Here is a 70,400-nt window from a genome sequence, read left to right as displayed (position 1 = left end):
TGGACAAAAACTACTACTGCCTAAAGAAAAGGGAAAAACCCCTAATCTCTTAATGGCAGAGAGACCCTTCGATAATTGGGTAATTGGTCATGGAGATTTACTCCATGCATGAATTGGTAAGTAAATATGTTTCACTTTCTATTTTTTGTAATTGTTCAATGCTTGGCCTGTTGGCCATGTTTATGGTAGCAATGAAACCTGATCCTTCATGGAATTTTCAAATTATATCATACATATTAAAAAGAAGTACCAAAAAAAAAAAAAAAAGATGCTAGTGGCTTGTAAATTGAAATTTCTTCATGGTGTTTCACCTAGAAATTAAAGGTTCAAATACGTCATGTAAAATGAGATGCATTAACATGAAATGAAGATATAGTATTTGTTAATCATCCATGCACTTATTTTTTAAGTTTGGTTTATTTACACATATGATCCTCAATCCCTGCTTCATGTTTTAAAATGTTCTCTAACCTTTGAAAATTTTCAATTAATTCCTTTTTACTTTTTTAAGTATGTCTAAAAAAGGTCTTTGCCATCGACTGGTGAATGAAAAATATAATGTGGCAAGCAAAAATAATAAATTAAGCACTTTAGCTCATCACACTTTTCTTATTATTAGTGTTTCAGTTTACTACATCACACTTTTCCATCTATTAGTGGATAATAGAGACCTTTTTGACACAAGTTTAAAGGATTAAGGACTAAACTAAAACATTTAAAAGGTTAAGAACCATTTTAAATTATGAGGAATAAGTTGAGAACCAATAAGTGTAATTAATCCTTGTGGCCAGTAGTAGGCTCCCACCGCGAGCAGGATTAGTCGAGATGCACGTAAGTTGGCCCCGACACCCCGTGAGAAACCAAAAAAGAAAAGTGTAATTACTCCTTCAACTTTTAACTCCAACTCAGGGCATCTAGTTAGCATTCTTATCTGATAATGCATATCCCCTACAAATGCAAATAGATAGTCAAGTAATGGACTCCTCACAAAGACATGACTTCCACATACTCACACTACTTTGCATATCAAAGTGATTACTGATTATATGAAGGCATGTAGTTGACAAGGGTGCCTTGCCCTTGAATCTACTACTAGTGAGCAGTGGTGACCGAGCAGGTTGCTATATCAGCCCAGGCAATGATCTTGTTTTCAGTTTTCACAAACTCATCACAATGGACATCCAACATGTTATTCAAGATATCAGCACATCCCATGGCAGCCCAATCAAAGCGTGTCTACAGAGATCTGTTCAACATGTGGTCTGAGTCTTTGTTCAGAGTTCAGACAGACTACAATTTGCAAAATAGCCATGGTTGGGAGCTGCAAAACGGAATGCCATGAGACACATGGAAAGAATTCCTAGAAAATGAAAAACAAAGGTGGTTTGTATCCTCCACCTATAGCCATCCTCAAAAAACAATAAATTCAATACGATTTATTACATGCAAGACATCAAGCATCCTCTTCAATACGATTTAATAACCCTCCCTCTTTCTATGGTTCTCTTTAAATCTCAGCATCCTTTTCATTCTCAGTTTTCTGAGCAAGTCCTTTAGGATGGTTCCCATGACTTTTGACCACTAAGGCACTAACAAAGCCTTCTTCCCCAATTTCAATGAATATTTTTCTACCATGTTCTTGTTACACATAGCTTCCAAAAGATGATCAAATATTCAATCTGAATCAGCTAAGCACCTAGCTCTCAATCATAATCCCAGACCTATACTTAATGATACAAACAAAACAGCCCCATTTCTACAAAGTAAGAGTAGTTCCAATTAAGTTCAACTGTCCAAGAGTAGTTCTCATCACCAACTACTGTACAATTTAGTTCTTGCACTTTTGCCTATTTCAGCTTTATTGATAAACCATACATAGCAACCTTCACCGCAGGCATAGACATGAAATGAAGATATAGTATTTGTTAATTATCCATGCACTTATTTTTTAAGTTTGGTATATTTACACATATGGTACTCAATCTTGGTTCTATGTTTCAAAAAGGCCTCTAACCTTATGTTTCGAATTAGTCCTTAACCTGTTAAGTGTGTAAAAAAGGTCTATGCCATCAACTGGTGAAGTAAAGTATGACTTGGCAAACAGAAACAATAAATTCAAGTACAAATGTTAACGTTAGCCAATCACACTTTTCTTATTATTAATGCTTCAGTTTGCTACATTGTACTTTTACATCTGTTAACACAATATAAAAGATTAAGGGCCAAACTAAAACTTTTAAAAGGTAAAAGACCATTTTAAAATATGAGGAATGTGTTGAGAATCAAAAGTGTAATTAACACTTCAGCTTTGAACTCTCACTCAGGGTATGTAGTGATGGCAGAAGAGGAAAAGGCAGAATGTTAAAGTACGACAGCGCAGGAAGACACGGGATTTATTTTGAGTGGTACACCCTGGTTGGATCTTATTAAGCATATTGGCTCCACAGCTAAAAAATTCATCCTACAGGAGTTGGTTTATCTGCATGGGAGTCGTCTAGTTCAGCATTGCCACAACTTCTTCCGCATATTTTATCTCTCTAAATCTAATGCATTTATGCATAATTTGTTTAGCAACCAAGGCCGGTCTTCTACAAGATGCTCAAGATTGAGTAACATAGACAAATCAAGCAATTGACACCTCACACATGCATAACGTCCACAGGCTCACAGATTTTGCATATTGAAGTTATTGCTACATAAAGAGTACTAGCTGACTGAATCAATCTTGTCTAAATACCGTTGTCCAAGTCCATCCAGCTGAAGCCTAGAACAAACTAGCCCATGGCCCTGGAAAATCCAAATTTTTCTGCAGATTTTATTCCTCTACAGCATTTATGCTAAGTTTGTTTAGCAGCACTGGCCTGTCTTCTTCAACATGCTCAAGGTTGAGCAACACAGCCAAATCAGCCAATTGGCTCCTGACATTGGCTTAACTTCATAACCTCCACAGGCTCGCACTACTTTGCATATTCCTAGACTTCTTACAGCTACAGAGGAAAGCCCCACCACCCCGAGGCAACTATTTGGTATAAGCCAATACTTATTCCCTAGATATTATCATTGCTTCTCCAAATAAGAAGTTCACGGCCCATAAGGGTTGAGAAACTCAAATTTATATTCAGCTATTCTTTTTTTTTTTACAAACGAGGGTGTCTAGACCTCTTCGATTATTTAACTATTCCCTCAGGTGTATGCAGTCCTCCTGTCCCACACGCACCAAGTTATTATAGGGAGAAATTCCATAAGGGTGGCTCCAAGATGTTGGCAAGAGGTTTTGAACTTAGGATCGCATGGATATCATGAGTCCTTAGGAACCATCAAGCTAACCCCTTGGGGCTTAGATTCTGCTATTCTTGAACAACCAGAAGTTAGGCCCTATTGCTTAGCTTATTTGGATCTTATTAAACTAAGAAATATTCCATATGGGCTCTGCAGCAGGAGAAACAAAGATATTTTGCATTTAACTAAAAATTTCATCTTGCAAGGATAAGTTTATTTTCATGGAAGTAATCAAGTTCAGCATTGCCAAACAAAGGGACTGGATGAATCAATGATGTCTAATGACAGTTTTTTTTTTTTTTTTTTTTGGGATAAGTAATAACGATATATATTCAAGAACACTACCATATGTAGAAAAACATAAGGCAAAGAGAAAAATACAGAAAGAAAAGATAAAGAAGAAAGAAAAAAAAGAAAGGAAAAGATACTAATTACAAAGGAGAGAGCTAAGGAACATAGGGAGAGAATCGCTAGAGGTGAGTCCCCACAAGCCCTAGACCAATCAAATAGAGAGCCACTAAAAGAAGCCAATAGATGGTCATCCGAGTTTTCCATGTCCTCAAACATCCTCCAATTTCACTCCCTCCAAAGACACCACATTAAGTACAATGGAGCTAAATTCCAAATGCAAGACGAATGCTTTCTAGGCCAATTCCACCAACCGAAGAGAGTATCCGCAACCGTTCTTGGTAAGACCCATGAAATCCCAAAAGATCTAAACACCAAACTCCACAACCTATATACCTTACCACAATAAAGTAGCAGATGATCCACCGTCGTCCCATTACAACGGCACATAATGCACCAGTCAACAAAATCCATCCCTCTACCCCTTAAATTATCACCTATAAGGATCTTATCCCATACAGCAGTCCACACAAAGAAGGAGACATGCTGAGGAGCGTTAACCTTCCACACACCTTTCCAAGGAAAAATAATGGGCAATGGACTTCTTAACTTATTATAAAACGATTGGATATCAAAATCTTCATTCTTTGTCAACTTCCATCGCATACGATCTCCATTTTCAGTGGGAGGTAGATTTGAACCCAAGGTACGGAGAAATTCATCCACACCACCCATTTCCCAATCACTTGGTCTTCGAATAAAATGAACATCCCAGCTTCTCCGTTCCTCTATCTCCAACTGTTCAAGAGAAGAGGCCACCAATGCCTCTTTATTGGAAGCAATCCCAAACACACTTGGAAAAGTCAATTGAAGTGGAGAGTCCCCATACCATTGATCTGTCCAAAGCTTAACTCTATCTCTCCCCCTACTTCAAACCGAATATTTTTGCTAAATTCCTCCCAACCCGTTTGGATACTTCTCCACAAGCCACACCCATGTACCCCTCTAGCTAGCTTGGATGTCCATCCCTCCCATTCTTCCCCAAACTTTAGAGCTACAACCCTTCTCCAAAGCCTTGTCTCCTAATCCCAAACCGCCATAACCACTTCCCTAGTAAGGCTTTATAAAAAGTAGTTAATTTCCTTACTCCAAACCCACCATTTTCCAAAGGTGCACACACCTTGTCCCATCCCTCCAAATGTGTCTTGGAATCCCCCCACAAGAAATCCCTTTGCAACCTCTCAATTTTATTGGCCACATGCGTAGGGATGGTAAAAAGAGATAAATAATATGTAGGGAGACTAGATAATGTGCTTTTAAGCAACGTTAGTCTTCCACCTTTTGAAAAATACATCTTCTTCCATTCGGCCAACTTTCGCTCAATTTTCTCCAAGATAGGATTCCAAATAGTAGAGGACTTGTGGAACACCCCCAATGGCATACCAAGATAGGTCATAGGCAGAGACCCAATCCGGCAGCCCAAAATCTCTGCCAAGACATGGACATTAGAAACCTCCCCAATGGGAAATATCTCACTCTTCAGCGCATTAACCTTTAAACCTGTCACTGCCTGGAAACAAAGAAGAAGCATCTGAACATATAGAATCTGCTCCTCATCTGCATCGCAAAACAGAATCGTATCATTTGCAAACAAAAGATGCGAGACACAAACCCCTCCACCCCGTCTACCATCAGCTCTAAAACCTCAAAGCAAACCAGCCCCTTCATCTCTTTTCATCATCTTACTAAAGACCTCCATCATAACCAGAAACAACATGGGAGATAACGGGTCCCCTTGTCTCAATCCCCTCGAACTCCCAAAAAAATCGGCCAAAGACCCATTAAACAAGACAAAGAATCGGACTGTAAATATGCATGTGCAAATCCACCTACACCACCTCACCCCAAATCTCATTCTCTTCAACAAATCTAGAAGAGCCTCCCAGTTCACATGATCATAGGCTTTCTCAATATCTAATTTACAAATAACCTCCGGATTCTTATTCTTCACCCTACTATCAACACACTCATTAGCAATAAGAATTGAATCAAATATCTGCCTACCACCAACAAAACTGTTCTGAGACTCGGATATCAGCTTATCCAAAACCTCTTTCAAGCGGTTTGCCAACTCCCAGTTCAAGTTGGATGGACTGGAAAACTGTCGTTAGAAAAACGGAGTTGAACTGACCTGCCCACACCCTAGAAAAACAGAGTTGTGTCTGCAGATTTTATTCCTCTACTGCATTTATGCTGAATTTGTTGAGGCAGAAGTGGCCTGTCTTCTCTTCTCCAAGACCCTCAAGATTTAGCAACATGGTCAAATCAAGCAATGGACTCCTCACAAAGGCATGACTTTTACAGCCTCACACTACTTTGCATGTTAAAGTGATTACTTGAAGGCTTGCTGTTGACAAGCGTGCCTTGCCCTTGAATCTATTACTAGCGAGCAGTGGGGACTGAGCAGGTTGCTTTATCAGCCCAGGTAATGACCTTGTTTTAAGTTTTCACCAACTAATCACAATAGACATCCAACATGTTATTCAAGACATCAGCACATCCCATGCCAACCCCATCAAAGTGTGTCTACAGCGATCTGTTCAACATGTGGTCTGAGTCTTTTTTCAGACAGACTACAATTTGCAAAATAGCATGGTTGGGAGCTGCAGAATGGAATACCACAAGACACAAGGAAGAATTTCTAGAAAATGAAAAATACAGGTGGTTTGTACCCTCAACCTGTAGCCATCCTCAATAACAATAAATTCAATACAATTTATTTCATGGAAGACATCAAGCATCCGGTAACTTAATGACTCTCTCTTTTCTATGGCTCTCATTAAATCTCAGCCTCTTTTTCATTCTCAGTTTCTGAGCAAGTCCTTTAGGATGGATCCCAAGACCCCACTAGAAGAGCCTTATTCCCCAATTTCAATAAATATTTTTCTACCATGTTCATGTTACACACAGCTTCCAACAGATGATCAAATATCCAATCTGAATCAGCTAAGCACCTATCTCTCAATCATAAATCCCAGACCTATACTTAATGACACAAACAAAACAGCCCCATTGGCCAAAGTAAGAGTAGTTCCAATTAACATTCCAAGACTTTTTCCCATCACCAACTACCATACAAGTTAGTTCTTGCACTTTTGCCTGTTTCACAAATTGATGCTTTATTGATAAACCATCCATTGCAACATTTATGGCAGGTATTTCTCAAACTGATCACCTCCCTCTCCCACCTCCATCCCCAAGAAAATGGTGGAGGAGGTCTTGACATAATAATCATTCATCAAAACTTTTCTTTGATAATTCAATAGTTGAGTAAGGGTGGGTGGATTTGAACCATATACATCTCCATTGGAAATACTGGGAGGTGCCGGTTGAGATAACGAGGCTCTTGGCCATTCTTCAAAACTTGTATATAAAAATATTGCTTTATTAATATACCACCCATACAGAAAAATGATCTAATCTTTACTTGACTTCCACAACATTTTTGTTATTGGTCTTGACTTCAGCCAAAAAAAAACCCACTCCTCTGCCCCCACTTTCTTACACCAACATGGAAATAATAGCTTCAGAGTAGCTCTACTTCTACTTACATTTATTTAATAAAAAACTCATAATCGATGCAAAGAACTGATATGACAATAAGAATGCACAATTGCAGGATAAGATCGGTAGAGATGTGTGTGCGTGTGTATCAATTGTGCTTTAACAACATATCAAATTCATCCAATTCACTTTGAAGTCATTAGATTTTAGTTTTTAGTAATCAGATGATTACAAAACTAGAAATGTAGTAAATATTTCTTCCTCCAAACAATTCATCAAACGTTACTCTTCCTCAGAGCCTCTATCTCACTCACTCTAATTTGTATCTAACCAAAATTTACAGTTAAGAGAGCACATCCAAAGGCATTAACCAAAACTAAAAGAAAAGCAAAGATTGAACTTGAAGTCCAAGAAAATAAAAACCCACTTCACCTTTGTGTTATTTACTACTCCAATGGTGTTGTTGCTCAAGCTCCTGAAAATAAATCAATGCATCAAAAACCACCCTCTTAGAATGCCTGAATTGCGCAACCATGACCTTGAAATCCTTCAAAAAATAAAACTGGAAATCCGAATTCTTCGCACACAAGTCCATTGTAGCCTCGATTTGAAGGGACAAATCCTTGAGTCTATCAGTAACTTCCAAACACTTCCTTATAAGGTCCCCACAAATACAATGAGGGTTTTGGCACAACAAGTCCTTGTCGAGTATCTGTTTGAGCCAAAACTTAGCAGAATCGAGCTCTTGGCTGTAACTACGAATCTGGGTCTTCAACAAAATCCAATCTTGTTCGTCGCGAAAGTGTTTGAGTTCAAAGAAATGGTCAAAGACGTTAAACTTGAGCTTGAGGTCCCAGTTATTGGGATGCTGTTGTTGTTGTTGTTGTTGTTGTAGTTGTTGAGTAATATGGGGTTTATTGTGTTTGGGGAAAGAGAATGAGTTGTATGTGATGGCACCGCCGAAGAGGAGGAGAACTGTGTAGGCGAGGTGTTTAATTTTGGGGAGCTCAGAGGAGGAGGAAGAGGTGGTGGTGGTGGAGAAAGGGCGTTGCATGGAGGTGGTGGTTGTGATAGTGGTGGTGGTGGTGGTGGTGGAGGTAAGGGTTTTGAGGTGGTAGAGAGATGGGTGGAAGCGTTTGAGAGTCGGGGCTCTCTGCATTTTTCGGATTTGGTGAGTTCTGCTGTCTGTGTGGGGGGGGGGGGGGGGGGGGGGGGGGGGGGGTTAGAAGTTAGAGCCCGCTGGTCGTTAATAAGTCCTTTTAGAAAAGATTTTAGGGAGAAAGAAAAAAAAAAAAAAAAAGCTTATTCAATTTTCTATAAAAGAAGTATATAGACTTTTTTTTTTTTAAATGGTCTATTAACAATATTGTTAATATGATCCTTTTTGTTTTGTTTTGTTTTGCTTTTGTTTTTAATCATTTTCTTTGTTGTGGTGGTTGGTTTTTGTCTTTCGGGGTTTGTAATTTTTTACAAAAAAAAGTTCAATGTTACAACTTTTGCTTCCACTAAGTTGTGATAAGTGAAAAACATAGTGGATTCATGTGAGTTGCAAAATTTACTAGGAAAATTATGCCTTAGAATAAAAAAATTTCATCAGATGTTTACTAGGTAAAGATTATCCTTTATTATCAAGACAAAACACAAATTGGTTTTTTCATTAAGTTGGGTTTGAATCCTAAGTTTGTAAATAAAAAAAGAAGTTTTATTACCATAATATTTTCACAATAAAATATAAGTGGTAAGTTATTATTAATTTTAATTTAAACCCACAATTAAAATTATTTTTTTATCCACTAATAATAACCAATCACTTAAAATTTGTTTTGAAAGTGTTTGCAAAAATGTTACAAAGACAGCATTTCTTAATTAAAATTGTAAGGTTGAATTTTTTTCAATCATTTTGTTGGCTTTATTCCATGCCAAATTTATATGTAATTCAGCATTTAGAAATCCTGTATTTAGGTGGGAATCATGTAAGAGTAGTGTATTAAAGAGTGTGCGGAAAAGCTCAAGAGTGTGCACTCAAGAAGAGCCTCGTGATTAGATCTCGCGACTAGCGAGTTGTCAAAGGTGGTACACGTGTGAAGCATGCAGGGGAGCTGAAGGGTCACAGACAAAACTTCTAGATTGGCCAGACAGTTAGCTCGTAACTCATTCCAGTCGCGAGCTCAAGTCGTCAGAATGTCCTATTTGATGAAAACTGACTGTTTGCATTCCTCACTCACCCTATTATAAATATCATTATACCCACGAAATGTAAAGAGTTTCCAAAGAGAATTTTGAGAGAGAAACCCTAAAGAAAAACAAGATTAACTCATCCACAATCTTCATCCTTTGATTCTCCAAATTTCTCTACTCACACCCTCTCCATTGTTACATCCTTGAAAGGTACATTAGCCAAATCTTTATCTCACTATACCCATATTTGTGAGGAAGTTATTTGGTGCTTGGAAAGCAGTTTAGAATGGACCAATTCATTTTGATTGATACAATGAGCTATTGCGGGATTCGGTAAACTAAAGAAGATAAGGTTCGGCGTAACCCTGTTGGAGCAAGAAACTTGGAGGGTGTAGGGGCCTTTTTTGCATATTGTACGTTGGGCTGGGCTGCCTCCTACGGTAATGGGCCCGAATGTTTATGAGTAAGGGAGTTGGGACCGATCCAACTGTAACTCAACTTGGGCCGGTTTGTGCACAAACTATACCTCGTTTGCCAGGAGTAAGCTTACGGCAAGCAGAACTGTTTCAGATGAGTTACGGCAAGCAGATATAATAATAACAAAATAGAGTACTCTGACTATTTTATAAAAATGGCCAAGTAATCCCTACTTATAAAACATGATTACAGTCGTGATAATGTCATTTATAGAGAAAGTAAAGGAGAAAGAAAATAATATGAACTAATCAAAAGTGGGCATAAAGTCAAGTTTTAAGTTTGGTCCGCAGAAGCAAAACCAAAGAGGGGAGAACGCCTCCTCTCAATGCAAATAATCTTCTAGGAAAAGATCCTGTTGTGGGGATTAATGGTTTTGAGGGAGTCGGACCTAAATGGTTAATGCCTAAAAGGAATCCTTGTTATGTTTTGGAAGAGAGCAGGATTTAAAGTGGGGGAGAGGGAAATCGACTTACTGGTGCATGCCCATTGTGTTATCTCTCTCTTTTTTTTCTCAATTTCCTCTCTTCTTTCCTCTGTTTTCTCTCTTATCTTTTTCTTTTCCTTCTCTTGATTTCTTTTACTCTGCTTTCTTTTTTTACTCCGTGAATATACTCTGTTTTTCGATCCCCCATTCAGGGCACGACAAGGGTCCTTTTATAGTGCCTGCCATGGCCAGTTTTTTACCACTTTACCCCTTAACCGTCTTTGTCTAGTTTGGGCGTACTTGCCGACCATCAAAGGTGTGTGACACTCACCCTTGCTAGACAAAAGCAGGTTTGTTTCATTCCTGAGTCCACCGTAGCATTCTTTCCTGCTACGACATAAATGCTTTCTCTCTCTTTTCCTCAAGACATGCACCTAACGGTTCCCCCCTCAACCTTGCCTCTTTTGGGTGGTCTGTCATCCCAACAGGATGTACCTCCCAAAAGGGCTTGGGCAGGAGCCGCAAAATAGGTTTTTTCCCCTCTCCCCACCACCAAACCATACCCCATTTACCTCTTACCTTTGGCCCATGACCCCACCACGTCCCATATTGGCTGGGTACAGGCTGGTGGTGCCTAGGCCTTGCATGTGCTTTCCTTTCAGATATGTCCAAAAATCTGCCTGCTGCTCATGCGTTTGCCGTGATCTGGAGGCTCGCCGTCCGTGTTTTTTGACCTCTTATGTGGGCTTTTCTTTGTTTTCCCGCTCCATTCAAGAGCTGAACTTTGTCTGATGATGGGCCTTTCATTTCTTTGGCCCACTCTTGGTTCTCTTTATTTCTTGCAATGTTGTACTGTTATTCCTACCGTAATAACTTAATCCTGCTGGGCCTCTTTTGGGCCAGCCGTTTATTCCTTCTTTCAGTGGCTTGTCATGGCCACTGTTTTGCTTTTACTTATGGGCTCTCATGTCCCTTTGGGCTTTCATTTGGGCATCCACGGCCCATTTGCTTTCTTTGGCCTTCCTTGGCCCATTTACTAATTCCACACTCCCATTAGCTTTTTACTAACTTCATTGGGCTTCCCTGGCCCAATAACCTTATTCTCATCTTTGGGGTTCATGGGCCTGCCATAAACCCCTTACTCTCTTAGTTTGCATTGCCTTGAGCCTGCGGCGGCCCTTTCTTGCTTTTCTACCTCATACACTGCCCATGGGATGCTATTTCTTTCTTTCCGGGCTTCTTTGAGCCCACTTGCCTCTTCAAGACCCATTTGTTTATTTCTTGGGCCTGTAATCCATTATTCCTGCCGCTTGGGCTAATGGTTTTTTGCTATCTATTTTGTCAATTCCTTGTTGCCCTTGTTATTGGGCTTTCTTTCTTTCTTTCTGCCTAGGCTCTCACAAATGGCCCTCAACAGAGGGCTTAGGTGCACTGAATAAATTAGGCTTAAAGGGTCTTCTACTATTCATGTATCCCGACTTTATTCTCTAGTGGATTATTGACCGCTTGGAGGGCAGCGGAGAGGTTTTTTGCTGAGGACTTCGGTTTCCTCTTCAATAACACATCGTTGTGTTGTCTTTGTGTTTGCATCTCTCTTACCTTAATTTTTGCCTTTTAATTACTGTTGTGGTTGTGATTAATTTCGGTTTAGATTGTTTTACCAATTCTGTTTTAGCTTATTTTCATATTCGGCACATACATTGTTTGATTATAAGCTTGTGTTGGTAATTTGTAAATTAGGGGTCTAAACGCTCATAGATATTTTACACACTATTTGAACTTTCAAAAACTGTGTACTGACCATTTAGTATAGCTTTAAATTTGTGTAGTATTTTATTTGGTAAATTTATGACACTTCACTAATAAAGAAATCCATTAACATAATCTGGTTCCTCTCAATCGATGCAGTTGAGAAAGCTAATTCGGTTTACCGAAGTCTACCCATGTGTTGTGCCTTAATGGGACATGTATTGTTTGATGACATTGATGAGGTCAAGAGGTACAACCATAAAGAACCCTTACTGGTTTAATAGTGATTCTTTTGTTCTCTCCGTTGACCACAATTGCATGCTCCAATTGTTGTAGGGATGGCCAAACCCATTGGATAATGGGTATCCAACCTGATTCGATCCAAAAATACTGGGTATTACCTGATCAATAATGGGTAAACATAATCGGTTCGAGTTCTATCCACACCTAAATTTATCAAGTTGGCTTTAGGTATTGCCCAAATCCAATCCGAATTTATTTTAAAAAAATAATAATAATAATAATATAGTCCATTATGCTAATTATTAAGTCTACTAAGAGGACTGCTGAAATGGTCTTCGCAATCAATGAAATAATAGTACTTATGCAAACGTGAGTTAAATTCTTAATTAGCACAAGAAGTAAAAATAAAAAACTACTAGATAATGTTATATTTGCATAAATAGCAGTGTTTTATTGGTTAGAATGACCACTTCAACGGTTCTCCTAGTAGGCCTAATAATTTCTACTCCTTCACCTCGCTAGCTATGATAACATCCAGTTTTGCCATCCTCATTGGACTATCTTTTACCTTTTTCTTCTCATCCGTGTCATTTTAGCACTTTGATGCATGAATTAGTTAGTAAACGGTTTTCACTTTTTGTACCGATTTTTTTTTTTTTTTTTAATGTTATGTGAGCTGAACTGAAAGCCTCAAATAGATAAATTCTTGATCGGCAGTTTCTCAAAAATAAAAATAAAAATAAAATACAAAGATAAATTCTTGACCGGCAGATTATGAATTTGTCATATGAAAAGAGTTGGCTTGTTGTTGCTAATTAAGGAAGCGAAGAAATGCTTGGCCATGCTTATTGCTTATGGTAGCAAGTAGCAACGAAATCTAATCCTTCATAGAATTTTCAAATTATTCTGTACATATTATTATTAAAAAGAAGTGGAAAACAAGATGCTAGTGGCTTGTAAATTAAAATGTCTTCTTGGTGTTTCACCTAAAATTTAAAGGTTCGAATACATAACGTAAAATGAGATGCATCAACAATGATGATATAGTATTTGTTGATCATCCATGCACATTTTAAAGTTTGATTTATTTACACGCTTGATCCTTAACCTGGATTCCATGTTTCAAAATGGTCTTCAAAATGGTCTTTAACCTTTCATATGTTTCAATTTAGTCCTTGACCTGTTAAGTATGTTATAAAAAGGTCTCTGCCATCGTCTTGTGAACGAAGCTTATGACGTGGCAAACAGAAACAATAAAATCAAACACAAATGTTGACATTACCCCATCATACTTTTCTTATTACTAGTGTTTCAGTTTTACTACATCATACTATTCCATCCATTAGTTGATGGTAGAAACCTTTTTGATATTCAAGTACCACATAGCAGGAAGAAATGGGTTCTATTTTTAGTGGTATACCTTGGTTGGATCTTACTAAACGAATTTGGCTCTGCAGCAGGAGAAACAAAGACATTTTGCTTCAACTAAAAATTTCATCCTACACGGGTTGGTTTATCTGCACAGGAGTCGTCTAGTTCAGCATTGCCACAACTTTTTCCGCATATTTTATATCTCTAAAATCTAATGCATTTATGCAAATTTTGTTTAGCAGCCAAAGCCTGTCTTCTCTGAGATGCTCAATATTGAAGTTACTGCTGCATAAGGGGTACTAACTGACTGAATCAGTGTTGTCTAACTACCGTTGTCCAAGTCCATCCAGCCAGAAGCCTAGAACCAATTCACCCATGGACCTGAAAAACCCAAAATTTTCTGCAGATTTTATTCCTCTATTATAATTATGCTATATTAGTTTAGCAGCAGTAGCCTGTTTTCTTCAACATGCTCAAGTTTGAGAAACACAGCCAAATCATGCAATTGATTCCTGACATAGGCATAACTTCAAAACTTCCACAGGCTCACACCACTTTGCATATTAAAGGGATTATGTGAAGGCATGCCGTTGACAAGTGTGCCTTCCCACCCTTGAATCAACTAGTGAGCAGTGAGGACTGAGCAGGTTGCGTTATCAGACCAGGTACTAACCAATTTCACCAACTCATCACAATAGACATCCAGCATGTTATTCAAGACATTAGCACAACCCATCAACTATTGGCAACCCCATCAAAGCGTGCCTGCTGCAGTCTGTTCAATAATTCAATATGTAGTCTGAGTATCCGTTCAGACAGACTAAAATTTGCAGAATAGACATGGTGGGGAGCTTCATAGAGCTGAACAAGGGAATGCTCCAAAGGAAACATGGAAAGAAATTCTAGAAAATGAAAAATACAAGTGCTTTGTATCCTCCACCTGTACTTATCTTCAATAACAATAAAATTCAATATGATTAATGACATGAATGTCCTCTCCTTAGTCTTTACATCTCAACCTCTTTCATTCTCAGATTTCTGAGCAAGTCCTCAAGGAAGCTTCCCATGACTCTTGACTATTAACAGAGCCTTCTTCCTATTACATATAGCTACCAACAGAATATCACATATCAAATCTGAATCAGCCAAGCAACAAGCTCTCAATCATAAATCCCGGACCTATACTAGATTATACAAACCAAAAAAACCATATTTGACCAAAGTAAGGGTAGTTCCAATTAAGAGTCTGAATAAGGGATTTATTCTCAAGGCCAACTACTGTATAAGTTAGTTCTCGCCCATTTGCCTATTTCACATATTGATGCTTTATGGATAAACTGTCCACACCAACATTTACTGCAGGCATTTCTTGGACCAACAACATAGAAAACACGGCCTTCAGATTTCTACTGCAGGCATTTTTCATACCAATCACCTCCCTCCCCAAGAAAATGGTGGGGAGGTCTTGGCATAATAATCATTCTTCAAAAAATTTTATAAACTGATGCTTTATAAATATATCATCCACACTGATCACCCAAACAAACGAACAAATCTAATCTTTACTTGACTTCCACAACTTTTTTTTTTCTTTTCTTCTTGACCCTTGGCTTCCACCGCAAAAAATAAAAATAAAAAAAATCCCCCACTCCTGTGTTCCCATTTTCTTGCATCGTCAACATGGAGAATAATAGTTTCAGAGTAGTTCTACTAGCACTTTTTGTTTTAATAACAAACTCAAAAATGATGTAAAGAATTGATATGACAACAAAAATGCACAATTGCAGTATAAGATAAACAGCTAAAGATGTATTACTTCTTTATGTATATTTAGAGAGAGAGAGAGAGAGAACCTAAGCTGGGAAGGTTTTCAACTTCCATGTGATCAAATGTGCTTTGACAACATATCAACAAATCAAACTTATTCAATTCACTTGAAGCCATTAGATTAAATGATGACAAAACTAGAAATGTAAGTATTTCTTTTCTCCCTCCAAGTAACCAGTATAAATAATTTCCCCTCCCTCAGTATCCTCTAATATAAATATTGAGAGACACATACAACCAATTCACCAAACATTATTCTTCCTCAGAGCCTCCCCCCCCACCCCCCCCCCCCCCCCCCCCTCTCTCTCTCTCTCTCTCTCTCTCTCTCTCTCTCTCTCTCTCTCTCTCTAATTTGAATAATTTAACCAAAATTTACAGTTAAGAGTTAAGACAGCACATCCAAATGCATTAACCAAACCTAAACAAAAAGAGAGAGATTGACTTAGTGTCCAAAGAAAAACCACTTCACCTTTCTGTTATTTAGTCCCTGTAGTTATGGTCTCGTTGCTCAAGCTCCTGAAAATACTTCAAAGCACCAAAAACTTTCCTCTTAGAATCCCTGACTCGCGCAACCAAATACTTGAAATCCCTCAAATGCAATTTGATATCCGAATTCCTAATACAGTTGTCCATTGCAGCCTCGATTTCTAAAGACAAGTCTTTGAGTTCATCAGCCATTTCCAAACACTCCCTTATGTCCCCACAATGAGGCTTGTGACACAACAAGTCCTTGTCGAGTATCTCTCTGAACCCAAAACTAGCAGAATCAAGCTCTAGGCTATAATTCCTAATCTGGGTCTTCAACAAACTCCAAGCTTGGTCATCTGGTTTGAGTTCAATGAGATAGTCAACGATTTTCAGCTTGACCTTGAGGTCAGAGCAGGTAATAACACCATTGGGTTGTTGTTGTGGTTGTGGTTGTGTAGTAGTGGGGACAAGGAGGGACTTGGGGTTGAACCTAATGAAGAACAATGTGGCTGTGGCTGTGGCTGTGGAGGCTATGGTGGGGAGTGTGAGTTTGAGGAGGGATTTGAGGGTTTGGGAGAGTGGGTTTTGGGGGTTTTGGGAAAGTGGGTCCGGTGAGGATGAAGCTCTTATGGGTGGTGGCGATGATGGTGGTGGCGATGGTGATGGTGGGGTTGTGAGGAAGAGAGAAGAGATGGGTTTTGGGACTGAGGGACGGTGGTGATTGAGTGAGAGGTGGTGGAGACTTTGGTGACAATTGTTGAGTCTAGAGAGAGATTCCATTGATTCAAAGAGAGAGAGGGAGAGAGAGAAAGTAAAACCCAGATGGGAGGAGTGAGAGGAAGACAAATTCTTCTTCAAAACCCTGAGAAATGGGAACCAGCGTTTTGAGTTTGACCAGGAAAAATGAACATAGGATTTGTACTTATTGCGCATAGAGAGAGGTACTTGGGCGTGGGGTTTGAGTTGAAATAGGTTTTGGTCAGATTCTTTTTTTACTAGCATTCTTCATAGCCTTATTTATTAAGGAAAATATTGCCTATCCATTTTTATTAAAAAATAAAATAATTACATTTCTAATTTCCTATTAAATTTTCACTTTCACACCAAATGAAATCAGGAGTTTTGAAATGTTTTGAGCTAAGCCACTGACACTATTGATGTGATTGAGATTATTTTCACTAATAATGTCAATTACAACATGTTTTGGAAGTGAAATAAATAACTATTAAAATGTCAATTTTTTCTTACATTGGCTTTATTATTACATCATGTTGTAATTGAGATTATTAAAAGATTGTTTTCGTGTTATTTTATAATAAAAAATAACTATTATTTCAATTTTTTTTTCTTTCTTTTTTCCGCCAAATTGCCTTTAAATTTATAATTCTTAAAATTCTTTTTTTTCCTCATTAAAAATTAGTATCCAAATTTACTAAGAGTATGTTTGGTACACTGAATGGGGATTACGATAGGAATTGTAATCTTTATTACTAGGAATAAAATGTGTTGTAATGTAATAACTAAACCTATTCATTAGTTTGGTTGCAAGTTATAACATTAGAATGAAACTTAACATTTATTTTAGGAAATTTCTTACTCATACAATTATATTTCCTTAAAAAAAATTATTTTTAAATTTAAGAGAGATATATGTTATTTTTTATGATTTTTTATTTTTATAATTATTATATGTATATGGAAAGTTTGTTTACTTAGAAATATATTAAGTTTTAAAATTATTGCACTTACTAAGGAATAGCTAATACAACCTTTTAAAGAGGAATATTTATTCCTCATTTTGAAGAATAGCTATTCATATGGAATGATTATTCCTTGTAATAAAAAGATAACCAAACTAAAGAATAACTAAACCATAGGAATAACTATTACATTACAGAGCCTATTACAGTCTACCAAACATGCCTTGGATTTTGTCAATGGAAGGACAAGTAAGCAAAATTTGTTGCGGAGCTCAAAACACCCAAGTCTTTGACAACAATCCCAAACTCCAAAAAACCCAAATTCTCTTTTGGGTCACAACTTTTAGGGTCATCAAAGTCCTGGACTTTGAAGCACAAGCATGTGTGCATGGTGGGTAGTGGTAAAGTTGGTACCTTTTGGGTTTCAGCTTCAGTTGCCACAGCTGAGAAGCTGTCAATGCCACCGAAGATTGTGTTGCAACCCATCAAAGATATCTCCGGTACTATCATGTTGTCGGGGTCTAAATCGCTGTCGAATCGAATTCTGCTTCTGGCTGCTCTCTCTGAGGTATATACAATGTTTGGTTGTTGAGAAAGTGTAGGAAAATTTAGGAGTTTTATATTCTTCATTTTAAAATTTTGTATTTTAGTTTTCAGTTAGTTAAAATTTGTATTTTATAAATTTAGTGTAGCTTAAATGAGAATGTGAAGATGGATAAGTGGAAATAGAAAGAAAGGTAGAATTTGAAATAGAGAAATTCACATAAAGATAGGATGCACTATTGATGAAAAATGACTTGTGATAGCTGATCTTGTTCATGTGCATTGTGGAGCCATTTAGAAGAAGTGAGTTGATTCAAGTCAAGTATAAAAAAATAATGAAAGACCTAAAATAACATTAGTAGAAAGTAGTAAAAAATGACATTTTTGTAGGTTTTATTACTTAGCCCTTCGAAGGTGAATGTCCCTAGATTACTCGGCAACTAGTTATGGCGAGTGGAGTCAATTGCTAGTAGGTTTTATGGGCTAAAGGCAAGTCCAAAGTACTCTTCTTGAAAAAAGTTCCTTATGTTATAAAAAAAAATGACGTGTCCAATAGGTGGTAACAAAGAGATATACCAGAATGACGGAAAATAATATATGTGGAGGACCCTTAGTAGTCTATTGAGGATCCATAGCCGACCCCAAAATTTTGGGACTAAGGCTATGTTGTTGTTGTTGTCAATTGTGTATTTCATTTTGTTAGCTTGTGGGCCTAATAAATTAAGAATTTTAGAAAATGTAATATAGACATTTTGTTTGGTTGGTTATGATGTTGGGGAGAGGGGGAATAGTACATGTTGTTTGTTTTCCTAGGGTGTGGCTTACCTCTAGTATTTTTTTAACTGGAGGTCTCATTTTATTTTAAATACACAATAGTAAGTGGTAGTTGATTTTAGTCTTCACATTTTATTTAGTTAGTGGGTGATGTGGTAGTTCCTCATTAAAAAAAAAAATGAGATTCCAGTTAAAAAGTACTAAACATAAGCCAAATCCGTTTTCCAGTGCTTGAAATAAAATAACTCTCTGTTTGGATGTGGAAAGGTACAAGGGAAAGATGAGAGAGTTGGTTTTTTCTTGGTTATTTTAATTCTTAATATTTAGATTGAGCTTAGTTCATGAGAAATATGGGAAGAGAGTATTTCATTTTTGGAATTGATTTACTTCTGGTGTCTGTTTAGGTGAAAAAGAAAAGCATTAGATTAAGTAATTGATGATAAATGACTAAATTGTTTCATTTTTACTCGTAATCAAGTCCAGTCTTTTGGCATACATTAATTGTTCTCATCTATTATTCTGGAACAACTGTTGTGGACAACTTGTTGAATAGAGATGATATTCATTACATGATTGGTGCATTGAGAACCCTAGGAATTAGTGTGTTAGAAGACAAGGCAATAAAAAGAGCAATTGTGGAAGGTTGTGGCGGTCTCCTTCCAGTGGGTAAAGAATCCAGGGATGAAGTACAACTTTTCCTTGGAAATTTTGGAACCGCAATGTGGCCATTGACAGCTGCAGGTGGAAATTCTAGGTCTGTCTGAATTTGCATTTTTAAACAGAATTGTTCCAGAATTATGAAATTTCTGCCCCATTAGAAGGAATGCTGTGATATTCATAACAGGATAGGACTGTTCCCTTTATACTACACCTTTATTTTATTTTATTTTTTTCTCTTTAGCCTTGAAATTTGGATTAAGTCCAGGTCCAAGATATTTAGATAAGAGCCAATGAGCTATAGCTCAGTTGGCACATCCTTTCCTCATAATAATGGGATGGAGGGTGTGCTCATGAGAATAAGTATAAACTACTTAGCTCATTAGGGGTGAATGCCCACGGATTGCCTAGGAACTGATTCTGGTGGGTGGGGTCATTTGCACATAGGTTTACTAGCTAGAGGTGAGTCTAAAGAACTCTTCTTTAGGTCAAATGGTATTTCTTGATGTTTCCAATGGAGACATCCAAGGTTCAAATCCTTCTTCTCCACTTAAAATATATAAATAAATAACGGGATGGTTCATGACCACCAAGTGCATGTGTAACTTGCCAATAAAAATAAAAAAAGATATTTAGACAAGAAATGGTCTTATGTGATATGTCTCATTTACAAATTTGTACACAAACTTTTTTACACCATTCAATATATTTCAGCTACATACTTGATGGAATGCCCCGAATGAGAGAGAGACCAATTGGACATTTAGTTGATGGTCTTAAGCAGCTTGGTGCTGATGTTGACTATTTTCTTGGCACAAAATGTCTCCCTGTATGTGTATTCGGGAATGGGGGTCTTCCAAGGGATAAGGTGAGGTTGTGCATTATCTTTTTGCGCAAGTCTTCCATATAATGCGGTTTCGTGAGACATTAAGTTTTCCATTCCCTTTTTTTTCCTCTCTTTCTGAGATATCTGAGAAGACAACGTCATGTCATTTTTCTGCATTGATGTCTTTCTGTCCTAGAAGCCATAACCTTGAGGAGCCAACTTTAAGTTTAATGTGATGTCATTCCAAGTTCAGAAAGATTAGGTCTGCATAACTACACTGAGATTTCAACTAGTGATTTTATCTTTTGTATGGAGGTATGGATATAACCGGGTTTGTAACTTGGCAAGTGAGGTGGAGCATATTTGTTCTTGGAGAACTTTCTGAGTGAAGTCTTTCCTCCCTTGAAGTTAATGATTTATTTTTTTGACTTTAAGCTCTTTTCAGTGTATCCTTATGTATAGAATTTTAAAAAGAGTCATTAAGTATTTTAGGAAATTTTGAGCGTATGGATATCAATTCTCAAGTGTCAAATATTGTTGTTTGCTTCAGTTACATTACATCAATGTAATAATTTACAAATCGCAATTGTAGTGGAAAACATGCCAGCAATAATGGCATCATTTGTGGTGTCCCATATCTATGGTTCAAACCCCCACCTCCCTCCTCCCCACTATCTACCTATCAAAACAAGATATTAGGCAAAAATATTCTTTTTGTCCTTGAAACATAGTACATGTTCAATTTTTGTTCCTAAAAATTGAAAATGTCAGTCATTTCGTCCTTCCATTCACTTTCGTTAAGTATTTTACCAGTGTCTAACAGAACACTTTGTGTTGGTGTTGTGTGCAAAGATTAAGCCAACATGATCCTTTATGCTTTGTGTCTTTGTTTGCAGGTAAAGCTCTCTGGATCAACTAGTAGTGTATTCTTGACTGCTTTGATCATGGCTGCTCCTTTGGCTCTTGGAGATGTTGAAATTGAAATCATCGACAGGTTGATTTCCACTCCTTATGTTGAGATGACATTGAAGCTGGTGGAACGGTTTAGGATCTCCATAGAACACAAAGATAGCTTGGATCGGTTCTTGATTCGTGGAGGTCAAAAGTACAAGTAGGTTCTATAATATATAGTTCCAGTAATTTGTGAAATCAAGTTATACTATTGAGAGTAGTAAATATTTTAGGTCTCCTAGAAATGCTTATGTTGAAGGTGATGCTTCAAGTGCTAGTTACTTCTTAGCTTGTGCAGCAGTCACTTGTGGGACAGTTACTATTGAAGGTTGTGGGACAAGCAGTTTGCAGGTAAATCACAAGTGCCAATATTTGGGTGTGTGCAAACTGTTGAACAGTTTGGGCCTATTCTGGAGAAAGCTAAGATCTGATGTTTGATGAGCATGTGTAGTATTAGGTAGTTGATCTGGTAAACCATGCTAATGATCTTTAGCTGATCTTTTCAGATGATCACCCTCTCTGCGATTGAGACATGGCCCCAGGAGTGGGGAATCCTAAACGATTGGCAAAAGCTCGATTTAGCAATATCACGTGTGAACAAGTGCAATGTTGCTCTTAAAGCTATTACTGATTCATAATATTTGCTATGTTTATTACCCCAGTCTTGATTACTTTGACCAATATATATATATATATATATATATATATATATACATGCATAGACCAAATTAACTAATGTTTTACCATATTTTTCGTTTATCAAGGGAGACGTAAAATTTGCGGAAGTTCTTGAGAAGATGGGTGCTAGGGTTACCTGGTTAGAGACTAGTGTCACAATCACTGGACCACCTCAAGATTCTTCCAAAAGAAAACACTAGTGAGCTATTGATGTCAACATGAACAAAATGCCAGATGTTGCGATGACTCTTTCTGCAGTTGCTTTTTTTGCTGATGGACCGACTGCTATATGGGACGGTATGTTGGCCTTTTCATGGTGGGGAAAAAATTAAGAGTATTTTAGCCTTTGTTAAGTGGTGGTGAAGGTAAATGCATTGAACCTTGGATTTGCCAGTCTCCCTGTACTTCATGACTTCATAGGGAACATTAACAATGAACTTGTGTTCAGCATTTGGGGTTCCATTTCTTTTCCATTTTGGAAAATTGGTGTATAATTTAGGCCCTTCTACTGTAGAAAATGGTTGTGTATAATGGGGTCTCTTCACTCGACAAAACCCACCTATAAGACTGCAGTAAGTGACAAAATAGGGAGCCTCTCCCATGTTGGACAATTCAAATTGAAGTTTATAAAACAATAGAATATATAAATGATTGGAATAGAATCAAATTAAAGTTTACTCCTTTCATGCTACAACTTTTATGGCTATTTTAGAAGGAGAAAAGCTCTGTCCACAACACTTTCACAACAAATCTTAAGTGGCAAACTATTATAAGTTGTTACTAGTGAGCAAATAAGTAATTTAAGTGGTAAATTCAAATTAAAACCAATAATAAGTTACCACTTATGATTTGTTGTGAAAATGTTGTTGACATAGCACTTCTAATTTTAGGAGAGAATGTCACATTGTTCATGTGTGATATGGTTCCCAAGACCTATTCTGTATCTATCACAACTCCATAGAGAGTAAAGTTCTCCTCCCATCCAATAACTCCTTGTGAGGGTCAACCAAATCTTCACTTCAAATAAAACCTATTTAATTACAGATTATTAAAAATAATAAATAAATAAATAATAAAAAAGACAATAAAGTTTGAAAGGGAAAAAACATCAATGATATGAAAAGAAACATCACTTCATAAAAAGTAAATTACCACTTCCAACAAATATACATATGCCTTATAGATTGACTGGCAAAGTCTTAATAAGTAATTCTTGAAGTGATTTATCTGCTGGATTTGTAGATAGCAAGTCAACCAACATGGATGCAATGGTTGCATTTGCTGAAAAACCTTTGCCAATCATTATCTTAATAAGTTCCATAGCCTTTACTGTCTCACTCTGTTGCAACAACCCTTGGATGATTGTGTTATATGTTCGATCATTAGGAGAGAAATGGTTCCCATCCATTTTCTCTAGCAACTCACTCGCTTCATCAATTAGCCCCTCTTTGCAAAACCCTTTGATCATTACATTGAAAGTTCGAATATTGGGTTGCAATCCTTTTGCAGGTAGACTATAAAAGAGTTCTCTTGCAATTGTAAGATTCCCAACATTACACAAACCGTCAATTAAAATGTTGTAAATCACAATATTGTTGCCCAATGTTTTGTCTTCCATCTCATGAAACACTTTTATTGCCTCAACAACTTGTCCATTCTTGCATAGGCTGTCCAACAAGACAGCATAGGTTTGGGGATATGGAGGTTGACCACAAGCCTGCATCTTATGAAATAGCTCTAGAGTAGCCTTATGTCTCTCCACTCGACAAAACCCACCTATAAGAGTGTTGTAAGTCACAACATCAGGAGTTACTCCCTTATTGGACATTTCATGAAAGAAATTCATTGCCCCATCAATTCTTTTCTTTTTACAAAATCCATTAATCAATGTGTTATAGCTAATAACATTAGGTGAACAACCCCTCTCAACCATCATGTTCAATGCTTCGATGGCATCCTTCAATTTATTTTGCAAACAATATCCATCAATCAAAGTATTATAAGAGACTACGTTAGGCTCAATACCTCTTTGAATCATCATATCAAAAACTTTTTTCGCCTCTATCAACATCCCCTCTTTGCAATATGTGTCCACCAATATACTGAAGGTCCTTACACATGGCACGATCTTCCTCTGTGTCATCTCATTCAACAAAGTAATAGCCTCTCTCCACAGGCTGAAATTGCATAGGCCTTGAATTAAGGAATTGTAAGTGACAAGATCCGGTTGAATGCCTTTACTCATCATTTCAGATAAAAGGTTCAAAGCCTCAGTTAATTTTTTTTGATAGGTAATAAGACTTTTATTAAAAGAATTGAACATCATGTTCACGATGGTGAACACTTTGAACAATGAAACAAATACAAGAAGATCAAGAGCTAAAAGAAATAGAAACTAAACAAAGCCTCAGTTACCAATCTATCCTTACATAAACTATCAATGATTGTGTTATACGCTGACAGATGAAGCTCAAAATTCCCTTCTTCCATCTTCCTAAGCAATCTAATAGCCATACTAGTCTGTCCAATCTTACACAGAGCATTCAGTATTGTTCCACAAGTAATTGCATTAGGCTTATACCCCTTCTTCTCCATTTCTTCTACCAATCTCACAGCTCCAGCAATGTTACCTTGAAGACAGAGCCCCTTGACAAGGGTGTTTAGAATAATAGAGTTTGGGTGATAACCAAGTTTCAAAATTGTTGCCAAGACAGAAAACCCAAAATCTACTCGGTTCAAATGGCAGAAGCAGTTAACCAAAATATTAAGAGTATAAACATCAGGAGAGATACCAAATGATTCGATTCGTTTAATTAGAGAAATGACAACTGGGTAATGCTTCAATCTTGCAATGACACCCAACACGTGATTAAAATCGTCAATGGATGGCAAAGGGCGCATGTGAAGCATTGTATCAAACAGGTGTAAGGCATGATCAACATTCCTAAAGCTTCTAGATATGCACTGATCTCTAACAGATTTCAAGAATTGATTTTGATTCTGATTGTGATTATGATTCGTGATTTTTTTAGCACTAACAATACTAGCAGTAGTAAGAGTATAATAACAATAAGAACGAAAAGAAGTGAGGGAAGTACGAAGCAGCGTACCCATTTTCCTGAAGATCCAGCAAACAATTCGGCAGCGGAAATCAGAACGAAACGATAGAGTTTGAGAATTGAGAGAGAGAGAGAGAGAGAGAATCGGTCGGTTTTGAGGGTAGTTTAGTTGAACTAAGCTACTGATCAGTTATCTGATGGGGAGAGAGCATAAAAAAATTGGGGAAGGGGGCGGCTGAAAATGTACACACTTCACCAAGTCATTCTTCTTCTATTTTCCTGTTTAGAACAACGATTTTACTATTTAGTCCTCCTCCCCATTAATTTAAAGGAAACGGTTGTCGGGAACATTGATTGGGTTTTGGTGGGGTAGTTTTGGAATTTTGTGGACCTTTTTAATAAGCCTGTACCAATTACAGAAAAAGAGTGGTTTTTGGTTGCTTGGACTATAAAAATGTAATGGTTTTTATGCATCTACGACTATCAATTAATGATCCACTAGTTTCTCAAAAAAATAATAAAAAAAAAAATTTAATGATCCACTGTTGCATAAGAGTAATTAATTATTATTTGAACCTGATGAGATTATGGGGTCATCAGTTCTAAATTCATGCAAGGATCCGTTTGGATAAAATTTATTTTATTGAAACTGAAAAATAAAAACTGAAAATACTGTAATAAAATAATTTTTAAATGTGTAAATAATCCCGTGAGACCTATTTTTAATAAAAAAAATTGTTAGTAAGTAAAGTTTGTGGGACCCGTGAAAAGTCAAATACTGTGGCTTGAAAAAAAAAAAAACAACGAAACGTGATTTTAAAACGTAGACGCGCAAAAAGCCGGATCCAAACTGCACCGTAGAATTCATGAAAATCATAGTCAGGGATTCAAGGGGCTTCCCCCGTTTGAACTGGATTTTTTTTCTTCAAAATACTCCTACAGCCTACGTTTAAGTAGGGGCAAACTTGGTAAAAATGTTTCTTTATCTCCCATTAAAACATTGCCTGTAAAATAGGACCACTTTCCTAATGGTTTTCAAATTACTTTATCCATTTATAAAGAAAATTAAAATTAAAACAAACACACATTTCTTTTAACTCCCACTAAAACATTGCCTGTAAAATAGGACCACTCTTCTAATGGTTTTCAAATTGCTTTATCTATTTATAAAAAAATATTAAAATTAAAACAAACACACATTTCTTTGTAAAAATACATATGCCATATTGATTATTATCACTAGCCTCTGATTATAATAATATGTATAAATTATAATTTAAAATTAATATATTTTCCAATCACAAAAAAAAAAAAAAAAAAAAAATCTAAGGCTGTGATGAAAAAATTATTTCACCACAAACGCTTAACACTCATCACAATATATGGAATACAAAAATCCACAAATTGATCTATTCATTAATGGGAAACTTCACAAATTCTTTTTTTTTTTTTTAAAGGGCTAGTCTAGAGAACAGTGAACTCTTTGCTTGTAGTTGGTAGAAGTGGTGAACTAGTTTTATTTTGTGTTTGGCTTTTGCTTATTTGTTTCTTGATTTTCGCTTTTTGTCTCAAGTTTTTTGCAAATAATTTAACTTTTAGCCTTTTGAAAATAAGTGAACTTTTAATACTTTTAATTTTTTGTCATTTTAACGTAAACTAGTCAAGGCAGCACGTGCAAGGCACGTGCTAGCCATGGGGAAAAAAAATTAGTGATTAGGATCAATTTTAGATTTTATTTGTATCACAAAATATAAATATAAATCATTTGATTTTTAAAATACAAAGAGATTTACATTAATCAAAAGAGATACTAATTTTAAGGATTTTGATAATTATGTCATAAAAAGTTAATCTCAATCGTATAAGACCGTGACAAATCTTAGTCCAATATTTTATTATTTTATTTTGACCTATAACTTACACCTTAATAGTTGTAAATATATTGTAATAACAACAAAATGTCACGACATTTTTAGTTGTGCTAGATCTCGATATAATATTTTATTATTTTATTTTATTTTATTTTAATTCATAAGGAATTGACACATGCGTTACAACATTTTCATAATATCTCTATGTTTATATTGTACTTAATTACAATGTAAATTTATATTATGGACACAAAAAAATTGACAAATTTTGTACACATTTACAAACTTTGTATAATATTTACCATTTTTTGTGCAAATGTGTATAATATTAACAACTTTTGTCTATTTACAATGTAAACTTGCATTGCAAGTACAAAGTAAACATATAAAGATCTTAAAAAAAAAAACAAAAACAAAACTCAAACCAACTGGCATACTTGAAGGGGAAAGAAAAAGAAAAAAGAAAAGAAAAGGTGCACCTAACTAATTGAATAAACCAAAAAATTACTATTCATGAGCCTTTGGCTCTTTTTATATAGTTAATATATATGCTAGCTTACATAAATATTTAAAAGAAAAAAAAAAACACAAACCGATAACTGATAAAAAAAAAATAAATAAAAAATAAAAATTAGGCACTGTATAAATTAATGTTAAAATGTTGTGGACTTAGCATTTTTTTATTTGATGTATAAGAAACTGAGATCTCAACAATTGTAAAAATATTGTGATAATAATAAGAGTTGTAACATTTTCTCAAAGCATTTATTTTTAGTTGTAGTTGGTTACAGTCTCATATTTTATTATTTTATTTCGACTGGTAAGAAATTGACACGTCAATAATTATGATATTTGTTGTGTCAGTATAACAATATATATACCAACTTATATAAATATTAAAAAAAAAAAAAAAAAAAAAAAAACAAACCGATTATTGAAAAAAAAAATAATTTAGGCACTGTAGCTACCGTGCGAATTGAATAAACCAAAAACACTACACAATAAGTGTTGTAACATTTTCTCAAAACATTTATTTTTAGTTGTAGTTAGTCACAGTCTCATATTTTATTATTTTATTTCGGCTTGTAAGAAATTGACACGTCAATAATTGTGAAATTTGTTGTGTCAATATGATAATATATATACCAGCTTACATAAATATTTAAAAGAAAAAAAAACACAAACCGATTACTAAAAATAAAAATAAAAAAAAAAACAAAAAAAAAACTTTAGGCCTACCATGCCAGTTGAATAAACCAAAAGCACTGCACGATAAGTGTTGTAACATTTTCTCAAAACATTTATTTTTAGTTGTGGCTGGTCACAGTCTCATATTTTATTATTTTATTTCGACTTGTAAGAAATTGACACATCAATAATTGTGAAAATATTGTGAAATTTGTTGTGTCAATATAACAATATATAGACCAGCTTACATAAATAAAAAATAAAAAAATAAGCCTATTACTGAAAAAATATATATATATATATTTAAGCATTGTAGCTATCATGCCAGTTAAATAAACCAAAAGCACTGCACAATAAGTGTTGTAACATTTTCTCAAAACATTTATTTTTAATTGTGATTGGTCACAGTCTCATATTTTATTATTTTATTTCGACTTGTAAGAAATTGACACGTCAATAATTGTGAAAATATTGTGAAATTTGTTGTGTCAGTATAACAATATATATACCAGCTTACATAAATATTAAAAAAAAAATTAAACCGATTACTAAAAAAAAAAAAAAAAAACTTTAGGCACGGTAGCTACCGTACCAGTTGAATAAACCAAAAGCACTGCACAATAAGTGTTGTAACATTTTCTCAAAACATTTATTTTTAGTTGTGATTGGTCAGTCTCATATTTTATTATTTTATTTCGACTTGTAAGAAATTGGCATGCCAATAATTGTGAAAATATTGTGAAATTTGTTGTATCAGTATAACAATATATATACCAACTTACATAAATATTTAAAAGGAAAAAAAAAAAAAAAAAAAAAAAAAAAAAAAAAAAAAAAAACAAACAAACAAACAAACAAACAAACAAACCGATTACTAGAAAAAAAAAATGTAGCTACTGTAGCTACAGTACCACTTGGCATTGTAGTTACTATTCAAAACTTGGGAAAAAAAAGTGGCTCATGAAACCAAAGCACTGTATCTATAGTAGTGTATTCGTGCACGTCAATAATTGTGAAAATATTGTAAAATTTGTTGTGTCAATATAACAATATATATACCAACTTACATAAATATTTAAAAGGAAAAAAAAACACAAACCGATTACATGAAAAAAAAAAAAAAAAAAAAAAAAAAAACTACAGCTATTATAGCTACAGTGCCACTTGGCATTGCAATTACTATTCAAAACTTGGGAAAAAAAAGTGGCTCACGAAACCAAAGCACTGTAGCTACAGTGATTTAGTGCATTCGTGCTTTTATATATATAGATTTATTTTCAGTTGTGGTTGGTCAAAATTTCATATTTTATTATTTTATTTTGACTTATAAGAAATTGACACTTGTGAAAATATTATGAAATTTGTTGTGTCAGTATAACAATATATATAAAAGGGAAAAAAAAAAAGTACAAACGGAAGACTGAAAAAAAAAAAAATTTTGTATTACTACTGTAGCTACAGTGCCGCTTGGTATTGTAGCTACAGTGCCGCTTGGTACTGTAACTATTGTTCAAAACTTAAAAAAAAAAAAAAAAAAAAAAAAAAAAAAAAAAAAGTGGCTCACCAAAATGACACTGTAGATGAACAGTGCTAAAACACTAAAGCAGCAAAATGAAATTGACATCTCAATAATTGTGAAAATATTGTGAAATTTGTTGTATCAATATAACAATATATATAAAAGGAAAAAAAAAGTACAAATGGAAGACTAAAAGAAAAAATGTAGCTATTGTAGCTATAGTGTCATTTGGAATTGTAACTACCGTTCAAAACTTAAAAAACAAAGATAGGCTCACCAAAATAACACTATAGATGAACAGTGCAAACTGTAGTGGCATTGTCTCTTTTTACAAAACATTTATTTTCAGTTGTGGTTGGTCACAGTTTCATATTTTATTATTTTATTTTAACTTATAAGAAATTGACACCTCAATAATTGTAAAAATATTGTGAAATTTGTTGTGTCAATACAGCAATATATATAACAGTAAAAAAAAAAAATACAAACGGAAGGCTGAAAAAAAAAAAAAAAAAAAAAAAAAAAAAAAAAAAAAAAAGAAGTGCCTCACCAAAGCATTGTTGCCGCTACAATGCTTGCACAGTGCAAACACTCTGAGTGCACAGTACCGAAGCACTGTAGCGGCATTCGAGCTTTTATAATACTAGTTGAGGCAGCACGTGTAAGGCACGTGCTAGCCATGGAAAAAAAAAATGATTATGATCAATTTTAAAGTTTATTTGTATTACAAAATAAAAAGAGACATTAATTTAAAAAAATTTGATAATTATGTTATAAAAAGTTAATCTCATTCGTATAAGATCGTTACGGATCCCAGTTTAATATTTTATTATTTTATTTTGACCTATAACTTACACCTCAATAGTTGTAAATATATTGTAATAACAACAATATGTCACGACATTTTTAGTTGTGCTAGATCTCGGTATGATATTTTATTATTTTATCTTATTTTATTTTGACCCATAAGGAATTGACACATGCATCACAACATTTTCACAATCTCTCTATGTATACATTGTACTTAATTACAATGTAAATTTATATTGTAGACATAAAAAAAATTGGCAAATTAAATTTGTATAATATTTACCATTTTTTGTGCAAATGTGTATAATATTAACCACTTTTGTGTATTTACAATGTAAACTTGCATTGCGAGTACAAAGTAAACATATAAAGATCTTAAAAAAAAAATAAAAACAAAAAACAAAAACAAAAACAAAACTTAAACCAGCTGGCATACTTGAAGGAAAAAAGAAAAAAGAAAAAAAGGAAAAAAAGAAAAGAAAACAAAAAGTGCACCTCACTAATTGAATAAACCAAAAAAATACTATTCATGGACCTTTGGCTCTATTTATATAGTTAATAGAAATAGATATGCCAGCTTACATAAATATTTAAAAGGAAAAAAAAAAAAAAAAAAACACAAACCGATAACTAAAAAAAAAAAAAAAAAACTTTAGGCATTGTAAAAATTAATGTTAAAATGTTGTGGACTTAGCATTTTTTTATTTGATCTATAAAAAACTAGGATCTCAACAATTGTGAAAATATTGTAATAACAATAAGTGTTGTAATATTTTCTCAAAATATTTATTTTTAGTTGTGGTTGATCACAGTCTCATATTTTATTATTTTATTTCAACTTGTAAGAAATTGACACTTCAATAATTGTAAAATTTGTTATGTGAATATAACAATATATATACCAACTTACATAAATATTTAAAAAAAAAACACAAACCAATTACTGGAAAATAAAAATAAAAATAAGCACTGTGACTACCATGCCAGTTGAATAAACCAAAAGCACTGCACAATAAGGTTGTAACATTTTCTCAAAACATTTATTTTTAGTTGTGGTTGGTCACAATCTCATATTTTATTATTTTATTTCGACTTGTAAGAAATTGACACGTTAATAATTGTGAAAATATTGTGAAATTTATTGTGTCAGTATAACAATATATATATCAGCTTACATAAATATCTAAAAGGGAAAAAAAGAAACATAAACCGATTACTGGGGAAAAAAAAAACTTTAGGCAATGTAACTACAATACCAGTTGAATAAAGTAAAAGCATTGCATAATAAGTTTTGTAACATTTCCTCAAAACATTTATTTTTAGTTGTAATTGATTACAATCTCATATTTTATTATTTTATTTCGACTTGTAAAAAATTGACACGTCAATAATTGTAAAAATATTGTGAAATTTGTTATGTTAATATAATAATATATATATCAGTTTACATAAATATTTAAAAGAAAATAAAAGAAATCGAGAAAAAAAAAAAGAAAAAAGATTGCTCTGGGAAAAAAAGGCTTTAGGTACTGTAGCTACAGTACCGATTGGCACTGTAGCTACAGAACCGCATGGTGCTCACCAAAAATTACTGTAGTCGCTACAGTGCTTGCACAGTACAAACACACTGAATGTACAGTACCAAAGCACTGTAGCGGGCATAGCGGCTTTTATATATAAGATAAGGAAGTTACCAAAAACTCTTTTTTTATAATATAAATACTATGCAAATAAGTTGATCCCAAACACATGATCATCTATGTAAGCTACTGCATCATTAGAAACCATATCATGCCCATTTTGGATTTCTGGTTGGTAACACACCCTTAGTCTCTTGGTTTTCCTATTTTTATAGTGGCAAGTTGGAGAGTGAAGGAGACAACGGATGATTGCCATTTGCACAGAACTCAGGAAGGTAAGTTCATTTGGCTTTCTTTACATTTGAAACCCCTCTGCTTTGTTTTCCCATTCTTTTATTTTTCTAGTATCATTTGCACTAAACATATGGGCTTCATATTTCAGCTGGGAGCAACAGTTGAAGAAGGACCAGATTATTGTGTGACCACTCCACCGGAGAATCTCAACGTAACAACTACTGACACATATGATGATCACAGAATGGCCATGGCATTCTCACTTGCTGCCTGTGGAGATGTTCCTGTCATCATCAACGACCCAAATCTGTAGTGTTGCCCACAAACCCAAATCTCTGAGTTCACTCTCTTTTGGGTCACAGTTTTTGGGCTCATCAAAGTCTTTGACTTTGAAGCACAAGCATGTGTGCATGGTGGGTGGTGGTAAAGTTGGTACATTTAGAGTTTGTGCTTCAGTTGCCACAGCTGGGAAGCCATCAACGGTACCGGAGATCGTGTTGCAACCCATCAAAGATATCTCCGGCACTATCACGTTGCCGGGGTCCAAGTCACTGTCAAATCGGATTCTGCTTCTGGCTGCTCTATCTGAGGTATTCAATGTTTGGTTGTTGAGAACGTGCAGGAAAATGCAGGAAATTATAATCTATTTTTTCTGTTTTCCGTAGGGTAAATTGCATGACTGGTCCCTCAAATATGGGGTCAATTCAATTTTGAAACAATTTAGTACCTTTGTTTATTTTCCGTCCATTTCTTACTTGCATTTTTTGTCCCTAAAATACGGGGTTGTTTTGATTTTGGTCTTAGCATTCTGGTAGTCACTTAACGGAAAAATAGATGGAGGGACTAAATTGTTACATTTTGAAAATTTTAAGGACTAGACCAAACATTTTTAAATTGAGGGACCTAAGGAGAATGCAGTTTTACGGGCAGGAAGATAATTAAGCACTGTTACAGAGAAGCAAGCAAATGTGCTGATGCACTTGCAAGAAGGGGGTCCCAAGATTTTGTCGTTTCTGATTCCCCCCTCTGATGTAGCCCTACTGTTAATATTTAGACTTTTTGGGAATGTAATATAACACACACAGCGTGTCTTGTAATCAAACTCTTTAGTTTTTAATGCTGGCCTTTGTTACCAAAAAATTAAGAAGAAGATGATTTTTGGTACTTGGGTTATACACTTTTATGGAGTTGTTGAGAGGGGGAATAGCATATGTTGTTTACTTTGTATCTGGGCTGTGCTAGAAATTAAGAGGCTGTTTGGATTGAGTTTTTTGATAACTCAATTCTCTGTTTCCATAACTCATAATTCAAAAATGGTGGAACCCATAGTAAAAAGGTTGTTTGGCCAAACGATAACTCTGTTTCCATAACTTTGTTTCCATCACTCAATTCTCTGATTTTTGAGTTATGAGTTATGGAAACTGAAAACAACAAAAGACTGTTTTCAGTTTCCATAACTCATAACTCAATGGCATTTCCGTAAATAAACACACATGAGGGACCCACAGCCGCAACTTTTGGCCACCTTTTGACTTTTTTTTTTTTTTTGGGTCGCCGTTGTTCTTTTTTTTTTTCTTTTCCTGGGTTGGCTGTTTGGTTTTTTTTTTTTTTTTTTCCTAGGTTGGCTGTTCGGTTTTTTTTTTTTTTTTTTTTTTTATTTTTTTTTTTATATAAATATATATATATATATATTAGCTTCGGTGAGTTGGGTACTAAAAAAAAAAAAAAAAAAACTGTACTGGCTGACAGGTGTGGGACCCATGAATAGTGTGAAAAAATTGAGTGATGAAAATAAAAGTGATGTTGCCAAATGAGTGTGAAAAAATGAGTGATGAGTGATGAGTGATGGAAATTGAGTGACGGAAATTGAGTGATGAAAAATCCTTACCCAAACAGGCCCTAAATAATTCTCTGTTTGGATATGGAAAGGAGTGAGGGAAAGAAGAGAAAGTTCTGGAGTTTTTTTTTTTTTTTTTTTTTTTTAATAATTTAAATTTTTATAATTTTATTTTAATTCTTAATATTTAGGCTGAGCTTAGTTTATGAGAAATGGGGAAAGAGGGTATTTAGCTAAATTTTTGGAATTGATGGTTCCAGAGGAGTGCAGGTCATTTTAGCTTTGCTAACCAAATTATTGTAGTTGTAGCCTGTGATGTGTGTTCATTATTAAAATTAAATTGAGTATCTGTTTGCTTGCTAAGAAGAGTCATTAAAAAGAAAGAAATATAGGAGATTGGCTTTGATGAGTTTGATATAGATGTGTATTGGTGTGTCTCTCTTTCTGAATTATGATTTCTACTTTAAATTTTGAAAAAAAATTAAACTCTGATTCATGTTCTTAATGTAGTTATTTTCCATCTTCAATGGTGAGTTCACCTTGTCGTTTTAGAACTCAAGAAATTTGATGTGCTTAGTTTTAAGTTTATATCATATCCTTTGGACAAATGACATATGCTTCCCGTGTGAACAATAGATGGTGGGTAAGCTCATGGTTTCAGTTTCATATGGATATGTGAATTGTTTATGCCTATCAAAAAGAGAAGATATAAATTATTGTCCCAAAAATTTTGATAGTGATTATGAATCAAAGTATGATCCCTCAAGATTTTTTTTTATGATTCTCCATGGATTGAATATGTATTGAAGGTCTCTTAGGTTGTTTTGAACCCTCTGTGGTATGATGAATATGGTTGAGGGCCATTGATGAGGGGCTTGCCATGAACGTTGGCTAAGAGCAGTTAGTGGGAAAGGAAGCATACTTATGGGACAATAAGGGACAGTGTGTTTTGGGGGGTGGTTTATAACTGGATTTTTCAAGTACAGCTTTCTAAATTCTTCTATGTTCTAGGAACATCTTTTTCAAGCAGTCCATTTTCAATTCTATTCCAAACAGCGGCTTAATGTGCCTCACCTCATTCCTTTTCCTTAAAAAAATTGTTTTGTATCCTTCTTTGTTTTCCCAGGATAGAGGAACGTGGCATGAAATGTCCTTTGAACTCTGAAGTAGTCTTTGTTTAGATCATTTACTTCTGTCTGTTTTGGTGAAAAAGAAATGCATTAGATAGAGAAATTGATTGTAAATTATGAACTTGTTTAAGTTTTATTCATAAATCAAAATCAAGTGCACAGTGCAGTCATTTGGCATACATTAATTTTTGTTTTTATTCATTGTTCAGGGAACAACTGTTGTAGACAACTTGTTGGATAGTGAAGATATTCATTACATGCTTGGTGCATTGAAAACCCTAGGACTACATGTGGAAGATGACAAGGCAATAAAAAGAGCAATTGTGGAAGGCTGTGGTGGTCTCTTTCCAGTGGGTAAACAATCAAGGGATGAAATTCAACTTTTCCTTGGAAATGCTGGAACTGTAATGCGGCCATTGACAGCTGCAGTTACCACTGCTGGTGGACATTCAAGGTCTGTCTGAATTTGCCTTTTGAAACAAAATTATTCCGGAATTATGAAATTCCTGCCCCACTAGAAGGAAGCTGTGATTTTACAAGATAGGACTCTTACCTTTATACTACACTGTTTTTTGTTCCTCTTTAGCCTTGATATTCAGATTGAGTCCAAGTCCAAGATATGTTCGATTGGCACTTCCTTCTACCATAATATTGGGATGGAGGGTGAGGTCATGGGTTCAAGACCCACCGAGTGTGTGTGTAAGAAATGGTCTTTTGTCTCGATTACTGTTATACTTCCTACACTGACTGACCCTTTTATACCATTCAATATATTTCAGCTACATACTTGATGGGGTGCCCCGAATGAGAGAGAGACCAATTGGGGATTTAGTTGATGGTCTTAAGCAGCTTGGTGCAGATGCTGACTGTTTTCTTGGCACAAAATGTCCTCCTGTGCGTGTAGTTGGAAAGGGGGGTCTTCCTGGGGGTAAGGTGAGGTTCTGCATTATCTCTTTGCACAAGTGTTCTGTATAATGTGGTTTGATAAGGAGTTGAGTTTCCCATTCCCTTTTTTCCCTCTCTTTGTAAGATATCTGAGAAGACAACACCATGTCCTTTTTCTGCATTGTATCTTTGCGTTTGAAAAGATATATAACCTTGAGAAGCAAGGTTTAAATTTAATGTGATGCGATTCTGAGTTCAGAAAGATTAGGTCTGCATAAGCATAACTACACTGAGATTTCAACTAGTGATTTTACCTTTTGTATAGAGGAATGGATAATTGGGTTTGTAACCTGGCAAGTGAGTTGGGGCAAAATCCTTCTTGGAGAGCTTTCTGAGTGAAGTCTTTCCTCCCTTGAAGTCGATGATTCATTTGTTTGATTTTAAGCTCTTGGCCGTCTAATGTTCATATTTAGCAATTTAAAAAGAATCTTCCAGGATTTAAGGGAATTTTAAGTGTATGGATTATGGATTTCAATTCTCAAGTGTCAAATATGTTTGTTTCAGTTACATTCCATCAATGTAATGATTTACAATTTGCAATTGCTGTGGAAAACATTTGGGATGAAAAAAATTGGGCAAAAGTATTCTTTTCATCTTTGAAATGTAGTACATGTTCTATTTTCATTCCTGAAAAAATTAAAATGTCGCTCATTTCATCCTTCCTTCCACTTTCATTAAGTTTTTTGTCAGCATGTCTAACAGATTACTTTGTTTTGGTGTTGTGTGCAAAGATTAACCAACATGATCCTTCATGCTTTGTGTCTTTGTTTGCAGGTGAAGCTCTCTGGATCAACTAGTAGTGTATTCTTGACTGCTTTGATCATGGCTGCTCCTCTGGCTCTTGGAGATGTTGAAATTGAAATCATCGACAGGTTGATTTCCGCTCCTTATGTTGAGATGACTTTGAAGCTGGTGGAACGGTTTGGGATCTCTGTAGAACACAATGATAGCTTGGATCGGTTCTTGATCCATGGAGGTCAAAAGTACAAGTAGGTTCTATAATATATAGTTCCAACACTTTGTGAAATCAGGTTATAGAATTGAGAGTAGTAAATATTTTAGGTCTCCTGGAAATGCTTATGTTGAAGGTGATGCTTCAAGTGCTAGTTACTTCTTAGCTGGTGCAGCAGTCACCGGTGGGACAGTTACTGTTGAAGGCTGTGGGACAAGCAGTTTGCAGGTAAATCACGGATGCCAATATTTAGTGCTTAATTTGGGCTCATGTGAATCTGCTGAACATTTTTGAGCCAAATCCTGGAGTTAGCTAAAATGTGCTGTTTGATGAGTATGTTTATTATTGGGTAGTTGATCTAGTAAATGCCATTGTGTTTAGTTGATCTTTTCAGATGATCAACCACTCTGTGATTGAGACATGGCTCTGACTCCCATGGCCATTAAGGGCCAGGAGTGGGGAATCCTAGACAATTGGCAAAAGCCTGATTTAGTAATATCACTTAAGTGAAGAAATGCAATGTTGCTTGTGAAGCTCTTACTGATTCATAATGTCTCCCAGATTTAATACCACAACCTTGATTAGTTTGACTACTCTGTGCTACATGTCTGTTTATATTTCACATGCATTGACCAAATCAACTAACATTTTACCATATTTTTTTGTTTTTCAAGGGAGATGTAAAATTCGCGGAAGTTCTTGAGAAGATGGGTGCTAAAGTTACCTGGACAGAGACTAGTGTCACAGTAACTGGACCACCTCAAGATTCTTCCAAAAGAAAACACTTGCGAGCTATTGATGTCAACATGAACAAAATGCCAGATGTTGCGATGACTCTTGCTGTAGTTGCTCTTTTTGCTGATGGACCGACTGCTATAAGAGATGGTATGTGGGCCTTTTCGTGGTGGAGAAAAAATTAAGAGTATTTTAGCCTTTGTTAAGTGGTGGTGAAGGTAAATGCATTGAACCTTGGATTTGCCAGTCTCCTTGTACTTCATGACTTCATAGGGAACATTAACAATGAACTTGTGTTCAGCATTTGGGGTTCCATTTCTTTTCCATTTTGGAAAATAGGTGTATAATTTAGGCTCTTCTATTGTAGAAAATGGCTGTGAACATAAACTTGATGCAGGCACATATAGCCACCATATGGTGGGCCCTCACCTTTAATTCTAACAAATTGACCTATTCATTAATGGGAAACTTCACATAAAAAAATTAAATTAAAAAAAAAAAGTATAAAAAAGGCAAGTCTAGACTCTAGAGAACAGTGGACTTTTTGCTTGTAGTAGGTAGAAGTTGTGAACAAACACATAATCATCTAAGTAAGCTACTGCATCATAAGAAATCATATCATGCACATTTTGGATTTATGGCTGATAACACACCCTTAGTCTCTTGGTTTTTCCTATTTTTATAGTGGCAAGTTGGAGAGTGAAGGAGACAGAACGAATGATTGCCATTTGCACAGAACTCAGGAAGGTAAGTTCATTTGGCTTTCTTTACATTTGAAATCCCTCTGCTTTGTTTTCCCATTCTTTTATTTTTCTAGTATCATTTGCACTAAACATATGGGCTTCATATTTCAGTTGGGAGCAACAGTTGAAGAAGGACCAGATTATTGTGTGATCACTCCACCGGAGAATCTCAATGTAACAACTATTGACACATATGATGATCACAGAATGGCCATGGCATTCTCACTTGCTGCCTGTGGAGATGTTCCTGTCATCATCAACGACCCTGGTTGCACCCGAAAATCATTCCCAGAATACTTTGAAGTCCTCCAGAGGTTTATAAAGCATTGAACAGCCCTTTTACTACAACCAAAGCGACAGGTAGCTAGCCTACCCTATTTTTCTATGTTGCCTTAAAACTTTTGTGATATATAAATGTAAGTTGAGCTTGTTATTTGTAAGATTGTAATTCAATTTCTACTTAATGCAGTCTCTCTTCTGTGTGTGCGCACATACGCGCCAAAGCTTTACATGATTCTTCTTATTCTCTTATGCATTTTTCTTTTATTCCTTATAATCAAGGCAAGGGATCAAACAGGGGCCATATATTTCAGCATCAATGCCAGAACCTATGGCTTACTTCAAATAAGGCATCAGCCTCACTAGATTCGCCCCCTACTATGAGCTGTTTCTCTTTCGATGGCAACCTTTTTTTTTTTGTTGGGCTGCACTGTCAAGAAAACATCATTAATTTCACTTGAAAACCCAGTGCAACCTGCTACATTTTCACTTGAAATCATATGCGTAGTGGGGATCCACTGCTCTGTTTCCAAATTAATAACAAGCATAGTCAGTTGCAATAGGGGAGAAATAATTTTTCTTTGGGGGGGAAAATAGGGAAGAACAATTAAAAAATGAAGTGTTCCCATGACTCTTGACCACTAACAGAGCCTTCTTCCCCAATTTCAATAATTATTTTTCTACAATGTTCATGTTTCACGTAGCTTCCTACAGGTGATGACATATCCAATCTGAATCAGCCAAGCACCAACCTCTCAACCACAAATCCATACCTATACTTGATACAAAGAAAGCAACCCCATTTGGCCAAAGTAAGTAATTCTCATTAACAATCCGAATAAGGGACTTGTTCTCATCACCAACTACTGTACAAGTTAGTTCTTGCACTTCTCCCTATTTCACAAATTGATGCTTTATTGATAAAACATCCATAACAACCTTTACTGCAAGCATTTCTTGGACCGACAACATAGAAACAATGTCTTCAGATTTCTAGTGCAGGCTTTTCTCACACTGATCACCTCCCTTTCCCACCCTGTCTCCAAGAAAATGGTGGGAAAGTCTTGACATAATAATCATTCTTCAAAACTTTTCTTTGAAAATTCAATAGTTGGGGGTGGATGAATTTGAATCATAAACGTCTTCGTTGGAAACACTCATAGGTGCTAGTTGAGCTAACAAGGCTTTTGTCACTCTTCAAAACTTATATGTAATAAATTATACTTTATTAACATATCACCCATGCTGATCATCGAAACAAACAATGATCTAATCTTTACTTGACTTCCACAACATTTTTGTTATTGGTCTTGACTTCCACAACACTTTCATAGACACCAATATGGAAATAATAGCTTCAGAGTAGCTCTACTTCAGGTTGAGCCTCTTGTAATCTCATTAAGCAAAATAATAATAAAGTTCTACTCTTCATTCTCAATTCTCTCTAAATTATCCTTCTCTTTTCTTGGAGGCCTAGCTCCTTCAAAGTAGCTAATCCCAAAACTAACTCACCTCCTAAAAGAGGTTCATAACCTAGGCTTGTTCCGTAGAACAGGCATCCAATATCATTTTCCCTAGTGCTGGCCATTGCTCGAAATTTTGACATCCTTGGAAACACTAACATCCACACTCTCGACCTTCATCTACCCCCCCCCCCCCCCCCCTCTCTCTTTCTTTGAGCTTGCTCTCAAAACTGCCAACAGAGTCTGGCATTTTTGCAGGAGTCCCACAACTTCCTCTATCTCCTCTCTAAAACATTAATCATAACACGGACTTACCGTTGGATCCCCCTTAACTATGAGTCTACTCTAATCCCCCCTTAAAGTTTAAAACCAAGCAATGTCGCCTCTTATGTATTGGAAATTTGCAAATTACTGTGTGTTAAAATGAATTTAGTGGAATTTTGTAATGATAGGGTGGTTTGCCTATTTCCAAAAGTTTAGAGGGAACATTGGTTGATTTTAATGTTTAGGGAAAGAATTGAAGTGAAGCCAATAATTAAAGGGGGACTACAATTAACCCATTAAAAAAAAAAAAATCAATGTTCTATTCTGCATATTAAAATATGAATAGTGGATTGAGTTTCGGTGCAATAGCCGTTATTGAACTATGCAATTATACTTTCAAGGGTTGAAAAAAAAAATCACTTTTAATGTCAATAACTGGTTTAAATTTATTTTTTAATCTTTTAACCTTTAACCTTTTTAAGTTTTCTCTTTCACATCAAAGTGATAATTGAACAGTACAATAACATCAAATCCAAATTATTTTTTTGGAAATACAGAGGGGAGTTGTTTTATTATTATTTGGCATGTGCTTCGAGTTAAACTGGGTTTTGGTCAAATTCTTTCCTTTAAAAAAGTTAAATAATAATTCCATCAAAAAAAGTAAAAAAAGTTAATAATAATATTTTATATTCAGCCATTAGTCAAAACAAGTACACAATAAAATTTAATTAGAAAATTTAAAGTACAATACCTAAAGACCCATGCCTAATTTTCATCCATTTTTTCATTGAATAATGTCATAACATAAACTTTTTCATAACTTATCTTACAATTAGCTTGTAATCTCATGTATATGTATGGATACATTTAAAGATATATAATAAGATACATAATATAATTCCTATATATATAATTTAAATACTATTGATAGTCATTTTTATATTTTGTTAGCTCTTTAAAAAAATTTGTAAAGATATTTATTAGGTATAAAATGTAAATTGTCCATTTTAAAAAAAAAAAATTCATAGTGAAGCACCTTTTTTCTTTTTTCTTTTTACAATTCATTTATTCTAAACTCTTTGGTTTTTGTATTTAATAACTCACTTAGATGAATATTTATAATATGGTCCCACATTTGATTCTAAAATTAATAAATAAAACTCTTTAAGAATAAATAATTTAGAACACATGGCGTAAAATTGAAACTGTAATTTGAGTTTCTCTCAGTTTCACCTATTATTATATATATAGATTTGGTGAGATATCAAGTTGTGAGTAGCATAACATTACGTTTCTATGATCTCACATCATTTTTATTATGACCAATCATAACATGTCACCTTAATAATTTAAGGAAAGGTAAAAGTTTTTATATCAATGACACTATTTTTTATTATTAGCATTTTTTTGCACTCATCTAAGAAAAATTAACCTATAATCATTCTTATTAAATTTGACATTTACCTCAAATTAAAACCAGGAATATTTAATAAATAAAAAATCCAGTGAAGTGGGTTGAATCATGATGGGAATGGCTCATCTCTATTTAATCATGAGTCTTGAATCTTGATCATGTTACCTGTCCCTGTGGTGGGACAAGCAAAGATGGTCTCTGCCTCCGAGTCTCTGAATGTTATGAATTCCAACCAAATAGTGAGAGCAAATAATGGAAATGGTAGGTGGTAGGCTGTGATGCTTTGTAATATACTAATATCCAATTTCTTCTATATGGTTATAGCTCAATGGGAAAAGAAAAATTATTCATACAAATCAAAGAGTACACTTACTCTTTTTCTTTTTTCTCTTTTAAACCAAGAAAGATGACACAAGTGTCGTGCTCATATTAACACGTGTTCAACGATTATTCAACATTTAATTTTATTTATTTTTATGAGAACATTGAATTTTCTTTAAACATAATGATTTTCATTAATTTTTTATTTTATAAAATCGGGCAATTCAACATATAAATAGTTCGAAATATGCATTGTAGGGGTGATAGGCCTAGTAGTATATATCTATGTATATGTTGAGCCGGAGACCCAATTCGAGGACATCTAGTAGTCCGAGGACGGGTAAATGTTATTATGGAAGTCGGCACTAATGAATACAAAAAAAAGGATTGGTCATACTGGTCCAAGAAGGTGGTCCGAGGAGGATTGCTTCCTTGGTTGAGAAAAACAGAGGTAAGAAGGTGCAGTCTGCCATCCAGAAGCAACATTCCAGGAGATTCTATTGATAAGGATACACATCATGAAAACACATGACAAAGGAAAGTTATGAAATATCTAAGAAAAAACTGCTACCATCACATTGAATGCTCTGTAGCTAACTCTCTAGCCGCATTAATGAGGAAGTAATACCTGAACAGAAATTTTCAGCCTTAAAGCTACTCCTAAAGACTCCAAGAAGGTGCTGATGAGATAAGGATCAACACCAGCAATCTAATCTATACGTGGAAGGTGGAGATGAAAGGGGGAAGATAGTATAAAGTAGAAAGAAGACCCTCTCACAAGGGGATTGGAGAAGTAAGAGAAAAACATTGTAAGAATAAGAATTAGACTTGTAACCAAATTCAAAAGAAATATATACAAGAATAGGTCTCCTCGGACTGAGCCGAGAATGATTTTCTTTAAATTAAACAATTTAATCTTTACTTTCTTGTCATCTGGGCCAACTATAATTATTGTTTGAAGATTGCTCCCTCAGCTGAGAAAAGCAGAGGTAAGAAGGTGCAGTCTGCCATCCATAAGTAACGTTCCAGGAGATTCTATTGATAAGGATACACATCATAAAAGCACAGAACAAAGGAAAGCTATGAAATATTTAAGAGAAAGCTGCTACCACTGTATTGAATGTTCTGCAGTTTACTCTCTAGCCGCATTAATGAAGAAGTGATACTTGAACATGAATTTTCAACCTTACAGCTACTTTCAAAGACTCCAATAAGGTGCTGATGGTATAAGGATCAATACCAACAATCTAATCTATACGTGAATGGTGGAGATGAAAGACTCCTAAAGACTCCAAGAAGATGCTGATGGGATAAGGATCAACACCAGCAATATAATCTATACGTGGAAGGTGGAGATAAAAGGGGGAAGATAGTATAAAGTAGAAAGAAGACCCTCTCACAAGGGGATTGGAGAAGTAAGAGAAAAACATTTTAAGAATAAGAATTAGACTTGTAACCAAATTCAAAAGAGATATATACAAGAATAGGTCTCCTCGGACTGAGCCGATAATGATTTTCTTTAAATTAAACAATTTAATCTTTACTTTCTTGTCATCTGGGCCAACTATAATTATTATTTGAAGATTGCTCCCTCAGCTGAGAAAAGCAGAGGTAAGAAGGTGCAGTCTGCCATCCATAAGTAACGTTTCAGGAGATTCTATTGATAAGGATACACATCATAAAAGCACAGAACAAAGGAAAGCTATGAAATATTTAAGAGAAAGCTGCTACCACTGTATTGAATATTCTGTAGTTTACTCTCTAGCCGCATTAATGAGGAAGTGATACTTGAACATGAATTTTCAACCTTACAGCTACTTTCAAATACTCCAAGAAGGTGCTGATGGTATAAGGATCAATACCAACAATCTAATCTATACGTGAAGGGTGGAGATGAAAGAGGGAAGATAGTATAAAGTAGAAAGAAGACCCTGAGACAAGGGGCTTAGACAAGTAAGAGAAAAACACTGTAAGAATAAGAATTAGACTTGTAACCAAATTCAATGGAGATATATACAAAAACAGGTCTCCTCGAATTGAGTCGAGGATGATTTTCTTTAAATTAAACTATTTTATTTTTACTTTCTTATCATCTGGGCCAACTATAATTGTTGTTTGACTCATTAGAGCAAAATTTTCGAACTCATTATCTACAAATTCATTGTATTAGGCTCTTTGGGCCTAAATCCTTTAATTTGGGCTAAGGGATTAAATCCTGCCCTTACATGCATGATTGGAGAGATTTTAGTAGTTACTTGAAAGTGGTTGTAAAAGTATATTAAAATGTTTTCAAGATTTCATAAATTAAATTAACACAATTGATATTTTAGAGACACAATTAGACTTTAACACATAAGTTATGGACAAAATTAATACATTGTCCTTTAAAAGATCAAGCTTTTGTCTAATTACCAAGCAAGTTGTGTTGGCACAAACTTTTTTTTTTAAAGCTTCAAAGACCAAGTAATTCAGTGAGTTTGTATAAACCTATGTTTTCAACTATTTCACTTCCTACTTATGAGAAATCTTGAAAACCCTACAAGTTTGATGTTTCTTCCCAAAAATAGGTTTATATAAACTCATTTTTTTTATCATTCTACTTTTTCATTCCCAGGAAATAAAAAAGGGGGGAAATTAAATTTTTTCTATCCTCCTAATTTTTCATCCTCTCACCATTTTCTATCCTCCCATTCAGGACCGGCTCAACAGCTTTTGGGGCCTTAAACGAAAATTTTAAATAGGACCTTGTTCTTTTTGATAAGTTTCTTGTTCATTTGTAATATTTTCACCCAAACTTTCTATTGTGTTTTTTTTAACAGTAGTAACAAATTTATCCATAAATCCTTTTTGAGATTCAATTTGTTTTTCAATTTTTCTCTTTTTAGAAGTTTTTCATATCTGGATAAATATTTTCTAGTAAACATTTATAATAAGAAAATATTTATAGATAAATAAAACACAATTTTATAATTAAAAATGATAATTTAACTAAAAATAAAATTTAAAGTATAGAATAATAGAACCTGGTTATTGTAATATTTCTAAAGTCGTGACCACTTTAAAGTTTAAACCTGCACAAATAAAAATTAATTTAATAAATGGTTTAATAATTAATGTCACTATAATATAAATGAGTTATTATGATATACATCAAATTATTAATTGATATAATAATTTATAATAATAGATAAAGTGTCATTGTGTCAGACTCCACTGTTCTATCGTCCAATTCAATGGCTAAATTTTAAAGACAAAACGTGTCCTATCATCCTATCAATTCATGGCAGAGAAGGGTCCAAACAGGGGCTTAGGGCAGAAAAGCTACCAAAGCAAAAAAGTGAAAAATGTGTCCCATCCCATCAAACAATTGTGCAGACTACAATGGAAGTGTGAAACAAACTAAAAATATATATAATTTAAGTTAAATAAATAGAAGACTTTGAGTCTTCGTTTTTGGAAAGACAAAAAGAAATAGGGGAAGAGCTGAAGAAGAATACCTCTGGTGACTACCGACTGGTATGCTGGAATCAACAAAGAAAAATTTCAAGCCAGACGACTGAGTTTATGGAAAAAGATCAAGAATCAAGGATTCAAGATGAAGATGAAGAAAAGAAAGGTGAGACCGTAAGAATATAGATGGAGAGGCAGAGAGATAGAGAGATGAGAGGTTTTTTTTTTTTTTTTTTTTGAAATTTATAATCTCTATTTTAGTATAATTTAAGACAATTAATGAATTTGTCTGCTATTAATTTTGATTTTAGCATATTTCAAGAATGAATTAATAAATTTGTCTCCTAAAATTTAATTTGGTTAGCAGAAGTTTGACTATTTTTATTTTTTCCGTTTTAATCTTTTGCATTTTAGGATACAATGAGGCATTTTTAATGCATTTTATTGACTAATGAAAGGGCTTAATTTTTTTTTAATTAAAATATATAAATAAATATATTATATATATAAATTTTTTTTTTACAAGTGGGGCCTTCTTTTATTTGGGGGCCTTAGGCAATTGCATCAGTTGCATCACCTATTGAGCCGGCCCTGCTCCAATTTTTTACCCCTCCAACCAAAGGGACCCTTAAAGATAGTGCAAAATAAGCTATTCTTTAAATCATCAAATGGAGCATCATTGGGTCTACGTTTGGTATATGTATACAATAGTTTTCGATAGTTTATTTGCATAGTATTTATTAAAAAGATATAATTTTTCATAATTTTTTATGTTAAATGTATAATAAAAATCTCAAAGTTAGTTTATCTATATTACTATTTAAGGGGCTGCACTTGTTTGGACCGGATTTTTTTAGTTCCAAAGTACCCCTATTTTCCTAGATTTAAGTAGAGACAAAACTAAATGATAATTTGATAAAATAGACAAATAGAGCACTCCTAAAATTTGGGATTTTTTTCTTCACGTTCATCTTTTTATTCCCTAAAATTTAGCATTTTTTAGAAATAGGCTCAATGTCAAACACTACCAAATTAAAAAAAAAAAAAAAAAAAAAAAAAAAAAAAACCGAAATTCTTGCTAATAATAACAAACATTCCACCAAAAACCCACTGCATCACGTATAAAAGTTAAAAAAGAAAAAAGAAAAAGAAAAAGGCTGTTCACCTCACCAGTATTCAAATGTCTGCTATATCCTATCCGAAAAAAAATAATAATAATTAAAACTTCTCAGTTTCCCTCTCTTTTATCCTACTAATTCATTTATCCATTTCCCTCTCTTTCACCTCCCACTAAACTCAGTAGTTATTATTTAAGATAACTACTAAAAACTGACCATTTATATTCATCATTTTTTTCAACAGAAAGTGCCAAAACTGATTAATTTGAAAAAAGAGAAAAATGGTACTCCATAGTTAATCCACCCTCTCACAAATCACAATTAGGTAACTCCCTCTCCTCTTGCACTCTCTTCCTTTCAATTTCATTTTCAGGTTTTTTTTTTCTTTAGTCATTTTGATAAAATTTTCTTATAGTTATTTTTGGTTGATGCAATTTTCTTAAGGATATTTTTTATTGATGCATTTTGACAGGGAGAATTCAAAAAGACACATTTTGAAAGAGATTAAATGGTGCTCTACAATTAATCTACCCTCTCACAAATCACAATTAGGTAACTCTCTCTCCTCTTGCACTCTCTTCCTTTCAATTTCATTTTCAGGTTTTTTTTTTTTTCTTTAGTCATTTTGATAAAATTTTCTTATAGTTATTAAAGTTGATGCATTTTTCTTAAGGATATTTTTTATTGATGCATTTTGACAGGAAGAATTCAAAAAGACACATTTTGAAAGAGATTAAATGGTGCTCTACAATTAATCCACCCTCTCACAAATCACAATTAGGTAACTCTCTTTCCTCTCACGCTCTACAATTAGTTTTATTTTTAATATTTATTTCTTGAGTCATATTGGTATAATTTTTTAAAGCTTATTTTTTTATTTATGTATTTTGATAGAGAGAAGACGCATATTGAAAGAGATTATCATTGAGTGATTAGATTGATTGCGGAATACTTGACAATGGTGATGAATCAGAGACACAATATTACATAAGCCCTTATTAAAGAGTCCCGATGAATGCAAAGGAGTATGAGACATCTAATTTCTTATTATTATTTTTTTTTTATAGCTTCATCTATTGTTGTTGACTTATATTCTTTGTTGGATTTCGTGAGGAAAAAAAATTGTAATTCTATTTTTTATGAGTTTTTTTTTTTTTTTTTTTTTTTTTAATTTCCAGCAGGTTGATCTAAAAGATTAAGAAAAACTAGCCTCTGAGCACTCTTAGAGGCTCTTCTATTTTTTGGGTAAGGGTTAATTTAGAGCATTTATTATAATTTGGGATTACTACATTTTCAAAAAAAAAAAAAAAAAAAAAAAAAAAAAACCTAGGGGTGTGATGAGTATTATGTGTGGTGAAATAATTTTTCATCACACCCCTAGGTTTTTTTTTTTTTTTTTTTTTTATTGGAAAATGTAGTAATCCCAAATTATAATAAATACTCTAAATTAACCCTTATCAAAAAAATAGAAGAGCCACGCGTGTGCTCAGAGGCTACTTTATTTTTTAAATAGTTGTATTAATTATTAAAAAATTCAAAAGGGCAGGAGGGAGCAACTAAAATGGCTTCTCAAACGTTATTATAGTGATATCCTACCCGTTAGATCTGGACTTACAAGCAAAATGCTTCAATTGCAATATTCAAACTTGGACCTTCATTCCAAACCACTTTAAGTCCAACTAGCCTCTGAGCACGCGCTCACGCGCGTGATCAACGACTCTTCTATTTTTTGGGTAAGGGTTAATTTAGAGCATTTATTATAATTTGGGATTACTACATTTTCCAATCACAAAAAAAAAAAACCTAGGGGTGTGATGAAAAATTATTTCACCACACATAATACTCATCACACCCCTAGGTTTTTTTTTTTTGTGTGATTGGAAAATGTAGTAATCCCAAATTATAAGAAATGCTCTAAATTAACCCTTACCCAAAAAATAGAAGAGCCTCTGAGAGTGCTCAGAGGCTAGTTCTTCTTAATCTTTTAGATCAACTTGCTGGAAAATTTAAAAAAAAAAAAAAAAAAAACTCATAAAAAAAAAGAATTACAATTTTTTTTCCTCACGAAATCCAACAAAGAATATAAGTCAACAACAATAGATGAAGATATAAAAATAAAAAAAATAAGAAATTAGATGTCTCATACTCCTTTGCATTCATAAGGGCTCTTTAATAAGGGTTTATGTAATATTGTGTCTCCGATTCATCACCATCGTCAACTATTCCGCAATCAATCTAATCACTCAATGATAATCTCTTTCAATATGCGTCTTCTCTCTATCAAAATACATAAAAAAAAAAAAAATAAAAAAAAAGCTTTAAAAAATTATATCAATATGACTCAAGAAATAAATATAAAAAAAAAACTAAAAATGAAATTAAAAGTAAGAGAACGTGAGAGGAAAGAGAGTTACCTAATTGTGATTTGTGAGAGGGTGGATTAATTGTAGAGCACCATTTAATCTCTTTCAAAATGTGTCTTTTTGAATTCTCCCTGTCAAAATGCATCAATAAAATATATCCTTAAGAAAAATGCATCAACTTTAATAACTATAAGAAAATTTTATCAAAATGACTAAAGAAAAAAAAAAAAAACCTGAAAATGAAATTGAAAGGAAGAGAGTGCAAGAGGAGAGAGAGTTACCTAATTGTGATTTGTGAGAGGGTGGATTAATTGTAGAGCACCATTTAATCTCTTTCAAAATGTGTCTTTTTGAATTCTCCCTGTCAAAATGCATCAATAAAAAATATCCTTAAGAAAAATGCATCAACCAAAAATAACTATAAGAAAATTTTATCAAAATGACTAAAGAAAAAAAAAACCTGAAAATGAAATTGAAAGGAAGAGAGTGCAAGAGGAGAGAGAGTTACCTAATTGTGATTTGTGAGAGGGTGGATTAACTATGGAGTACCATTTTTCTCTTTTTTTCAAATTAATCAGTTTTGGCACTTTCTGTTGAAAAAAATGATGAGTATAAATGGTCAGTTTTTAGTAGTTATCTTAAATAATAACTACTGAGTTTAGTGGGAGGCGAAAGAGAGGGAAATGGATAAATGAATTAGTAGGATAAAAGAGAGGGAAACTGAGAAGTTTTAGGCTGTGTTTGGTTCGTGTAAAAGTATTTCCGGAAAATATTATATTTTCCGGAAAGGAAAATGTTTTCATGTGTTTGGTTGCATTTCAAAAAATGTTTCGGAAAATATTTTCTGATGTTTGTTTGTGTTCTTGAAAATAGCATAGAAAACACATTTTCTCACATTTTCTTGGTTACCAAACGATTATATAATATCATTTATTCATCAAAACACAAACAAAACCCAGAAAAAAAATCATCAAATCCGGACAAACGAAGGCGAGCTCGCGATCGCGCTCGGCGGCGCGATGCGTCGATCGTGATGAGATCGCGATCGGCGCGATCGTGATCGGAGCGGTCGGCGCGATCGCGCTCGGCGGCGCGATGCGTCGATTGCGATCGCGATCGACGCGTTCGCGCGATCGCGATCTCTCCGATCGGCACATCGCGATCGCGCGAAGATCGACGCTTCGCGCGAAGATCGAAGCGGAGATCGCGATCGGAGCTCTGGGTGGCTGGATCGATCGGAGCTCTCGCACTTCGTTGGCTTCGATCTCGCTCGTTGGCTTCGATCTCGTTCGTGGATCGGGGTTCGTGATCTCGCTCGTTGGATCGTTGTGTTCTTCGATTGTTTTTTTTTTTTTGTTCTTTCTCTCTCGCTCTCGTGTTGTGTTCTCTATTTTTTCTCTCTCTCTCTCTCTGCGTTTTGCAAGCCACGGAAATGAATTGAAGTGAAAATGAAGGCAGAAATTCATTTCCGTGGTCAAGGTGAAAATTTCGGTCAACAGGAAATCAATTTCCGGAAAATAATATTTTCCGTGACAGCCAAACGCAGTGATTTTCCGGAAATTGATTTCTGGAATTGGTTTGAAGCCGATTCAAACGCACCCTTAATTATTATTATTATTTTTTTTGGGATAGGATATAGCAGACATTTGAATACTGGTGAGGTGAACAGCCTTTTTCTTTTTCTTTTTTAACTTTTATATGTGATGCAGTGGGTTTTTGGTGGAATGTTTGTTATTATTAGCAAGAATTTCGGTTTTTTATTTTATTTTATTTTTTATTTTTTTTATAATTTGGTAGTGTTTGACATTGAGCCTATTTCTAAAAAATGCTAAATTTTAGGGAATAAAAAGATTAACGTGAAAAAAAAAAAATCCCTAATTTTAAGAGTGCTCTGTTTGTCTATTTTTCCAAATTATCTTTTAGTTTTGTCTCTACTTAAACCTAGGAAAATAGGGGTACTTTGGAACTAAAAAATCTGTTCCAAACAGGTGCAGCCCCTTAAATAGTAGTATAGATTAGCAATAATTTTGGTTTTTTTTTGAATTTGGTAGTGTTTGACATTGAGCCTACTTCTAAAAAATGCTAAAGTTTAGGGAATAAAAAGATGAACGTGAAGAAAAAATTCCCAAATTTTAGGAGTGCTCTGTTTGTTTATTTTACCAAATTATCCTTTAGTTTTGTCTCTACTTAAACCTAGGAAAATAGGTATACTTTGGAACTAAAAAAATCCGTTCCAAACAGGTACAGTCCCTTAAATAGTAGTATAGATTAGCAATAATTTCAGTTTTTTTTGAATTTGGCAGTGTTTGACATTGAGCCTACTTCTAAAAAATGCTAAATTTTAGGGAATAAAAAGATGAACGTGAAGAAAAAAATCCCAAATTTTAGGAGTGCTCTGTTTGTCTATTTTACCAGATTATCCTTTAGTTTTGTTTCTACTTAAACGTAGAAAAATAGAGATACTTGGAACTAAAAAAATTCGGTCCAAACAGGTGTAGCTCCTTAAATAGTAGTATAAATAATCACTATAATACCACCGTTGCTTGCACATCCTGATCTCATATTCAAGCTTTTTCAAACTGACGTCCCAATTTTTCATTGGTTTAATTTTGAGATTTGGGATTTCATTGGTGTTGGTTATTTAATTGATTTATTAATTTCTTATTTTCTAAAATTTCTTATAAGTTGCAAGTTGGGTCCCATTAGGGGGGGTTGGTGAGAGAGAGTGACGCTGCAAATTGGAGCCACCCCCACCCCTACCAACCTCAACCTGTACGGTTTTCCAACAACCCCCCACTTAAAATACTTTCTCAATCTGTTTAGCCAAAAAAGAAAAAAACCACATTACATTATACAACAACCACATTTGTACAACATTTCAAGCGCAACGTACAAGCGCTCATAGCACAAAACAAAACAAATTACATTCTCAAATTTTCTGGTAGCAGTGCTTTTTGGTTTGGTGAACTCTCCCCTCACATAGTCAGTCCAATTCAACAAACACCCATTCCACCAAAACCAAAACCCATTTGAGAAAATAGAGAGTTTAAAAGAGAGAAAGCTTTAGTTTTAGAGAGAGAAAGAGAAAAATGGCTCAAGTGAGCAAAATCTGTAGTGGTGCTCAAAACACCCAAATCTTTCACAGCAATCCCAAAACCCAAAAACCCAAATCTCTGAGTTCACTCTCTTTTAGGTCACAGTTTTTGGGCTCATCAAAGTCTTTGACTTTGAATCACAAGCATGTGGGCGTGGTGGGTAGCGATAAAGTCGGTACATTTAGGGTTTATGCTTCAGTTGCCACAGCTGAGAAGCCATCAACGGTACCGGAGATCGTGTTGCAACCCATCAAAGATATCTCCGGCACTATCACGTTGCCGGGGTCCAAGTCACTGTCTAATCGGATTCTGCTTCTGGCTGCTCTATCTGAGGTATATTCAATGTTTGGTTGTTGAGAAAGTGTAGGAAAAATGCAGGGAACTATAATCTATTTTTTCTGTTTTCCGTAGGGTAAATTGCATGATTGGTCCCTCAAATATGGGGTCAATTCAGTTTTGTAACAATTTAGTACCTTTGTTTATTTTCCGTCCATTTCTTACTTGCATTTTTAGTCCCTAAGATATGGGGTTGGTTTGATTTTGGTCTCAGCATTCTGGTAGTCACTTACGGAAAAATTGATGGAGGGACTAAATTGTTACATTTTGAAAATTTGAAGGACTAGGATCAGAAAATTTTAATTTGAGGGACCTAAGGAGAATGCAGTTTTATGGGCAGGAAGTAATTAAGCACTGTTACAGAGAAGCAAGCAAGTGTGCTGATGCACTTGCAAGAAGGGGTGTAAGACAGTCCCAAGATTTTGTTGTTTTTGATTCCCCACTCTGATGTAGCCCTACTGTTAATATTTAGACTTTATGGGAATGTAATATGACACACACAGCGTGTCCTGTAATCGAACTCTTGAGTTTATAATGCTAGCCTTTGTTACCAAAAAATTAAGAAGATGATTTTTGGTACTTGGGTTATACACTTTTATGGAGTTGTTGAGAGGGGGAATAGCATATGTTGTTTGCTTTGTATCTGGGCTGTGCTTGAAATTAAATAATTCTCTGTTTGGATATGGAAAGGAGTGAGGGAAAGATGAGAGAGTTCTGGAGGGTTATTTTTTTGGTTAAATTCTTAATATTTAGGCTGGGCTTAGTTTATGAGAAATGGGGAAAGAGAATATGTAGCTTAATTTTTGGAATTGATGGTTCCAGAGGAGTGTAGATCATTTTAGCTTTGCTAACCAAATTATTGTAGTTGTAGCCTGTGATGTGTGTTCATTATTAAAATTAAATTGATTATCTGTTTGCTTGCTGAGAAGAGTCATTAAAAAGAAAGAAATATAGGAGATTGGCTTTGATGAGTTTGATATAGATGTGTATTGGTGTGTCTCTCTTTCTGAATTATGATTTCTACTTTAAATTTTGAAAAAAAAATTAAACTCTGATTCAAGTTCTTAATGTAGTTATTTTCCATCTTCAATGGTGAGTTCACCTTGTCGTTTTAGAACTCAAAAAATTTGATGTGCTTAGTTTTAAGTTTATGGCATATCCTTTGGACCAATGACATATGCTTCCCGTGTGAACAATAGATGAAGGCTCATGGTTTCAGTTTCATATGGATATGTGAATTGTATATGACTATCAAAAAGAGGAGATATAAATTATTATCCCAAAAGTTTGATAGTGATTATGAATCAAAGTATGATCCCTCAAGATTTTTTTTTATGATTCTCCATGGATTGAATATGTATTGAAGGTCTCTTAGGTTGGTTTGAACCCTCTGTGATATGATGAATATGGTTGAGGGCCGTTGATGAGGGGCTTGCCATGAACATTGGCTAAGAGCAGTTAGTGGGAAAGGAAGCATACTTATGGGAAGATAAGGGTCATAGTGTTTTGGAGGGTGGTTTATAACTGTTTTTTTTCAAGTACAGCTTTCTAAATTCTTCTATTTTCTAGGAACATCTTTTTCAAGCAGTCCATTTTCAATTCTATTCCAAACAGCCACTTAATGTGCCTTCCCTCATTCCTTTTCCTTAAAAAAATTGGTTTATATCCTTCTTTGTTTTTCCCAGATATAGGAACATGGCATGAAATGTCCTTTGAAATCTGAAGTAGTGTTCGTTTAGATCATTTACTTCTCTGTTTAGGTGAAAAAGAAACGCATTAGATAGAGAAATTGATTGTAAATTACGAACTTGTTTAGCTTTTATTCATAAATCATAATCAAGTGCAGTCATTTGGCATACATTAATTTTTGTTTTTATTTATTGTTCAGGGAACAACTGTTGTAGACAACTTGTTGGATAGTGAAGATATTCATTACATGCTTGGTGCATTGAAAACCCTAGGACTACATGTGGAAGAAGACAAGGCAATAAAAAGAGCAATTGTGGAAGGCTGTGGTGGTCTCTTTCCAGTGGGTAAAGAATCAAGGGATGAAGTTCAACTTTTCCTTGGAAATGCCGGAACAGCAATGCGGCCATTGACAGCTGCAGTTACCGCTGCTGGTGGAAATTCAAGGTCTGTCTGAATTATGAAATTCCTGCCCCACTAGAAGGAATGCTGTGATATTACAAAATAGGACTCTTATCTTTATACTACACTGTTTTTTGTTCCTCTTTAGCCTTGATATTCAGATTGAGTCCAAGTCCAAGATATGTTCGATTGGCACTTTCTTCTACCATAATATTGGGATGGAGGGTGAGGTCACGGGTTCAAGACCCACTGAGTGTGTGTGTGTGTGTGTGTTTGTGTAACTTACCAATTAAAAAAAAGGATATTTAGACAAGAAATGGTCTTTTGTCTCGATTACTGTTATACTTCCTACACTGACTGACCCTTTTATACCATTCATTATATTTCAGCTACATACTTGATGGGGTGCCCCGAATGAGAGAGAGACCAATTGGGGATTTAGTTGATGGTCTTAAGCAGCTTGGTGCAGATGCCGACTGTTTTCTTGGCACAAAATGTCCTCCTGTGTGTGTATTTGGAAAGGGGGGTCTTCCTGGGGGTAAGGTGAGGTTCTGCATTATCTTTTTGCACGAGTGTTCTGTATAATGTGGTTTGATTTGAGTTTCCCATTCCCTTTTTTCCCTCTCTTTGTGAGATATTTGAGAAGACAACACCATTTCCTTTTTTTGCATTGATATCTTTGCGTTTGAGAAGATATAACCTTGAGAAGCAATAAATTTAATGTGATGCAATTCTGAGTTCAGAAAGATTAAGTCTGCATAACTACACTGGGATTTCAACTAGTGATTTTACCTTTTCTATAGAGGAATGAATAATTGGGTTTGTAACCTGGCAAGTGAGTTGGGGCATAATTCTTCTTGGAGATCTTTCTGAGTGAAGTCTTTCCTCCCTTGAAGTTGACGATTCATTTGTTTGATTTTAAGCTGTTGGACATCTAATGTTCATATTTAGCAATTTTAAATGAATCTTCCAGGATTTAAGGAAATTTTAAGTGTATGGATTATGGATTTCAATTCTCAAGTGTCAAATATGTTTGCTTCAGTTACATTCCATCAATGTAATAATTTACAAATCGCAATTGCTGTGGAAAACATTTGGGATGAAATAAATTAGGCAAAAGTATTCTTTTCATCCTTGAAATGTAGTACATGTTCTATTTTTTTTTTTTGATTGGTACATGTTCTATTTTCATTCCTGAAAAAATTAAAATGTCTCTCATTTCATCCTTCCTTACACTTTCATTAAGTTTTTTGTCAGCATGTCTAACAGATTACTTTGTTTTGGTGTTGTGTGCAAAGATTAAGCCAACATGATCCTTCATGCTTTGTGTCTTTGTTTGCAGGTGAAGCTCTCTGGGTCAATTAGTAGTCAATACTTGACTGCTTTGGTCATGGCTGCTCCTCTGGCTCTTGGAGATGTTGAAATTGAAATCATTGACAAATTGATTTCCGTTCCTTACGTCGAGATGACTTTGAAGCTGATGGAACGCTTTGGGATCTCTGTAGAACACAATGATAGCTGGGATCGGTTCTTGATCCGTGGAGGTCAAAAGTACAAGTAGGTTTCTTTAACATGTAGTTCCAGCACATTGTGAAATGAGGTTTTACTGAGAATAGTAATATATTTTAGGTCTCCTGGAAATGCTTATGTTGAAGGTGATGCTTCAAGTGCTAGTTACTTCTTAGCTGGTGCAGCAGTCACCGGTGGGACAGTTACCGTTGAAGGCTGTGGGACAAGCAGTTTGCAGGTAAATCACAGATGCCAATATTTAGTGCTTAATTTGGGTTCATGTGAATCTGCTGAACAGTTTTGAGCCAAATCCTGAAGTTAGCTAAAATGTGCTGTTTGATGAGTATGTGTATTATTGGGTAGTTGATCTAGTACATGCCATTGTTTTAGCTGATCTTTTCAGATGATCAACCACTCTGTGATTGAGACATGGCTCTGACTCCCATATCACAGATGCCAATATTTAGTGCTTAATTTGGGCTCATGTGAACCTGCTGAACAGTTTGGAGCCAAATCCTGGAGTTAGCTAAAATGTGCTGTTTGATGAGTATGTGTATTATTGGGTAGTTGATCTAGTAAATGCCATTGTGTTTAGCTGATCTTTTCAGATGATCAACCACTCTGTGATTGAGACATGGCTCTGACTCCCATGGCCATTAAGGGCCAGGAGTGGGGAATCCTAGACAATTGGCAAAAGCCTGATTTAGTAATATCACTTAAGTGAAGAAATGCAATGTTGCTTGTAAAGCTCTTACTGATTCATAATGTCTCCCAGATTTAATACCACAACCTTGATTACTTTGACTACTCTGTGCTGCATGTCTATTTATATTTCACATGCATGGATCAAATCAACTAACATTTTACCATATTTTTTCATTTATCAAGGGAGACGTAAAATTTGCAGAAGTTCTTGAGAAGATGGGTGCTAAAGTTACCTGGACAGAGACTAGTGTCACAGTCACTGGACCACCTCGAGATTCTTCCAAAAGAAAACACTTGCGAGCTGTTGATGTCAACATGAACAAAATGCCAGATGTTGCGATGACTCTTGCTGTAGTTGCCCTTTTTGCTGATGGACCAACTGCTATAAGAGACGGTATGGTGGTTTTTTTTTTTTTATGGAACACCAAAAAAATAAAAATAAAAATAAAAATTTAGCCTTGTGGTTGTTAAAGTGGTAATGAAGGTAAATGCATAGAACCTTGGATTTTCCCATTACCCTGTACTTCATGAATTTCACAGGGAACATCAACAATGAATCTGTGATCAGCATTTGGGGTTCCATTTAGTCTTTTCCAATGTGGAAAATAGGTGTATAATTTAGGCCCTTCTATTGTAGAAAATGGCTGTGAAGTTGAGTACTTATTGAGATTAGTGGAACTCCTAATTTCTTGGACCTTGTGTCATAAACCTGATGCAGGCACATTGATAATGACAGATGGCCACCATATGGTGGGCCCTCACCTTTAAATCTAACAAATTGATCTATTCATTTATGGAAACTTCACATAAAAAAGGGGGCAAGTCTAGAGAACAATGGACTCTTTGCTTGTAGTAGGTAGTAGTTGTGAACTATTTCTTATTCTGCTGAAGCCAGAATTTGATATTATATAATCATCTGAGAAAGCTAGTGCATCATAAGAAGCTGTATAATTTGGATGTATGGCTGATACCAAACACATCCCTTAATCTCTTGGTTTCCCTATTTTTCTAGTGGCAAGTTGGAGGGTGAAAGAGACAGAACGGATGATTGCCATTTGCACAGAACTCAGGAAGGTAAGTTCATGTGGCTTTGTGTAAATTTGAAAATCCCTCTGCTTTCTTTGTCCTGTTCTTTTATTTTTCTAGTATTATTTTCACTAACATATGGGCTTCATATTTCAGCTTGGAGCAACAGTTGAAGAAGGGCCGGATTATTGTTTGATCACTCCACCGGAAAATCTCAATGTGACAGCTATCGACACATACGATGATCACAGAATGGCCATGGCATTCTCACTTGCTGCCTGTGGAGATGTTCCTGTCACCATCAAGGACCCTGGTTGCACCCGGAAAACATTCCCGGACTACTTTGAAGTCCTCCAGAGGTTTACAAAGCATTGAACAGGCCATTTACATATAAATGTGTGAAAGATAAGATCCATCTGACCTGTCACCGCAACTAAAGCGGCAGGTAGCCAGGCCACACTTTTTTTTTTCTTTCTATATTGCCTTATAGTTTTTTATTATATGTAATTGCAAGTCGAGCTTATTGTTTGTAAGACTAATTTATTTTCTACTCAATGCAGTCTCTCTCTTCTCTCTCTGGGGCAAACCTTCACATGATTCTTCTTATTATCTTTTACATTTTTCTTTTGTTCCTTGTTATCAAGGCAAGAGATCAAACAGGGGCCATATATTTTAGCATCAATGCCAGAACCTATGGCTTTTACTTCAATTAAGGCATCAGCCTCACTAGATTCGCCTCCTACTATGAGCTGTTTCCCTTTCGATGGCAACATCCTTAATGTTGGGCTGCACTGTCAAGAAAACTTCATTATTTTTCACTTGAAAACACAGCACAACCTTCTATAATTTCACTTAAAATCAGATACTAAAGTGGGGGTTAATCATGTAGACTTAATAAGGCAAGACGTCAATTTCTCTGCCTCCAAATTAATAAGAAGCTTAGCTAGCGGAAATTGGGGAGAAACAGTTTTTCTCTGGGGGCGAAAATAGGAAAGAACAATTAAAAAATGAATCGTGAGATTAGGACATTTATTTGCATGGCAACTTCTTATTCACGAGTATATGCCTCATCACTCTCATAATAGGCAAGTTATACATAGTTATGAGATGAGACTTGCGTGTTATGAGAGAGATGATATTTATTCTAGATGCATAAGATAATTACTAGTATGTATGAAATAATTATAGAATGCCGTCTATATTTGTTAATTCCTCATGGATAAACTAAATTTTGTAACATTTATCTATGTAAAAGGGTAATTTTATCCCATACTAAAAACTATGGCTGCTTAGACTTCATTGTGGACATATAGTGAGCGTTAGGGGTGGGCGTCTGCGTTTTTTCATTTGCGTTTTCTGACTTTTTTTTTTTTTTGTTCCACCCTCACTATTTGACCAAGTCAACCATGAACAGTGCATCCGTGCACTGTTTACGGACCCACAAATTCTACTTTTCAGCAACTTTTTCATTAAAAATGGGTCTCACGGCACTATTCACACATTTAAAAATTATTTTGCTACAGTGTTTTTAATTTCAACAAAAATAAGCTCAATCCAAATGGACCCATAATATTATCATATGAGACTAAACGTGAAAGCGTGTGATATTCCTTCTTTATTTTGTATATTTAAATATAGTATAACACATGCAGTTATATAAAATCAATTATTAGACAGGTCCAGCTTACATTAACTCGTAAGCCAAGGACCTTTTCTTTTTTATCTTTTTGTTGAACCTACAACTTTAAGGACCATTTTAATAAAGAAAAAGACGTGTGTACTTGTATTTACTCAGATCAGATTGCACATGGGGACGGTGGTAGCCGTGGATAAATTTAATTTTCCATTTGTTTGTTCTTGTATCCATTCACTCTAAAAACGAAATGGTCCAAAATGAACAACGAAGTAATCGGTGACTGGGATTTGGAGACTCAAAAAGGAAATCTGAGACTATCATAATGTGTTAGATTTTTTTTTTTTTTTTTTGATTTGTTTTTACGTGTTCAAATCATATTCCTGTTACACTAGTTTTATAAGTTTTTTTTTTATAAGTTTTTTTTAGTAGTAAAATTTGTAGTACTTTTATATTTTTCACATAATTTTTTGTAATTTCATTTTATTACATGTCTTCATTCTAATACATATGCTTTTTAATTTGGGTTTTATAGTTTAAACTTACAAATTCAAATAGTACTAAACCATATTAGTTTCTAGGGTCTTGTTAACGTGTACCTTAAGACAATTATTAATAAACAATTTAAAGAAAATTTTGATACAACTTTTATGTAAAATATAAAAAACCATCAATTTTTTTTTTTCTTTTTCCATAACAGCTTAGAAATTTTTTAGAAATTAAAATAAAAAACCGTATTTCAGTTTAGAATTTTTTTTTTCTTGGGGATTGAAGTTAAAAAAAATTATAATAGACTTTTAGATTGAACAAAATTTAAATTTTTTATAATTTAAGTGATAAATTTTTATATAAATTAAACTATTGTTAATTTTATCCCTTAAGTGGAGGAAATATATTCTAACAATTAATTTAAAAAATTAATTTAATAATTAATGAGAGTAGTAGTTTTTTAGGGAAACATTGAGAGAGAAAGAGAGAGTATCATACAAATATATCAACTCTTATGAATCTATAGGACATGTATATCCTTCCAATACAAATACATATGCCTAAGTTGCAACTCGAAAAAAATAATAAACAAAAGCATGGGGTGCAAAAGAGATTCTAAGAAAAGACCATTGTTGGAATAGGATTTAAATTTCTGAAACTTAAATGTATGTTGCACGTTTTGTTAAAACACTTATTGTTACTTTATCTAAAGAAATTGATAAGAACAAATAAGTCATTTTCTCTATCAACTAAAACTTAGATGCATAAGGCATGTTTTGTTAAAACATTTTTGTTATTTTATCTAAAAAAATTGATAAGAACTAATAAGTAAAGCCATTTGACACAACCATAATTTATAAAAAAATGTTGTAATTTAGTGAAGTCACTTGGCTTATATAATATATGATATGATATGATATGTTATGACATGCATTCATTCTAATGCATATGCTTTTTAATTTGGGTTTTATAGTTACAACTTGATAGTACCTTAGTTAGAATTCAACATGTTTTTGGATAAAGCAACCCAACCTAACACTAATAAAAGAATTGGTTAAATTAGGTTGTATCTTCTTTAAATAAATCATAACTAAGTTAGGTAACTTATTTTCTATAAATTCTGCAATTCAAGTTTTTGTTTATTAATACTTATTAATTAAATATAAATAAATTTTGCTGATTTTTTTTTCTTCCGTGTAATGACTGGTCAACTCTACCAAAGGTAAAATACTAAAATGAAGGAAGTTGTCATCATTATGGTTAACTCTCTTGACTTCCTCATGGTCAAGATCACCAGATCTTACTATAGGTATGTTCTTTGTGAGGTAAAAATACCTTTGATCCATCACATATTTGGCTCTATACTAACTAGGGGTGTTATATAGTGTTACATTAATGATGGGCATGTTGTAGGGATTAGAGAATGTGGGACACGAAATTCAATTTCTTACTTTCTTCAACATCACTCTTCCTTCATTTTTGAGTCACGCAATTAACTTACCTAAGAAGAAAACGTTTTTTGGGACATCAAAAAACCATAAAGATGAAGAAGAAAACATTGTTTGGACTTTGTGATTCTAGTATAATCTCCACATACACCTACCCACATGGTGCCTTGCTACCTTTTGCTTTCATCAAAAGTTTATTTTGCAATTCTAGTAACTGACTTTAAATGTGAACCTTGTCTCTCTCTCACCCACACACATGAGACTGTCTCCTAGAACAATGACTCCCACCTCTCTCTCTCTCTATGACACACACAAACAGACAATCTAACAAGAGGAAACCCAAAAAAAGAAGAAGAAAAAAAAAATAGCCATAGTGTTTGTAGTTTTGTTCCAATGGAAATAATTTGGATGGTATTGTGGGCAAGCTAAGGTTGAAAAGGATAAAACCAAAAATGCCTTTCAACAGAATGAGAAGGCTTGCCCCCATCATAAGCTATAAGGCTACATCAATTCTCTATAAATCATTGAAACTATCCATTTCATAACAGGTTTGCTTTGCGATCTAATATTTCAATGCAATGAATGCAACACGTATTTTAAAGAGAAATGATAAGCTCACAAAATTTTTCACAACACTTAAACTTACTATTAAAATTACTATTTTGCTCACCAATAGCAATCTGTAACAACCTACCATTTATAATTTGTTATGAAAAGTATTATAAAAATGTTGTGGATATAATATTTTTCATTATTAAATGATCACATATTTGTCCCATATCCCATCTAACAGAAAGCCTTTTCCATCGCGGTGTTGATTTATTTTCTTTTCTTCTTTTTAACAAATTAATGTTGAAAATGAAATTGAAAAGTTTAAATTATATATATATATATATGACCTATTTGGAGAACCTCACTTTGAAAATTTGGACTTCCTATCAATATTTAAAATATATATATTTAAAAAATATCTGTTTTTTCTTCCAATCAAATCAATCAATTAGTATTGATATGGGATATTAACACATAGATTATTTAGACCCTTTTGAATATACATCATTGTCAGTTTCTTTAAAGACTTTTTTCCCTCTCCTCGTATGCGTGTGTTAAAATACTTAGTATTTAAAAAAAAAAATTGATATAGAAGCAAACAAATGGCCTAATAAGAATAAATATTTTGGTCTATCACCATCAAATGTGCTTGATTGGATAGGATTATCTTTTGAACATAATTAGTCTCAATCACTATCTACACAAAATATTATCCAAACATAAAGACTGCCCCTAACAATTCTTAAAAAAAAAAAAAAGGAAAAAGAAAAAAAAAGACTACAACTAACCAAAAAAAAAAAATGCATAAACAAAAAAATTAAATATGAGAAAACCAATACTTAGGACTCCTGGTATACGCTTGTTAAAAAAAAAAAATTATATTTTAAATTTTTGTTCAAAATCTTTTTTGGAAGAATGAAATCTATGAATAGACTTTGATTTCTTTTTATTTTTTTATAATCTTTGTATAATGAGTGGTATTATAGTGTGACCAGTAAATATAATTTTTTTTTTTTTTTTAATTTGTCATATAATATCAATATGTTCATATGGGGGTATTCATTAGTTATTATTCAGCGTATACCGTACGGAAGATACTAATATGATGTTGAAGTTTTCCGTTTCAAATTGATAGTAATTAAAAATTTAAAGGGCAGAAGACAGATTAGCATTTTTTTTTTTTTTTTTGAAATTAGATTAGCATTTCTTGGTACTGTAAGATCTCCAGGTTTGAATTTCTCACTAAAACCAATACTAAATTTAGATGCATCACGATCAAAGGGGCACCACCATTTCAAAAAAAAAAAAAAATCCTTATTTTAGGTACTAATCGTTGCAGTATTTACAAAATTAAGTTAATTATATCAAATAAACAAATCGAAATCCACTGAAAAAACAACAAAAAAAATTTGAGAAGGTCTCAAATCCCTTACCTTTCTAAGACTACTTTCCAACGGTAAAGGAAAAACCTCGAAAACCCATTTCATAATTAGCTTCAACAAATCTCACTCTCACGCTATCCTCAAATCCCAAATTTAAAGGACTAATCTTAACACCCTGAAATGAAGAACTCCCAACAAAATTTCCTTGAATTTAGGGATATATGTGAAATGTATATATGAATTTAGAGGACCTAAATTCACCCAAAATTCAAGGCCATCCTAGCCAATCATACAAACATCTTCCAGTTTATACAGATAAACAAGTTTGACTCTCCCACTTGCCATTTCTTCTTCATCATCCATAAATTCTCTCTCTCTCTCTCTCTCTCGCTCTTTCTCTTCCTCTTCTTCACAAATTATATTAACAACCCATCTCATTAACTTTGATCCACCTCAATGACCCCATTACTCAAACTTTGATCTTTTTTGTTTTGTTTTGTTTTTGCCACACATTACATAAAACCCAAAACAAAAACAAAAGCAAAAACAAAAACAGAAACACAGAAAACCAACAACAACAATAAAATCCACTCCTCCAAGAAACCAGAAAGATTCTCTGAACAACAACATGAAAAAGAGATAAAACAAAAGAAAAAAAAGGAAACACCTTTATCTCCAACAAGACCAAGAGAAAAATAGAATCCCACATATTTCCACAAACCCTAATGTCACAGCAGAAACCAATGTCCCACATGGATGACAATGACATTCCTTCAACACCAGGAAAGTTCAAATCTTCATACATTCACAGACTCCGCTACAACTTCTCGCTCACAAAGGTCATACTTTGGGCCTTAGTTTTCTTCGGCTTAATCTTCCTCTCCGTCTTTTTCCGATCTCCGTCTTCGTCCAAATCAGATGACCCAACTCGCCGAGCTCTCGGAACTAACAATTGGGGCGGACCCACTTGGGAAAAAAGGGTCCGGACCTCCGCCCGGGTCCGTTCCGGCAAAGGTGGCATGTCCGTGCTCGTTACCGGAGCTGCCGGGTTCGTCGGAACCCATGTCTCCGCTGCGCTGAAGCGGCGCGGGGACGGCGTGGTGGGCATCGACAATTTCAATGACTACTATGACCCAACGTTGAAGCGATCAAGGCAAGCGCTTTTGGAGCGTTCGGGAGTTTTCATTGTAGAAGGAGATATCAATGACATGACGCTTTTGAAGAAGCTTTTTGAGCTCGTGACTTTTACCCATGTGTTGCATTTGGCAGCTCAAGCTGGAGTGAGGTATGCTATGGAAAATCCTCTATCTTATGTACATAGTAATCTTGCTGGTTTTGTTAGCTTGTTAGAAGTTTGTAAATCTGTGAATCCACAACCTGCAATTGTGTGGGCTTCGTCTAGTTCGGTTTATGGACTTAATACTAAGGTGCCCTTTTCGGAAAAAGATCGAACAGACCAGCCTGCTAGTTTGTATGCTGCTACTAAGAAAGCTGGTGAAGAAATTGCACATACTTATAATCATATTTATGGTCTTTCGCTAACTGGGTTGAGGTTTTTCACGGTTTATGGTCCATGGGGGCGGCCTGATATGGCTTATTTCTTTTTCACAAAGGCTATATTGAAAGGGAAGGCGATTTCGATCTTTGAAGGGCCTAATCATGGCACGGTTGCTAGGGATTTTACCTACATTGATGATATTGTGAAGGGGTGCTTGGGGTCATTGGATACCGCGGAGAAGAGTACTGGGAGTGGTGGGAAGAAGAAGGGGCCAGCCCAATTGCGAGTTTTCAATCTGGGGAATACGTCACCTGTCCCGGTTACAGATCTTGTGGGTATTTTGGAGAAGCTTTTGAAGGTGAAGGCCAAGAAGAATGTAATGCAGTTGCCACGAAATGGGGATGTTCCGTATACCCACGCGAATATCAGCTATGCTCAGAGGGAGTTTGGGTATAAGCCCACCACAGATCTGGAGACAGGTTTAAAGAAGTTTGTTAAGTGGTACCTCAATTACTATTCTGCTGGGAAGAAGTCTTCTGGGTAACATATTCGTTCGATTGTGTGGTAGAGTCTTTTGAATTCTGTTTATTATGATCCTTAAGATTGTTTTTTTGATCTTTTTATGTTCGTTGCACAATTATCTTCTCTTCGTATATCTTAATGATGCCATATAAGGAGGAACTTTGTGTCCTACATTGAAGAAGTTTTGTGGATGCTGGGCACCCACTCCGAAGCTGTATCAAACAAAACCAGAACATCTTTTTCTTTCTCTGGAATGTAATTGTTGTAGTTTCGGCCTTGTAGAATTCACAACTAATAGAGCGCATATGCTGATTGGTGGACATGTATCATTGTAATGCAATTTAATAAAACTCACACGACAGTTTGGTTCTTCCTTTTTCGTTACTAAATGAATCAACTTATATGTAATGCATAATTTATTGCTCATAAAGAGGCTTCTTTTATTCATGATGTTCACAATTTTACCTTGTATGGCTAATGTTTTGATGGTGACTGTTTTTGTAGTGTACTTTTACCTTTCAGAACCAACCTATTTTTGACATAAACACTTAGCTGTAAATATCATACCACATCACTTTTTTTTAATTTTTATTTTTATTTTTAGAGTAAATAACAAATCTTCTTCTGTGTTGCATTTAACTAGCTACAATAGTCATCATTTCTCCATGGGCAATGTGGTATTAGACTTTCAAGTTACATCTTCTAGTGGAGGTTTTCTGTGTTTGTATCCCCACAGAGTGATTGTTTAATTGTGAAGAACTCATATATTAGAGATGAAGTTCTTTTTAAGCTGAGTTGGGAATTGAGGGGAAGCTTATTCTTTTAAAGGAAACAATGAATACATATAGTTGCAGACGTGGCTGTAGTTGGAATTATTATCATCTCCTAAGTTTAGGCACTGTGAAATGACAAATAGATGGTTTTACTTGCAGATTTTTCTCTTTAAAATTTTCATCCGTGGTGTATTTGGCCTTTTAATGCCTTTTCTTCATTAGGAATTCTTAGTTTGGTGCACTTTCAATGTAATACCTGTTTCTCCTTTCAATAAGCATTGCTTTAATGTTCAGAAAATTTGAGTTCTTCACCGAACAATGCATTTCAAGGCCAACTATTTTATCTTGGTCATTATGAGCCTGAAGTCAAGGGGAGAATTGTTGGGGTGAGATATGTTGCTCCTTATCTAGTTGATGTCTTCATGCCAGTGTTGATGCACTTCAAGGTGCGTTTTTCTCTTTTTGATGCTAGTCCCCTATATATTCATGGTCATGTCTTTGATTTTGAAAGATCTTGAAACCAATAGCATCATTTTTTGTATTATCAGCACCATTAGTATTGTTGTCATCCCTGCTGAGCCAGCATATTTATGACTGTTTGAAAAGACTTTCTATTCATAGAAGTCATATAGAAATTTTGGTTTACAGCCTACAATGCCTTGTAGGATTTGTCCAGTTGCCAAAATAGGTAAGTTCCGTAGTTCACATAAATTTATATATATATATATATATATAGACAAACCTTCTTGGAGGAGTTGCTCTGTCATTAGATTTTCAGTTGAACTCTGAACTGCAGAATCCCAAACTTCCAAAGAAATATCACATTGTTGATTTGAAGGTGGATCATAGATTTTGCTGCCTTCAAAGTTGGTTGAGACTTGAGAGTAACCAATATAAACGTTATTTACATTTTTGTGCAGGAATGTCATCCTCCTCTTATCAAAGAAACTTTGTTTTACTTATATAGAAAGATAATAATAATGAGAGGTAAAACATAGGCTTGTCTATTTTAAATCAGATGAAGTATTGGGTATATCTACACATCATGCTTTTGAAGTTTGTGGGGGATTGGGAGTGTTCCCACTTCCCACTGTCTAACTGAAGTTAAAATGGTGGTTTCTGGAAAAGATGTTTCTCTGTGATTAACTTGGATATATGTAAAAATCATAAGATAGTTCCTTTTTGTTATCAGAAGATAAGATTTGATGTGCTCTCCTTTCCTAGAAATGTGATTTATAAATTCAACTCTTAGGAGTTAGTCCATGTCTTCCCAGTCCTTGCTAATCATATGTTATCAGAAGAAAATCTTGAGCTTTGTTTTATTTTTTGATACCAATCTATCATTTTCTTCACCAAAAAGAACAATTGCTCGATGAACTATAATTTCTTACACCACCTCCTTTAATTTTTCCAGTCTAATATATGAAAATAGTTCTTCCTTGGGTAGTCTGCAGCAAAGATGATCAAACTCATCTAGACTTAATAATAGACTAGTCTGGGGCTGGAAAGGGTTTCAAGTGATTTGGCTGGTCTCTTTATTCTTGTGATATATTGTTGCTCTTGTCATTTTTGTCACTCTGGCTTATTTCATTTTATCATTGGATTATTCTTTTCCCTGGCATAATACTTTCCACATTCACTATGGCTTTTAAAAATAAAATAAAATTTGAGGGTGGAAGCTTCCTTTAATCTGTTATAAACTGATAAAAGTTATTACACTGACGCATGGTTGTCTGCAGGTATAAAGTGGCACCATATAGGATCATGTTACTTTGATGGCGGTGGTCAATGTCCCATTGCTACTTCTCCAGATTGCAATTTAGCATTTCTTCCATGCTATAGTGTACGTTTGTTTACACTTTTAGGTACCGTTGGGGTATCGATTACTGTGTCCACGTTTTTCAGCAAAACGCGTTTTAGGCCTTTTTTTTATTTTATTTTTTTATTTTTTTTTATTTTATTTTATTTATACCAGCGCCTATTGCATCTATAAATAAAAACTGTGCAAATAGGCATATCTACAGTAACCCTTTGGTGAACACTAAATTTATTATTATTTTTTATTGTTTTCAGTTTTCAACAAAATAAGTGGTATCCAAATACATCGAAATTTGGTAAATTATTGCCATCGTGGATTCGCGTGTTATCAAAAAGCAGCTTTTCCAAATACGAAGGACTATCGCGTTTTGAAAATGGACCTTGTGGATCTACTTTGCCGAAAACATAAATAAGTTTGAAATGTGACCGTTGGTCATTTTCAACATTATCCCTAAACTGCCCTTATTTTTATTTTGAAATCCCAATTTTACCAAGATCACTATAAAAAAATGCCGTCATGTAGGAGAAGAATTTCTCTACACTCTATATGCTCCCTCCTTGTCAATTGCAAGAAGCCCAAAAGAAGAATCGCACCATGCAGATAGTAGTGGTTCTTATTTCTTTCCTTTCCTCCAACTTCTAACCAACCAAACAAAATGCAAAATTCTAAATCAAATTTGCAATTTTCAATTCCAACATAAACCCATAAACCCACTGTTGCTGCAGGCTTCTTCTTCTACTGCGTGATTCTTCTTCTGCCGTTGCGGCTTCTTCTTCTCTCATTTTTTTGTGTGTGTAATATATTTCTTTCTTCTTGTCTTTTGGGTGAAGAAGAAGAACTGTATTTTGGGTGAGGAAGAAGACCTGAAGAAGAGACAAAATGGTGAGTGGAGGAAAAGAAAAGATATCTAATGGGAATGGAGGAAGAAACAGGTGGATGAGAAAAAAGTGAAGGAAAAAATAAATAAATAAAGGCAGTGAGTGGGACACGTGTATATCATGTAAGGAAATTTACTAAGGCTGCATTTGGTTCAATTTAAATCAAATTCCGAGTGTAAAATTAATGCAGGGGAAAGTGAATTCCCGTAAAGAAAATGAAATCCGAATGTTTCGTTTTACAATGGAAAATAGTCTGAAAATCGATTTCTGGTGTTTGGTAACATTCTAAAAATGCTATTTTCCTACAAATTTTTCACATTTTCTCAACCATTTTCTTAGCATCCAAACAAATTTTATTACAAAAAATTTCAAAATATACACTTAACACAACCAAAAATCAAAATAAAAACATTTAACACAATCAAAATCAAAAGTCACAAGACCAATCATGGGTTTAGCTAAGTTCATCAAAGATGGGTTTGAGCACGACGGAGGAGCTAAGGCGGCGCGATCATATCGGCGATGGGTTTGAGCAGCGCGATCAGATCTACGGGGCCGTGGGACGGGGACTGGGATGTGGTGAAATTGGGGTGGGTTTAGCTGGGTTCATCGGAGATGGGTTTGATCAAAACAGAGGAGTTGAGGCGGTGCGATCAGATCAACGATGGGTTTGAGCGGTGCGATCAGATCGGCAAGGCCGTAGGTCAAGGACTGGGATGTGGTGAAATCGGGGTGGGTTTAGCTGGGTTCATCGGAGATGGGTTTGATCAAAATGGAGGAGTTGAGGCGGCACAATTAGATCAGCGATGGGTTTGAGTGGCGTGATTAGACCGACGAGGCCATGGGTCAGGGACTAGATCTGGGCTTCACCGGCGATAGCTCTCTCCGTCCTTCGACTTGGGCTTGGCGTGAGTGATGAGAGTAAGTGAGGAGAGAAATTTTCTGAGAAGAGTGAAAATGGTTTAAAGGTAAAATAAAAGTGTAAAATGATTTACGGGTCATAGCTGGGTATTTTACGGTCAACGGAAATCATTTTTCGTTTGACTGAATTTTCCGGCCAATCCAAACACACCCCGTGGTGTAAAATATTTTCTGGATTCCATTTACTGCGGAAACAAACGCACCCTAAATAAAAATTACAATTGTATTAAAACACAACAAATTTTCACAACAGTTGAGGTATCAAATCTTTCATATGTCAAAATAAAATAAAATAAAATAATAAAATATTAGGCTAGGATGGACCACAATAAAA

At 34.7% G+C, this 70,400-nt stretch overlaps 7 protein-coding genes across 15 annotated transcripts; 4 read left to right on the top strand and 3 right to left on the bottom strand.

Moving 5' to 3' along the window:
• Positions 1-574: 574 nt before the first annotated feature.
• LOC126697128 (uncharacterized) lies at positions 575-8,389 on the bottom strand. 2 transcript variants are annotated; one of them, XM_050393985.1, is made up of 2 exons: positions 7,624-8,389; positions 575-1,321 (listed from the first exon to the last, which is right to left on the bottom strand). In XM_050393985.1, the coding sequence occupies exon 1, from the start codon at positions 8,348-8,350 to the stop codon at positions 7,631-7,633; it is 720 nt and encodes a 239-aa protein (XP_050249942.1). In that variant the 5' UTR covers positions 8,351-8,389; the 3' UTR covers positions 575-1,321; positions 7,624-7,630. The 2 variants fall into 2 exon arrangements, with proteins under 2 accessions (XP_050249942.1, XP_050249943.1); XM_050393986.1 differs by having other exon boundaries at positions 575-948.
• Positions 8,390-13,528: 5,139 nt separating this feature from the next.
• Positions 13,529-16,901, bottom strand: LOC126697126 (uncharacterized). 2 transcript variants are annotated; one of them, XM_050393980.1, is made up of 2 exons: positions 15,930-16,901; positions 13,529-14,014 (listed from the first exon to the last, which is right to left on the bottom strand). In XM_050393980.1, the coding sequence occupies exon 1, from the start codon at positions 16,859-16,861 to the stop codon at positions 15,941-15,943; it is 921 nt and encodes a 306-aa protein (XP_050249937.1). In that variant the 5' UTR covers positions 16,862-16,901; the 3' UTR covers positions 13,529-14,014; positions 15,930-15,940. The 2 variants fall into 2 exon arrangements, with proteins under 2 accessions (XP_050249937.1, XP_050249936.1); XM_050393979.1 differs by lacking the exon at positions 13,529-14,014 and adding an exon at positions 14,022-14,408.
• A 1,115-nt stretch (positions 16,902-18,016) lies between these two features.
• On the top strand, positions 18,017-22,257 carry LOC126696506 (3-phosphoshikimate 1-carboxyvinyltransferase, chloroplastic-like). The gene is made up of 7 exons (XM_050393232.1): positions 18,017-18,196; positions 18,435-18,493; positions 19,499-19,699; positions 20,317-20,470; positions 21,325-21,539; positions 21,613-21,730; positions 22,144-22,257. Exons 1-7 carry the CDS (start codon positions 18,017-18,019, stop codon positions 22,255-22,257), a joined length of 1,041 nt encoding a protein of 346 aa, XP_050249189.1.
• A 912-nt stretch (positions 22,258-23,169) lies between these two features.
• Positions 23,170-25,411, bottom strand: LOC126697124 (pentatricopeptide repeat-containing protein At3g22470, mitochondrial-like). Of its 3 annotated transcripts, none has more exons than XM_050393977.1 (2): positions 24,083-25,411; positions 23,170-23,833 (listed from the first exon to the last, which is right to left on the bottom strand). In XM_050393977.1, the coding sequence occupies exons 1-2, from the start codon at positions 24,381-24,383 to the stop codon at positions 23,235-23,237; spliced, it is 900 nt and encodes a 299-aa protein (XP_050249934.1). In that variant the 5' UTR covers positions 24,384-25,411; the 3' UTR covers positions 23,170-23,234. The 3 variants fall into 3 exon arrangements, with proteins under 3 accessions (XP_050249934.1, XP_050249932.1, XP_050249933.1); XM_050393975.1 differs by having other exon boundaries at positions 23,170-24,292; positions 25,168-25,411; XM_050393976.1 differs by having other exon boundaries at positions 23,170-24,234; positions 25,168-25,411.
• Positions 25,412-32,238: 6,827 nt separating this feature from the next.
• LOC126697121 (3-phosphoshikimate 1-carboxyvinyltransferase 2-like) lies at positions 32,239-39,229 on the top strand. Of its 5 annotated transcripts, none has more exons than XR_007646156.1 (9): positions 32,239-32,419; positions 32,527-32,968; positions 35,555-35,799; positions 36,125-36,278; positions 37,065-37,279; positions 37,341-37,470; positions 37,917-38,195; positions 38,663-38,724; positions 38,832-39,002. XR_007646156.1 is itself a non-coding variant. In XM_050393970.1 (9 exons), the coding sequence occupies exons 2-9, from the start codon at positions 32,609-32,611 to the stop codon at positions 38,869-38,871; spliced, it is 1,404 nt and encodes a 467-aa protein (XP_050249927.1). In that variant the 5' UTR covers positions 32,239-32,419; positions 32,527-32,608; the 3' UTR covers positions 38,872-39,229. The 5 variants fall into 5 exon arrangements, 4 of the variants coding, with proteins under 4 accessions (XP_050249927.1, XP_050249929.1, XP_050249926.1 ...); XM_050393970.1 differs by having other exon boundaries at positions 37,917-38,127; positions 38,845-39,229; XM_050393969.1 differs by having other exon boundaries at positions 32,241-32,419; positions 37,353-37,470; positions 37,917-38,127; positions 38,832-39,229.
• A 12,996-nt stretch (positions 39,230-52,225) lies between these two features.
• LOC126697122 (3-phosphoshikimate 1-carboxyvinyltransferase 2) lies at positions 52,226-58,728 on the top strand. Its single transcript, XM_050393973.1, has 8 exons — positions 52,226-52,820; positions 54,712-54,956; positions 55,301-55,454; positions 56,254-56,468; positions 56,541-56,658; positions 57,309-57,519; positions 58,138-58,199; positions 58,308-58,728. The coding sequence occupies exons 1-8, from the start codon at positions 52,482-52,484 to the stop codon at positions 58,524-58,526; spliced, it is 1,563 nt and encodes a 520-aa protein (XP_050249930.1). The 5' UTR covers positions 52,226-52,481; the 3' UTR covers positions 58,527-58,728.
• A 5,065-nt stretch (positions 58,729-63,793) lies between these two features.
• Positions 63,794-66,045, top strand: LOC126697118 (UDP-glucuronate 4-epimerase 3). The gene has a single exon (XM_050393966.1). The coding sequence runs from the start codon at positions 64,381-64,383 to the stop codon at positions 65,695-65,697; it is 1,317 nt and encodes a 438-aa protein (XP_050249923.1). The 5' UTR covers positions 63,794-64,380; the 3' UTR covers positions 65,698-66,045.
• The last annotated feature ends 4,355 nt before the right edge of the window (positions 66,046-70,400 follow it).

The sequence above is a fragment of the Quercus robur genome, chromosome 8 (genome assembly GCF_932294415.1).
Source record: "Quercus robur chromosome 8, dhQueRobu3.1, whole genome shotgun sequence".
Lineage (NCBI taxonomy): Eukaryota > Viridiplantae > Streptophyta > Magnoliopsida > Fagales > Fagaceae > Quercus > Quercus robur.
Note: the sequence above shows the minus strand (reverse complement) of the source record. Positions and strands in the feature narration are given on the sequence as shown.

Excerpts from the sequence above, each read along its gene's own strand:
- LOC126697128 (XM_050393985.1), bottom strand. The coding sequence starts at position 8,350 with ATGCAGAGAGCCCCGACTCTCAAACGCTTCCACCCATCTCTCTACCAC.
- LOC126697126 (XM_050393980.1), bottom strand. The coding sequence starts at position 16,861 with ATGCGCAATAAGTACAAATCCTATGTTCATTTTTCCTGGTCAAACTCA.
- LOC126696506 (XM_050393232.1), top strand. The coding sequence starts at position 18,017 with ATGGTGGGTAGTGGTAAAGTTGGTACCTTTTGGGTTTCAGCTTCAGTT. Across the intron at positions 18,197-18,434 it reads TTCTGGCTGCTCTCTCTGAG|CTGATCTTGTTCATGTGCAT; the intron begins GTATATACAATG and ends GACTTGTGATAG. Across the intron at positions 18,494-19,498 it reads AGTGAGTTGATTCAAGTCAA|AGATGATATTCATTACATGA; the intron begins GTATAAAAAAAT and ends CTTGTTGAATAG.
- LOC126697121 (XM_050393968.1), top strand. The coding sequence starts at position 32,609 with ATGATGATCACAGAATGGCCATGGCATTCTCACTTGCTGCCTGTGGAG. Across the intron at positions 35,800-36,124 it reads ACTGCTGGTGGACATTCAAG|CTACATACTTGATGGGGTGC; the intron begins GTCTGTCTGAAT and ends AATATATTTCAG. Across the intron at positions 38,725-38,831 it reads TTTGCACAGAACTCAGGAAG|TTGGGAGCAACAGTTGAAGA; the intron begins GTAAGTTCATTT and ends TTCATATTTCAG.
- LOC126697122 (XM_050393973.1), top strand. The coding sequence starts at position 52,482 with ATGGCTCAAGTGAGCAAAATCTGTAGTGGTGCTCAAAACACCCAAATC. Across the intron at positions 55,455-56,253 it reads GGGGTCTTCCTGGGGGTAAG|GTGAAGCTCTCTGGGTCAAT; the intron begins GTGAGGTTCTGC and ends CTTTGTTTGCAG. Across the intron at positions 57,520-58,137 it reads ACCAACTGCTATAAGAGACG|TGGCAAGTTGGAGGGTGAAA; the intron begins GTATGGTGGTTT and ends CTATTTTTCTAG.
- LOC126697118 (XM_050393966.1), top strand. The coding sequence starts at position 64,381 with ATGTCACAGCAGAAACCAATGTCCCACATGGATGACAATGACATTCCT.